The following is a 70,365-nucleotide window of genomic DNA, read 5'->3' on the forward strand; positions in this document are numbered from 1 at the left end:
AGTTCCCAGTGCCCAGGTCTAACCACAGTGTCCAAAATACGGTGCTGCTGTGCAGAAATCCCTCCTTGCCTCCTAGGAAGGGTTGCCTCACTGCACCATCTGAAGGGTGAAGAAATGCTGTAGTGAGGGGAAGCCGTTGGGTTGCATGTGGCCAGTTGAAGGTAGGTATTGACAGAGCTTATGGCCCCAGGAGGATATTTCACTTCTTACAGCCTTTTGGGATGGCCTAGCATGGCAGTCTGGCTGAAGCAGGCGTTGCTGTGGGTGGCAGAGTACCTCTCCAAGGCTGTGCATGGGCATGTATTTTCTGTGGAACAAGGGTAATGCTTGAATTCTTCTTATTGATATTTAAAATGCCCTTTGGTCTTATTGTCCTGGCTCCTGACCTGTGCAGGACTGGTATACAACCTTCTTCTGTACGTTTTTTTTAGTAACAACTATTAATCTGGGATTGCCCTGGAGCACTTTATGGCTTTTATAGAATCACTTCCTTGGGAATGCAGTGATAAGATATGCCAGCTGTGGGTCGGTGGCTCAGGGCTCCTATGCACTCTTGTGCCAGCATGGGCGCACTCTGGACTCTGGACATAACTTTCTGTTCACTTTGCCTCTGGAACCTCAGGGTAGTTCATGTTGGAGAGGACACCATGGGATTGCTGGGTCCTCTCACCTGCTCATAGAAGGACCAGCTTAAATGTTGAGTATCAGTAAGGACAGTAATTCCCTACCAATCCAGGCCCTTCTTCTGGCCCTTGACCATCCTTTGGAGATGTAACTCTGTCCCTTTGCACCTGTTTCTTCTGCTGTGCAGCTCCAAGAAGAGCCTGTTACTCTCTCCTTCATGCCCTCCTATTAGGCATCTGAAGACATTAGTAATATCCCCTTTTAACCTTCTCAGCATGCTGAATGGGCCCAGGGTTTGCAGCCTCTTTTTGTACATTATGCTCCAGCCCCAAGCATCTTAGAGTAGCCTGCACTCAACTTGCTCTGCAGAGTAAGTCAGTCCTGTCCTGGGAGTGTCAGGGCTAGACACAATACTCAAGATGTACAAACCCTAAACAAGAAAATCCCTTGGTCCCTATCCTTAACCTCTTGGCTGTACTTTTGCTAGCACAGCCTGCTTTGTGATTGACCTTCATCACTGCAGGGTCCTGGTGCTGGCTCATGTTCAGTCTGCTGCACACCAAGACCCCCAAGGTCCTGTTCTCCTGGCCCCAGCCCTTCCTGTGTGTGGGAATTTGTGTTTGCACTTGAGCATTGCCTGTGACATCATGTTGTTGCTCCAAGCTGTGTCAGCCATATCCTCCAATTTGATCTTGCTTGGAATTTGCTGAGAATGTGCTCTGGGTCACTGAAAGCTCATCCAGGTCACTGATGAGGATATTTCCATGATTGCCCTTTGGCAATTCCCTGCTGGCTGCTCAACTGTCCAGTATGTGCCTGGAAATGGATGCCAAGGGAACTTAACCCGTTGAGGGATTGAGGTGAGGCTGGGTAGTTACACCTTCCCTCATCATTCCTGAAGGCTGGATATTATCCTTCTCCCAGGGCAGCAGGAGCTCTCCCTGATCACCCTGCTTTTTTGAAGATGATAAGGTGGCTTCAGGCTCCTGTTGGCTGCAACCTTGAATACATCTGATCTGATCCCATAGACTTGTGTAACATTCCATTCACTTAGGTGTTCCCTAACTCCATCTCTGGGAAATGTTTGACTCTGCCATTAGTGTTCAAAGCTGTCTTGCATGGGAATACTTGGATTTCCCTGGTTTAGGCTGTTGTAGAAGGTGGATGCTGAGACCCAACATACAGAAGGGCACAGGCCCAAAGAAGGTAGAGGGAAGGCAGGAGCCAGGTACATTGCTCAGCTTGGATCTACCCCATATTTACCCGAGTGGTATGGCCAGGACCCATGTTTCCTGCTTGGTTAGTATGTCTTGAGTTAGGGAAGGGTTAGGACCATATGTGAGATAACCAGATGTTACTTCTCTTCTGGAGAGGCTTTTTCTGCTGCTGGGAAGCTGAGGGCAGAGATGGGGCTGGGAGGTGCCTTTTGGTCACCTGTGGGGAGCTCTCTCCTGCAGCCACACTGTATTACTGCAGGGTCTGGGACATGGTGAGATTGGACTTGGGGTGAGCCCAAGGTGCTGTGTACAGCCTGTGTGCACTATGCCTTCCTTCTGCCCATCCCAAACTGCTCTTTTAACTCTCTTCCCCCACCCAAACGTGTATCATGCAGCTTTCCAAAAATAGCTGCTCTTTTTTGTTTGATGGAGGAGGCTGAGTTCAATCACTTTGCTTTTGGAACACTGTGATGTTCACTCTGCATGGAAGCCCAGACTTATCTCAGCAGTGCTGTCCTCATCCCCTTCCTCAGAAGCCAAGCAGTAGCTGGAATGTGTAATCATGGCTGCAGCTGATACGTGCCTTTGCTGTCTCTTGGTCAGTAAAGGTACTTGTGAATTAAATGCATCACCCTTAATTTTCTAAGAGTGTTCAGGAGCTGAGACCCCTGGCTCACAAATGTCCTTGCAGAGCATTCCCCTTCTGCTTTCTGCTGCTGATGTTGCAGGGGCTGGAGCAAGAGCCTGTTCACTGTGCCCTTGTCTTTTCCAGGCTGTACCAAGCTGTCAAGCTGCTCTTCTCCATTGGGATTTTCTTCACCTACGCCGTGCAGTTCTACGTGCCTGCTGAGATCATCATCCCTCCCCTGGTGGCCCGGGTGTCGGAGCGCTGGGGCTGGCTGGTCAACCTGTTCCTCAGGGTGGCCCTGGTCTGTGTCACCTGTGAGTACAAACCACCTTGTCTGACTTTGCCATAAGGCTGTGACACGTCCTTCCCCCTGAGCTTTCACCCCTTGCCCCAGCACCTCTGGCCCTGCTGCTCAAGCCCTCACAGCTGGCAGTCCCTGGGCCTGGCTAATGCATACCAGTGGGTCAAGTGGCCTCCAAAGAGCAGCAGCAGTGGTCCTTTGCTCCCTCTGTATGGGGCCAGTCTTCTCAGTGGAGGAGAAGTAAACTGTATTGTTTAGAAGTGGCAGATCTCCATGGAGCCTCAGGCCTGGGGATGGCAATTTTGCAGGAAGTGGAGTCCCACCAAGGCTTGCATGAAAACACCCAGCAGGGTTCAGTGCCAGGGCAGCCTAGCCTAGAGGCTGTTTTCTGTAGGCAGTGTGCAGCCAGGCTCCTCGTGCCTGTGTGATGGGGGCATGACTGCAAGGGAGTCACTGACTGTGAGGGATGGGGTGTTCTTGTGCCCACACACTCATTGCAGTGTGGATCACAGCAGGAGACAACTGACAGGGGTAGGTGACCCATAACCAGAGCCCTGGAGTGCTGCTGAGCAGGTATGCCTTGAGCAGCTCCACAGGCTCCCTTCCCTTCGTGGTGTGTGGTGCCTGTAGGGAGGTTTTGGTGGAACAGGCTCCTGGCTGGAGCCTGGTGGACCTTTGGGAAAGGTGTGGAGTGAAATCAGATGGTATCTGATTTTGGCTGACTTTGATTCCTGAAGACTAAATGCTTGCTGTTGTCAGCACAGCTGAGATGCTTGACTGAGCTCCCTGGCGTCCCCTGCTGAAATGGAGCTTTGCTCTGTGGCTTGATGCTGCTGATGCACGAGAGCTGAGCACCAGGGACCTGGCCAGCTGGCTTTGGTTTGGGTTTGAGAGGAGCGTGGTGCCAACTCAAGGGTAGTGGAGCTGGCTGAGAGCAGAGTGCTGCTGTTTCTGGCTCTCACTAATGAAAGGCCAGAAGTGCTGCATTTACAGAGGTGGGCAAGGCCCATCTCTGTGCTGAGTTCCTGAAGCCTTGATGTCCTCAGAGGGTGCAGGGATGAAATCCTGCCATGCTGGGTGATATGCTCTGGCCACCCTCATGCTGTGGGTGAACTTGAAACTTTCTTGTGGGGTTGGAGCCTCTCCTGGAGGGTGTTGGGCTGTACCAAGGCATGGAAGTGAAGGCTTGGAGAGATGGGATGGCTTTAGACATTGACAGTGGCTGTACCCTCCTATTTGGGGGTAGGGAGGCAGCAGAGGTGTTGGTGGAAGGATGCAGATTCCTCTGTACCTCCTCCTCTCACTCTTCCATGTAGGGGATCTCTGTGGCTTCTGCTGAGGATAAAAGCTATTGGGGGGGTTGCATGAATATTCATTGGATGATTGTGAGCCCCACCAGGGCTTTGGCTCCTAAAGAGAGAATGCAGTCTGGTGTATGGGTGTCTTTCAAGCTTTAACTTCAAAACCAGCATGCTTAAAACCCCTTTGAATTAATACCTGCAGAAATCAGACCATTTCCCTGGAGGCTGAGGGCTGCAGCTGGTGCTTCGAATCTGCTTGTTTTAGAGGAGAGTTAATAATTTTGTTTACTTCTGAGTCCAAAGAGCAGTGTTGGGTGGGCTGAGGATGCTGTTGGAGGGGAGCTGCTCTGCTCTCCTCAGAGGCTGCTGGAGCAGGGATGCTGCTTGGAGCAGTCACCTGGCAGAGCACTCCTTTGGCTCTGTTCAGGGCTGAGCATCAGGATAAACTGGCTCTGGACGTTTGTTGCTGTTTCCCTGGGTGAAGGTATGGTTTATCTCTAGACTTACTCAGATGTTGCAGTGGTGGCACAGTCAAACCTTCCTTCTTCTGCAGTTCCGTGGGTGATCTTTGGCTCAGAGAGGCTCCAACAGCCTCCCTCCTCTTTAGCTGATGGCCAGGGAGAGAATAAATCCCTTGAATAAGGAGCCCTGAGATGTCCCTTCTCCACAGGGGCTGCACCCCACCATGGCTCTAAGTGTCTCCTGTTTCTAAGCAGAAAGGCTTTCAAAGCAATAAACCAATTTATTTCTCTTGGTCACTGGTTAACCACTGAAGTCTGCTTTGCATGCAGAGGGTTCTCTTTCGTTGTGCAGAGCTCTGGTGATATCCCTCTGTCCTCTCCTGCTGCTGTGCAGGAGGAGGAGGAGCAGGAATATCCTGGAGCTCGAAGTGCTGAGCTCAAGCTGTCAGGAGTCTCCCAGGGGGATTTTCCTTGGCTGCAGTTCTCACCTGACAAATGAGTCTTAACAAATGTTCTCCCCGGGGCTGTGCCGTGGGCGTGCTGCTGCTGGAGCAGCTCTAAACACAGGCAAACCACATGGATTGATTTGGGGTGGGGGGAGATGCCTTTTTCTTCCCTTCTCCTGCTTTTATGGGGTTTCTGAGGCTTTATGGCTCCCCAGGTGTGGGGAGCAGGGGAGTGCTGGCTCGCACAGGGGGGTCAGGAATGCTGGCAGCCAGCGGCACCCATCCTGCTCAGCCCTGGAGCCCCGCTCTGGTGGCGCCCAGGGCGACAAAAAGGGTTGTTAATTTAACAGCTTAATTGCTTTTTGGGGAGGAGTTGCCAGGAGAAATATGCAGCCTTGTCTTCTGTCAGGGAGGAGGGCAGAGGTGTGACTCAGCCAGTGGCATCTCTAGGTGGGGTTTTGCCGGCTTTGACACAGGGAGGTGGCAGCGCTGATGCCGTGTCCGTTCCTTCTCCAGGTGTGCTGGCCATCCTCATCCCGCGCCTGGACCTGGTCATCTCCCTGGTGGGCTCCATCAGCAGCAGCGCCCTGGCTCTCATCTTCCCCCCGCTGCTGGAGATTGCCACCTACTACTCCGAGGGCATGCACCCCCTGGTCATTGCCAAGGACATTGCCATCAGCCTCTTTGGCTTCGTGGGCTTCGTGGTGGGCACGTACGAGGCGCTGGTGGAGCTGGTGGCACCTGCAGCCACCGTGGTGAATGCCACCACTGTCCTGGTGCAGTGACCATCCCCTCGCCCCGCTGGCCCCTCTGGATGCTGAGCTGGGGGTGCATGGACACCGGGCCCTGCTCTCCTGGGAACAGCCTCCCCTCTCCTCTTGGGAAGCGTGGTGGGGTTGGTCTGTGAGGGGACCACGGCCGCCTGGCTACAGCAGGATCCTGCCTGAGCTCTCTCTGGAAGGTGGGATCCAGGCTGGGGCAGTGCCTTCCCTGGGGGGCTCTTAGGGCAGAGCAAAACAGTTCCTCTGTAAATAGGCTCTTGGAGAGGTGAGGAATCCCAGGGATGTAGATTTTATTTTATTATTTTTTTAAATCCCAACCTTTCCATATTTCCCCTGTCCCTTGAGTCAGGGTGGGGAACAGGGACTACTCTTTTGATTTGTGCCAGTTTGATTTTTTTTTTTTTCCCCTGAGCACTTTATTTTTTACAGCAACAGACAAACCTCAGCTCAGGTTAGAGAGCATGGAGCTCCCTCCTCACCTCGGCCTTGTGGGGAGGGTGGGCAGAGCCTGAGGTGCAGAGCGGAGCATGCCAGGTCCACAGCTCTCTCTCAGTGGGCTCCCCAGCCGTGGGCACTGGCTCCTGCAGTGCTTCAGCTCTGTTTCCTTGAGCAGGAAATCTGAGCAGGCCCTGGAGCTGGGCACTGGGCATGGCACCTCCCTGGCCTGGGAGGGTTTGCTGACCCCTGGCCCACGCTTTCAGTAGTGACACTTCTTTATCTCCATCCAGCGCACAACCCAACGCTTGGCTTTCAGAAGCTTTACAGAACTGAGGTGTGTGGGGAGCAAACAGGCTCTGCCTTAACAAGGAGCTGAGCTGGTCCCCTTTGGGAGGGATGGGGTGTCCCCAGGGGTCACCACATGCTGCCCACACACCACAAGAATACATCACCTTGTTTACAGTGCCTGAGCTGGCCCTGGCACGCTCCGCCTGCTTCTGCAGGCTGATACTGAATGTCAAATCACACACAAAAACTCCATAATATTTCAGTTTTTAATTCTTCCTCTCCTGGTTCCACTCCCTCTGCATCCTCTGCTTCTGCCCAGCTCCTTTCCTCCTGTAGGATGCAGCTCTCTGGCACTTCTCCCTGTGCTCCTGTTGCTTCTTTTGTCGTGACTAGTGCATGCCTGGCGGGGATGATCCTGTGGCGCTGCTACTTTCCTTTCTCTGAGAGCCAAGCTTCCTACCTAGAAAGTTTCCTTGCCTTTCTGCTGGATTTCTACTTTTTTAAGACAAGGGAGCAAATGCATCCTCCACAGCACAGGCCGAACTCATGCCTGCTAACACAGCATCCCAAATGCTCTCTGGAGAGCCTTCATTCCTCAGCCCACTGCAGCCAGGTCTCCCTGGGGTGGGCAAAGGCTGCTGGTGGTGGGAAAGGAGGGTGGGTACAGCACCAGTGGGCTGCGTTCCCATCTTTGGTGGAGGGTGAGGTTTGTGGTTATTTTCAGTGTTGGACTGGGTTCTGTGAGGAGAAGGCTGTGTGGAGCAGTTCCCTGCAGCCTGCCTCTCCCTGGGTGGTGCTTGTGTCTGCACTGTGTCCCTTTGCTGGCAGCTCTGGGTGCCACATGCTGGTACATGGACCCGTGGCCAGGTGTGAGGTGGGTCTGTGCCATGTCACTGCCCCTTTCCAGCCCTTCTGCTCCCTGCATCTCTTGGGGCTCACCTTGTCTCCTCCAAGGCTGTGCTGGGGAAGGTTTTGGCATGATCAGCATTGCTTGGTCAGGAACAGAGCAAAGCTTTAACTCAAATCCTCTCTCTGGAGGGCACCATGGGGATAGAGAGGAAGCACCCAGGGCTGGGAAGGGGCTCCAGGGCATGACACAGGCGGGACAAGTGCAATATTCATGTCCATCTCTGTGTACTGACCCCAGCGTGGCCCTTGGGGTTGGGTTTCAGTCAGAATCATCGAGCAGAGGAGGGAGTGCTGTGAGGAGCAGGGGATATCTGATGCTTCCCCTTGCCCTGCTAGTAGTGCACTCTAAGAAGGCTGGCCACATTTTAGGGACAGCTGTGTGCCAAGGCATGTCCCCAGCCTGGCACTGGGCATCAGTGGGTTTGCTGATGAGGCTCCTGGCATCCAAACTCACTTTGCAAGCAGCAGTGAAGACCTCACTTCCAAGGGGACTGGGATATCACAGAAGCATTAAATGGGTTTTGCAGCTCTTCCCTTTTATTGGGGTGAGCAGGGGTGTTTGAAGATGGGACGAGATGTGCTGGTGGCGCATATGGTGTGAGGGGCTCTGCTGAGCCAGGAAGAGCTGGCACAGGACCCAATGGGCACGAAAACTTGACACTTGTGTATTGTAGGCTGCTCAGTAACCAAGAAACTTGTCTGTGTAAATATAGCAATGGTCACGTCCATGTCTTGTGCCTATGGATATTGTCAGTGTACAGCACAGGTGCCTGCCCGGCTGCAGAGCTGGTGCCACACCTGAATCATGTATCTTACTTTAATCAATAAATATGATCTATTTTTTATGTGTAAAGGCTCTCAGGTATGAAGTGTGGGTTTTTCTTCCAAAAGAAGTGAGAGCAGGAGACGTGGAGCCCAGCAGGCAGCCAGGATCCCATCCTGTGCTGCTCCCACCCCCACACAGCACACATGATTTCCCCTCCTAGTGAGGGTTTCAAATAAAAGTGTTCCAGCTTTGCTGCTCGGAAAATTTAATTTTTCTTTTGACCTCATTTCTGCAAGTAGGTTGTGGGCAGAGCTTATGGGCTTGTAGGGCTGAGCTTTTCTCTGCCCTGCCAAAGCTGGGCCTTGGTTTGTCATCTCCCTATTTATGCCAAAAGTAGGGCTGCAGCTGAAAAGAAGAACCTGGCATGTGAAAAAAGATGGGGGATGCTGAGCTGCTGCTGATCCACCCTAGAGATCAAAGAAGCAAAAGTCAGCCCACACTGGGAGACTCTGCCAGCACTGCTGCAGCTTGGCTTATCCTCACTGCTGAATAATTCATACCATTGCAGTGTGTCATTACAGGGCTGTTGGGGAAATCTGCTATAAAAAGTTCATCTTTAGAAACTCTGGGAGAATATTTTTCTTAAACTAGGAGGCTTTTGCAGGCTGATGGGAGCTGTGGATCTGAGGTCACCTGAACGACAGGGCAGAGGAATGGGTGAGCACAGACACTCCTGGTGCTTCAGAGATTTCTGACTCTGGAGTCTCCTTGATGGAATCCACAGCCATCCTTTATTAGGGCTGAGCACTGCAGGGCTGTGCCCATCCCATGAAATGGCTTTACTGAGGCTGCTCCTTCCCAGGTGTCACTTAGTGCAGCTTCATGTCAAGCTGCCTTCACACTTCCCTCTGTTGAGACCACTCGCCAAAGCAGCCCTGGGGAGTTCAGAAGGCTGAAGGAAAATATCACTCTTATTTGTGCTGCTTCTACTGCTGGGAAGAACAATTTGTGTTTTCCTTACAGGCAGAAGTGGTGCCTGTTGCTGAGACACCTCAAAATTAAATGTCCTCAAAACAAAGTACAGAAATGCACTGTTCTAGGATGATCAAAGGGATTTGCCAAGCAGAATAAAACCAACTAGATAAAGTAGTTCTAATCTAGGCAGGGACTGCTTCCTGCTGAGCAGAGCTGGTGAAAAGGTTTTGTGGAAGTGCATGAGCTTTGAGAGGTAAAACAAGTGGTGTTTGTTGGGGATGCAAATCAAAGGCTTCAATTTGGGTCATTTCAACCCCTTTACTCCTGAGCTAAGAGATACAGGAGGCTCATGGTTTCCCAAAACAAGACAGGGTACTGTGGGTATGTCTGCTTCATCCCTCTGGCACTTACAGGAGCCTCAAAAAAGTGTTTAATTTGCTGTCTTGGTACTTCTCTGAAAACTTTTGGTGCCCAAACTAAGCTGTCATTCCCTTGGTGAGAGCTAGGCAAGGATGTCCTATCTATTTACAAGAGAATCCCCGAGATACTGAATAAAGTCATAATAGTAAAAAAATCCAAACTCTTTTAATACTTTCCAAAAATTCAACGACAAAAAAAAAGTTACATCCAACAACCAACCAAAGAAAACCTCTCACGAAGAAACGATAACATTTCCAAGCACAAGGACAAACAGGCAAACCCATGCTCAGTAGCCTCAGTGCCCCTCTCTGGTCAGATTCCAGGCAGTGCTGGCCAGTCTTTCTGGGATACAGCACGGAGTCCCTGCTGCTGGCAGGACCATGCACAGCTATATTCAGTGTGGGACTGTGACAGCCACAGGGACAAGGCTGTGCACACAATTCTCGGGGCAGGGTCCCCCTTACTTGTGTGCACACAGCCCAGCTGGGCAGCCTGGTTTGAGTCTGTGGGCGGTTCCTGCTGTAACAAACCTTGTTGCTTGGTTTTTCTACAGAAATTGACTTTTTTTCTTTTTTTTTTTCTTTTTTTCTGTTTTCTTTTTTTTTTTTTTTTTTTTTCCCCCTTGGACTTCTGTTAGCCAGTGAGGGATGTGCTGGTAGGACCAGCTTCATTCCCTCTTCTCTCTCCCAGTGCCAGGGAGCAGACATGAAGAGGGTTTGCACCAGCTGATCCATTCCATGAACAAACTGTTGGCTTGATGCAAGCCCTTGGAGCCAGAGCTGGGAGCAGGGAGCCTCTATACCCCACATGGGGCACTGCCAGGCTGTGCATTGCTAATCCTTTCACACCTTTCTCCACCATGACTGCTGCCATACCTGCAGTGCTTGCCCTCCTCCTCCTCATCCTCCCCGTGGCCAGGAAGCCTGGGGTGGGAGGAGGTGGCATGCTGTGGTCCTACATGGTGTTGAGGCAGTCCCCTTGGTGAGGAGGCAGGTTAGTCACTGGCATCCCAGGAGCATCCTCCGTGTCCCAGCAGCGGCTGGAGCATTTCCCCTCCATTTGCAGCCAGGAGCGCTGTGGAGGGCAGCGAGGGGAAAGATCCAGCCAAAATTACAACCCAGCCATGCAGGGGAGGACGCTGGAAGTCGAGGGGGACACACACAAGCCTCCCTTCAGCAGTGTGTGCCGGCCCCCTGCACTCTGTTCTGCGTGGAGATGCACTTCTCTCCTCATCCCACGAGCAAGCCCCGTTAGAACATCACCTCCTCGCAGCTCCCGTAGTCACTCTCCACCATGTCGGAGCCCTCGTAGTTGGGCGGTGGGACGGGCTGGGCTCGGATGCCGGGCTGGTGGCCCAGCTCGCAGTCGGCGTAGGAGGGCTGGGCCACGCTCAGGCGCATGCTGACCCTCTTGTAGCCCGGCTCGGGCTGGTACGGGACCCCCTCGCCCTGCACCAGCTGCGCCGGGTAGTAGCTGATGGCCGTGTACTCGTTCTGGCACTGGGATGCTGCCATGTCCACGGGGCCCAGCGGCAGGAAGTCCTCCAGGTTCTGGTTGCTGTAGCGGGGCGGGATGGGGGCTCGCTTGTTGCTCTGGTCCAGCGGGAAGGGGAAGCCCCCGTAGAGAGCGACCGGCTCCGTGTCTGCTGGAGGAGGGGGCGGAGGAGGGAGAGGAGGGTGAGAGGAAGAGGCAGGGGGGCCTTGAATGATCTCGTAGTGGGAATATTCCTGGACATCCGATGACACGTACCGGGGGGGCCAGTAGGTCGTTTCTGCTGGGTAGACTGGAACGAAAGAAAGTTGTGTTAGCTGCAGCTCTAGTGGTTGTTGCCTCCCTCTCGCCCTGCTGCCAATTCCTTATGTAAGCTCTGAGCCTGTAGGAGATGTGGCAGACTGGGGAGGAGAGGAGACATAGTTGCTGATGTGGGAATTGTGGGAGCCTGAGATCACCCCTGGCTGTGCTGAGCCAGTGGCCCCAGCAGCCTACAGATATCCGCTACTCTAGCACCCAAAAGACACACTTCATCATTGTGTTTGGATGCAAGAAACTCATGTTATAAAGGGACTGGGGCAGTGATCCGGTGATCCCCTGGATCTCTCCCTTTCCCTGCAGTTAGTCTGGTGAGGAACTCCTGCATGGGGTAACCTTGCTGTCCAGAGCCATTCAAGGTGTTTCTCTAAGAATGAGATCCCTCTACTCAGGAGAACTGATGCAAATGTCTTCATTAAAACTCCTACTTGCTTTTAGGATCTTAATTTTTTCCCCAATTTTTCTCTTTTACAGGGTTTTTTGACCCAGGATCACAGCCTGCTATACATTCATGTTTTCCCTGCTGATTGTGTACAAAACTAAGCAGGTTAAAGCAGAAAACCGGGAAGTACTGGTGAAGCAGGAGGAAAGAGCCAATGATGGCCCTATAGCAGGGCTGGGACAGTATTTGCCCCACTTTGATTTGGTTTGGCCAACACCATTTGTCCCTCATGTTTGCAAACCTCAGACCCATTTCCCAAGGGAAATGACCCAAGCGAAAGAGGGATGTGTAAGAGCAAGAAGGAGCTGTGGCTACTGACCCATCTCCTCCCTGGCCCAGGTGCACTTGATGAAGGACTCGTTGTCGGAGTTGGACGGGGGTGCCACGGGGGGCAGGTTGGGGGCCACGCTGCACACGATGGTGCCGCGGTGCTTTGGGGCGTTGGCCGAGTTGAAGGTGACAAACTCGGGGGTGCCGGCGGCTTTGCGCTGCTCCGGCGTGGCCCGGTCCAGGTTGTTGTGCGCGGCGTCGCTGAGGATGTTGAGCTCGATGGGGGGCACGGGCTGGGTGCCCACGCCCACGCTCTTGGAGAACTCGCTCTTGGAGAGCAGGTCGGGGTCCTCGCGGGCCACCGGCTTGTGCGCCTTGGCGCGGTGGCGGCAGCGCTTGCGGACGAGCACGAAGGCTGAGGCCAGGATGGCGGCGCCCAGCACGCCGGCTGCGATCTCGGCGATCTCCTCGGGGCCCAGCGCCCACTGTGTGGGCACGATGGCCGGGGTGATGATGGGCTGGGTGCAGTAATCCCCCTGGTAGTCCGACGGGCAGATGCAGTACACGGAGCCCTGGCTGCTCACGCAGCGCCCGGCGTTGCGGCACGGGTTGTCCTGGCACTCCTCCGCCAGCTTCTCGCACCTGTGGGGAGAAAGGGATGGAGATGACCCCTGCCAGTCTGGGATGAGCCAGAACTGCCTCATCCTGTTCAGGCACTGGCTCACACCACCCAAGGATGCTCTATTCTGGTCTGCTCTCCCTCCCTCGATGGATTCTTGCTATCTGCTTATCCTGGCAGAGGATCCTTGAGTATAAAATGATGCTTTTCAAGAGACCATGTTTTACAGTGTGGTCCTGTTTTTCAGATGTATGCCCAAATTAAAATGGGGAGCTTTCAGTCTCAGAGGAGTGTTTGGAATTCTAGGGCTAACGCTGCATAGAGAGATGCTCCCATCCTGTTAAAATAGAGAGCCCAGGGTCAGTGTGAGGTGTGTTAACTTATGAGGTCTCCCATGTCCTCCAAGCTCTGTGGAGCTTCTGGATGGTCTGTGGTTGTCTGCAGGTTGCAACAAACATTTGGGAAAATACTACAAAGACTACCCTGTGAGGTGAGGTGATGAATGGACACCCTTGCTGAAGAGTCTTTTTGACATTTTATGGAGCATCTGCAGCACTGAGATGATTCTCTGTCTTGCTCCACCCCACACACAATGTGAATATTTGCCAACAGTACAGGGGACCTTTCCTTCCAACAGCAATGACCTCCCCACGCTCGGGGAAATATACAGTGTTTTAGTGGCTTTCCTTCCCTTTTTTTTTTGTTGTTGTTGTTCTCGTTACTGGACAAATGAACAAAACCTCTGTGAGGTTTGCACTGCTCATGTAGTCATTGATTTAGGACGTGTGAGCTGGGATGTGCAATGTGCACCCACAGGCTCTGGCTGATGTCAGGTATTACACTGCCACCTAATGCTCAGCTACACGCTTTTGTTCCAAGAGCTGAACAGATAATTTCTGCCTTTGCCTTGATCCACAGGAGCAGTGTTTATCCTGGCTAAATGGGCAAAGCAGAAGGATGAACTGGGTGTTGTGCTGTTTGAGCCTGCAGTGGGAATCTCTGACCAGGCTGGGCTGGAGGAAAGGTGGGGGTTTTGGGGGGGCTGCTGGGCTGAGGTGGTAATGCCTACTGTCTTGAGCTGGGAATTGAATTGGATGAATCACAGCTGTGAGCTGGGACAGAGATTTCTTTTGCATGAACCCTGCAGAGCTGGTCCCAGATAGAAACAGTCCCTTTAGCACCAGGCAGGATGGGTGTCCAGGCTGCTGAAGCAGGGGGCACCTCACAACTCTGCCAGACAAGTTTCCCCAGCCTCAGGTCACCTTCCTGCCACCCAGTGCAGTGTCTGCCTGTACCCTGCTGCCAGGTCCCCCATCACAGCTGAGCTCCCCTCACCACAGCCAAAGTGTTCCTATGACTGCTGAACTCAGCTCCTGTCACAGGGAGCAGCAGTGTGTGGGGAGAGACTCTCCCCCAGCAAGGAGAGGCTTTGCACTGCCCCACAGCACCTGTAAGCAGAGGGGATGTTTCTGTTTTCCCTCCTGCTCAGAGGAGATGGGCACAGAGGGGCAATGGCCACACGATGGCAGAGTTATTTGTGCTCAGCCCTGCCCTCCTACACCTGCCGGCTGCAATGCTCAGGCGCCTGCAGTTTGCAATTAATCCCTGAGTGTGTGGATCTGGTGAGCCCCAGAAACGTGCAGTGCTCATGTTTTCAGCCCACCGTGGGATGTCATCTGTCCCAAAGCCCCCCTTTCAGGCCTTACCTTTCGCCCAGGTACCAGTCAGGGCAGTGGCAGGAGTAGCCAGTGGCTGAGAGGGTGCAGGTTCCCCCATGCAGGCAGGGCTTGGAGTCGCAGGGACTGTCCCCAAGCTCACAGTGCTCACCAGAGAACAGCCCGGGGCAGATGCAGGTGTAACCTGGAGAGGATGAGAGTGAACGTATCTGTGTGGAAAAACGGGCAAGAACAGGGAGGAGCAGTGCCTGGTGCTGATGGCCCCCACAGAGGGCTCTCACAGCTACCCAAACACAGGTATTTGCTGCTGCAGCAGCTGCTTTGGGACACCCAGGCCATCCCTGAAAGCTTGGTGGGTTCATTACAGGACGTGATGTGGTTGCTGGAGGCTGGGTGGCCGTGGGGCAACACAGTGGCATTAGGGAGCTGTTTGAGCAACAAGCCAGGCCTGTCCTCTCCTGTCACAGATCAGAGATGCAGTCAGGGCACAGCCTTATTGCATGGAAAAGCTGAGGGACAAATCTGGGATAAAGGAGGGGGAACTTGGCTGGCTGATTCACAGTCTCTGACTCTGTTAAGTGCAATCCCCTGTAATTTGTTGTTCTCAGGAGCCTTTGGTCCTGCGAGTTCTTGTGGTATGAAGTGCCTGTCTCAACATGCCGAGTTTCTCCTGCTTACACGAGATGTCTGCTCACAGACAGAGAGAACCCCAGCACAGCCAGGGACTTGGAGGGGGCTCCTGCTTTTTGTGCTTTTGGCTGCTGTTTAGCCTAGCCCTAAGCATGGGAATGTCCCTGGCTGTGCTGAGCTCCTGCTTGTCACCTGGATGGTGCTGCTGTGCGGGAAATTCAGAGTTTCCACCTTGCAGCACACTTGAAAAGTCTTTGCTACTCATCCACAAGCTCAACAACCCTGCTTTAGAGCATGGGGCAAACAACCTGGGCCTGTTCTCACATGTGTGTCAGCAGCTGTACCAGAAGGACGTGCTGACACTGGTGCAGCAGGTGCTGGACATTGCCCACAGGGCTGTGTGTGCCCAAACACATGTCCTGGATGTGGGGCCCACTTGTGTTTGTGGTCCTGAGCGCTGTGGTTGGGGTGGTGCTGGGCCCTCTCCCCACAGATGTGTTCTCACATGGCCACGTGGTTCCTCGGGCTGGCTCCCACGGGCGAGTCCCTGCCTGTGCTGTGATCCCACGCCTGAGATCCTGGGCACAGCTTTGCATGAACTCTGCTGCCTGCCTGCCTGGGGACCCCAGGACTGAGCCCATGGCACTCAGGGAAGCCAAGCAACCAGGACAACCTCATAAATCTACATCCCTTGGGCAATCCCTTTCCTGCAGCAGTGTCCTGCATGGGGCCATGTCCCATCAGCTCTTTCATGGTCAATTTGCAGGAGAAATTGTTTATCCTGGAAGGAAACTATGGGAGGGAATTAAGGGAGTGATTTTTTACATCACTCTCTAGTCTCTCTGCAATGAAAGCTGGGGATACCTTGACTAAGAGCAGAGATGTGTTTTTCCCTTGTGGACTTTGAGCCCCTTCCAGCCCAGCCAGAGAGATTTTCTGTGCAGAGGGTCTGAAGGCTGAGGTGTGAGTGCCAGCCAGACTAACTGTTCTGTACATTTACACCTGGTGTCAAACAAGTTCACCTGAACCAGGCAGCTGCTGAGTCGACAGGGCTGGGAATCTTGTTCCCAGAGGCAGCAGGCAGGGCAGGAGAAGGTGGTGCCTCCTCTGTCCTCACTTGCTCGCCGGGCAGGGTGTGCTTTGGCAAGGGTCCCAAAGAGCACAGAGCTGCAGGAGCAGCTTCTGCCCCATGCAGCAGCGTGGGAAGCAGCCCACTGCCCCTTGGAGGGGCTGAGTAACAGGCAGTACCCATTTCATAGACGGGGTGTTACAGGGTGCTGGCAGCTACAACGAGTTGTAGGGCAGGGACACACGGGTGGGCATCACTGGGAGCAGCTCCTCTCCTCACAGCCCCTGTCCCTGTGACACAGCTCACTGCAAGGAGCCCCTCTGATTACAGGAACAGGGCAGCAGGAACACTGCCTAGGGCAGAGCCTGTATCAAACCTCTTTTGGGTGTGTGCACCCCACATTAGCCTGGGACTCTTGGATTTGAGCTTACGGTTTTCCCATATCCCTTTGCATAGCCCTGGGGAGTTGCTCACTGCAGTGGGAAGAGACCAAGATCTTGGCTTGTTTCTGCCCAGATACCATCACTGCATGATCCCATCTTGCCCGATTCCAGCCTTGTTAACAGCTCCTTAAGCAAAAAGGATGCAGAGGGGTGGGTGGAATTTCTATGTGCATTTGAGTTTTTGGCAACACTCTGCTCTCCTATGTCATGCACACTCCTTAGAAACACCTTCCTCCCCTCTGGGCCCATGCTCCACTGGTGTGAGCCAGGATGATGATCTCACACCCTGTAGCTGCTGCTGCACTGAGTCACTTGAGGTCCCCTGGGATAGAAGATCTCTGTTTCCCCTCTGGAATAGCCCTTTCACAGGGATGAATAAAGCTGTTGCATCTTTGCCCTCCTCACTGCCTACTGCTCTCCTATAGCTCTGTGTGGGATGTTCACATACCTCCTCCATGAGTTTCAGAGCACATCCCGTTGTTGAGGCAGGGGTTGCTGCTGCAGGCACCGGTGGGGGAACAACACTGCTTTATCCCCACCTCCTCCAAGACTTCCTTCGATTGCCCTTTCCCAGGAAGGAGAACCACTTCTCTGCCGTTGATTGCAACCACGTCCAGGCAGCCCCTGAACCCCCGTGTGACCCTCTGGGACTGCAGCGACTGCCGGAGGCCCCCAAAAATCAGGTCTCGTCTGCCCTGGGAGACACTACAGGTGCCTGGCAGCTGCAGGGAGGCGTTTCCCAGGCCGTCGATGAGCAGGCGGACAGAAGTGTTCTTCACCTCCAGGAACACCGAGTGCCACTCGCCGTCACTCACAAACCGTGAGGAGGAGACATTCCCAGAGGGGCTCCCCCGGCAGCTGTAGCCAAGCTGAGGCACTCCATTTACCATCTGTAAAACACAGAAGTCACAGGCAGCTGTGACACGCTAGGCTGCTGTTTATGAAGGGTTTCAACATTTCTCCTGCTGCTTGTTCCCCTCTCTCCTGGCCTTCACACTGACTCCCAACTTTCTGATACCAAGAAGTACCACATGCAGCCCCTTTCACCTTTTTTGACCTATGCCTGCATCAGTTTAGTGACTGCAACTCCTTTATTTTGCAGAACACCTTCATCTCTCTGGCACAATTTCACCTGTGGTCCTTCCTGTCAGCCTTTGACCAGCATGCAAGGAGGGAATCTCATCTTTCCATGTAACAGGGATCATACAGCTACTGCTGCAGCTGCTTGTTCTTTCTTCCACCTTCCTGGGGGTGATCAGAGCCCTGGCATTCAGACTATCCATAAGTGCATCACCAGTCACAGATGGACTCTTGTTCTGGGCCACGTGGCTTTTGTTCTGTTCTCACTGTCTCATTAGTGGTGGGGAAGGTGCTGGAGCAGTTGTCCCTTTGGCAGGGGTGAGAGTGGTGAAAGAATCTTATTGAGGAGAAGCACTGGCAGCTTTCTCCGGAGAAAAAAGGAGGACTTGGGAGGCAGAGAAAGGAATTACTGTTGTGTCCATGCTGGAAAACCAGGCCAAAATTACTGATATGTGCTGCAATCCAATCCTTGATCTCCACCAGACTGGAGAGAGACAAGGTATTGAACCGCTAAAAGTTAACCACACCAACATCTTCTGCATTAAACTGGGACACCAGAAATTCCTATTTCTGGCACAAGTTTCATCTTTAAAAGTCATATAGGACAGAGAAAGGAAAAGTTAGCTGTGGTGTTTCAGGGTAGAGTCAGGGTTAGACTCCGTTTTCACCATTACCTCCCCGGTGCTTTGTTGATAAAACCTTTCTCTCACAGAAGCCAAGAGCCTATGCAAAAGGAGAAAATAGATGGAATCAAGTGTGGAAAACCTGCAGAGCCTGCTATGTAACATCAAGCAATTCATCCCAGGCAGGAGAGATGTCCATGGGGGACATTAGAGACAGTGAGGAGATTTCTTAGAAGGGGTTAGAAGAGCAGGAATGATTATGGGCTACACAGACTCTGAGAAATCACATACAATCATACACATACAATGTGAAGAGGCTACTCTGAAGGAGAGCAGGACAACAGTTAACTCTTAGAAGAGCCCATGGTGTAAATAAATACCAGTGGGAGAAGAGAGCAACTGCTGAAGGAAGGAAGAACAAGAGGCAGCTGGCACATGCCATGGAAGGGCCTCAGGGCAACACGTGTGTAAATCCCTTTGCACAATTGGCAAGTACACCAGAGAACTTTGTCACTTCACTCCATCTGCAGAAACATGATTTCACTTCAGATGAGCCTGTAGATTTGGCTTATCAATTTCTGGGGCTGGGAGACAGCTGAGAACTCGATTCCCTGGAGCAAGAACTGACAGGCTGCCAAGCCTTTCCCAGTTTGCCTGGTCTGCCATCCTCTTGCTGCAACCTATTTCTGAACATCAGGAGAGCTTAGAGACTGGAAAAATGATGATATGCATGCTCTTGGGAGAGCTCATCTTCTTCATCAAATCTACAGACCATCACTTACTGTCCTTTAAGGCTTTGGCTCATATCTGGAATACTTCAGTCTACAAAGTTTAAATTCTTGAGGGATTCCTTCCATTTTATCAGGCCAGGTGGTTTAGAAGCCTTTTTATCCCTAAGATGCTGCTAATAAAGTGAGTCAGGAAATAAATGATTCACTTTTATGGAGGTGGCTTTATGAAGGTTTCCTATTGAAAAGCCTGTAGAGACAAGCTTGGGCACAGGAGATAATGGGCTCACTGAACTCCACCAATAATGAGGCTTTTCTCCCTTGACTCCCTGTGCTGGCCTGGATCAGTGGAGTTTCTTGCCATCTTTTACTTCCTGAGCATCATCTAAAGTGCTGGATTCCTTCTGATGAACTCTTTGGTGATTCTCCTTCCCAGAGATGTGGTAGAAAGCTTGAGACACTTCTTGAGAAGTTTTTCTCACTGGCCCTTTACAGTTCAGCTTAAAGTCACTCTCAGACATGGGTACAGGACATATGGATGATATTTCTCTGCTCCTGCTCTTCAGGAGTGATGGCTGTGACAGCAGGAGCTTGGAATATGTGCAAAAGGCAAATATGTGGGGGTTGGCTGCTGTGCAGCTCCCTGCCTATGTGAGTCTTTTGTAACAGTGGAAAGAAAAGTGTTTCACAACAGGAAGATAGGGTTGTGAAACCATGAGAAGGGATGGGGGAATCCAAGGACAGGATGAACACTTCGAGGTAGGTCATAGTGTGTATATCTCAATGTGATCAGTCTCAAGGACAAATCTCTGTAAACTGGTAAGCATGTCCTGTGATCTTAGTCTCCAATTAGTCTGAATTCAGTTGATGAGGAATAAACAAAACCACTATTCTTTAGTCATCTGCTGCTTTCCTTCTGTTGCCAAAGTGGAAGAGGGAGACGATCTTTGAATGCCTTAGTAAGTTCATTGTTCAGTTGAAGGGAGGAGAGTGATCAGAATGAAATGTTCCTGTCTCTGCAGTTGTCTAAAATAGTGAAACGATCTGAAGAAAGGGGTATAAAAGAGGGGTATGTATATGAAAAATATAGTTTAGGATTCCTGTTCTGTCTTTTCTCTCCATTATTGTACAGGGCCTTTAATTTGAAGTATGGAAGAAGGTATGCCCTTTGCTAAAGTAGAAGCAGACTGGTCTGTGGACAACTCCACCTGACAAATTCTTTGTCCTGAGAGGTGAGATGCAAGAGAGGAATGAAGAAACAAGCTGGAGGAAAGAAGGTGATGTAGACCTGCTCTGAGTATCTGATGACTTCACCAGAAGTCACACCAGAGATCAACACATGCATTTACATGTACAGAGGACAATTTCCAGTTGCAATTGCAGCAATTGCCAAACTATGCTTGGCTCTCATTTGGTCTTCCCAAGTCTTTCAGCTACACAAATTATTAAGGGTACATATTTTTGCATATTCTTTCTGTGATTTCCTTCCCTGAGAGAGTAAGGCTTTTGGAACTGTGGAGAGAATTCTCCCTGCCCTGCCATACACACCTCCAGAGTGGCGTGGTCAGTCCCGTTGGCGTGGAACACGACCGCATGATGCTGGTGGGTCTTGAGGCGAAAGTGCATGTGCCAGGAGCCAGCCTGGGAGTGTTGGTACCAAATGTAGCTGTGGCCCCCAAACCTCACAGCTGTTCCTGAAAGAATGAAAGAAAGGTCTCATCTTTGTGGCACTTCGAGCCTATGGATTGTATCAAGCCTTACCTCTTTCTCTAGCCTGATGCCACAGCTGTCCAGGAGTAGTCCCATCCAGAGCAACCCATAGATCCCTGCACTGCATCTCTCACAGTCCTACTGGGAGCTCCTAGTATTTCTTCTATGTACTCATCTGTGAAGCAACCCTGAAATACCAGCATGGCTATTTCTGTCCTTCGAGGTGCCCTCAGCATGGTCTACAACACCCTTGAATTTCTCCATCCTTACATTCCTGCCCTAGTGTTACAGATCCCTGCTCCCTCCAATTATTTCTTGAAGTATCCTACAGCCAGTATAACAAATATACTTTATTTGGCTTTCCTCAAATTTATCAGTTACTCTGCGCTTTGCCAGGCCCAGGATCAACACATGAGATCATGGATAAAAAATTCTGATCACTGACCTTCATTTCCTGCTAAGTATGAGTGACTTTTCTCAATGAGAGAGACAGATGTTGCTGTTATTAAATGCTACAGGAGATTAACTTTTAAAAATAGACTATATGAAATTTTCTGACTCCCGAGAGTCTTTGAAATTGTGGGCAGAGGTGTTGATCACTGGGTAACCTCATTCCATGGAAAATCCAGGTGCTCTATAACATACTGAAGGAAAACATAACACGTCCAGGTTTATAGGGTCGGACGCTGCAAAGAAGGACTGCTCACCATTGCAGGAGCAGATCTGCTCCAAGCTGTGCCGTGGGGTGAGGACACTGAGCCGGGCAGTGCTGTATGTAGACATCATGCCTGGATCCAGCTGGATGGTCTCCTTACAGACACGGTGGGCACAGTCTGACCCGTGACAGGGCACATGGATGGCTTTCTTCATCCGCAGCCCGACGAGCTGGTCCATCTCCCCAGCTGACCCTGTGAGCTTGCTGGCCAGCACCCGTGGCTCGTACAAGGAGCCGTGTGGCTCTCCGACAGCCAGGAGCAGATCCACCCCATCAGAGGCAGTTGCAGGCTGCAGGCTGGCCATGTGGATGTTCTGGCGCCGGGTGACAAGGATGTTCCCCAGAAATCTCTGCAGGTTGCGCCAGTGGTCCCCCACAAACTCCTCGGGGGACAGGTGTCGGAAGTGCAGCACCACTGCCTTGTCCAAGGCCTCCTGTGTGAAGCACCACACATGGACACTGACACTCGTGGTGGTTGTGAACGTCCCGTCACTCACTGTCACGTTCAGAAGGTAGTGGCCGTGGGGGAGCTTGTCCCCAGCAATGATTTTCCCATCCGCAGCCCCCACAGAGAAGAGCCCCTCCTTGGGCACTTGTGCCACCAGAGTGTACACCAGCGTGTCGTGGGGGTCCCGGTCCGTGGCGTGGATCTTGCCCAGAACGCCGCCCCGGAAGGCTTCCTCATTGGTGGTGATGAATATTTCCAGGGGAAGGGCTGAGGGGGCGTATTGGCTCTGCTCAGTCACTTGGATATTTATAAATGCAGATGAGGAGAGGGGAGGGATGCCGCTGTCGGAGACCTGGCAAAGAAAACAAGGATCTGTTATAGCCACATACTGACTTACTGTCACCTCACCTGACTGCTGAGGTCTTGCAAAGGAGAGTGCCTTTCAGGGAGCAGTGAGTGGAAGCTCTCAGGCAGCGGGCAGGGAATGAAGAAGGAATGGGAAAAACTGGCAGCAGTGTTGGAGCTCTGCCTGGAGAAGGCCCTAGAGAAAGGGCAGCATCCCTTGCTGACTGATTGAGGCCTTCTGTTAGCAGTGGGGTCATGCTCACTTCCCTGTGCATGCAGCAGCAGCTGAGGCACCTTCTGAGTGGCTCTGAATTCCTGAGGCTTAATAATTTTTTGTGATGTTGCCAACCTTTGTGGTTCCATGCGTAACTGAGTGCAGGGAGATGTAAAGCAGTTACACACATCAACACATTCGCTCACCTTCCAGGCTGTTTAAGCCCCTGTCCCACCTCTGACAATGTCTGTCTAGCATTGAGTCAAGGAACCTCAAGCAGAAAAATGCGAATAATCAGATTATGAGATAAATTTCTCCCTAATGCTAAGCAGTTAGAGGTTGAGGTTTGTAATATAATAGCACCCAGCTTTTACAACAACTGCCATTACTGAAGAAGTATGTACTTTACATGTTATTATCCTTTTGTTTGTAATGGACTACCCCTACTGATAACATTGAAAAACAATGAATTCATTCTGCAACAATAGAAATCCTTTTTGAAGAGGAACTGAAACCACTTCTTAAATGACAGGGATAATTAGAGAAAGCTTGTAGGACCAGATCCAGGTCTCACTTTAAATTGGAATTCACTAGAATGATTATGGAGAAAGCATCTGTCTAAGGAAACTGCTGACAGAGTACTTTTCATGATCATATTATCTGATTTTATCAACATAGAAGCTGGCCCCCTGCTTCTTGTGGGCAGACTGTGTGGAGAAATGAGCTCTGGAGTTGGCTCCAAGCTGCACAATTTGTGCCTGGATTGGATTTCTTCAAAGCCAGAGATGTTTTCATTCAGCTGGGTCATGCTAATCGCATTTTATTGCTACTTAAGCTGGCTGGGGAATTCAGACACCAGGACAGAAACATATGCTCTACCTGGACTTGCAATAGGTACTGTTCTTTCATCCTTCTGTTCAGGACAGATGATGTCACCAGCAGACCATTTTGGGTGACTTCAAAGGCTTTCCCATCGTTGCCCTGGGTGATCTGGAAGGAGTATGGTGGTCCATTTTCTGGAGAATCTCTGTCGCTCATAATCAGCTCCAGGACACTTGTTCCCACAGGAGCATTCTCCTGAAATGGGGAAAGATGCTATTGGAGAAAGGTAAACAATGAGAAATGGCCCAGGGGAACCTACAGTGCCCCAGGGGCTGCTGGATCAGGAAGAGGGAAACAAATGCCACCCCTGCCCTAGAACAGGCAGAGCACAAAGCAGCAACATGATTCATCACTGTCTCCCCACTTTGCTCCAACAGCGGCCTAGGAATGAGCTCCTTAATGCAATGAGAGATTGTGAGAACAAACTGTCTCCTGGCTTACCTGCACCACCACACTGTAGTTGAGCTGGAAGAAACGAGGAGGGTTGTCATTGACATCAGACACGTGGACATGCACAGGGACATCACTGAACTGAGCAGGGTGGCCGTTGTCCGTAGCTCGAACGGTCAGCGAGTAACTGGGGATCTGGAGGATTTGCAGTGCAGGATTACTTGGAGAAATGGCAGAGTGGTGGGTTTTTCACATTGAAGTTTTATTCTGCTGCAGTTTGTTGAAATGCCCGAGGCCATGCACCATGGGCTCAACTGCTTTGCCCTTGGCTGAGGCTCTCCATCTATAAATCTCACTCAAAGCTCATTGCTAAACCAAATCAGTCTCACGACAGTTGCAGGGAAGAGAAACAACTTGGCAAAGATGGATGAAACTAAGCTGGGCAAACACCTGTCAATAGTGGTTTAAAAATCATAGAATCACAGAATAAGCTGAGCTGGAACACAGCAATCATGTGTCTCAGAGTGTTGTCCAAGGGCTTCTTAACTCTGGCAGGCTGAAACAAGCTGCTGCTGTTTTATGAATGAGAGATGGTCCAGGTGACCTTTCTCCTCCCCACACCCGTTTTCTCTAGTGCAGAGAAGCAGAACCCAGTTATGCTGGTTTCCACAACGAACATTCCCGATATTGGCTGGGGCTGACTCTCACCAAGCCAGCCTGACACACCAGAGGGGCAGACCAAAACTCAGAGCTGTGGAAGGTGTCCCTGCCCATGGAAGGGGTTGGAACTAGATGATCTTCAAAGTCCCTTCCAATCCAAACCATTCAATGATTCTATACTGCCTTTTCCTAAAGCCCAGCCTTCCTACTTGCAGCATCTGTGACTCTAGAAAACAAATTAATGCCTTGTCTTCTACTTACAGTATCATGAGTAAATAATTCAGGAAACAGGAGGTAGCTGAGTAAGCTGTTCTCCCTCAGTCTTTTGGGACACATCTGTTTCAGCCTTCCCATTCTCATTTTCCAAAACTCACCTCCTCCCTGTCCAGATGCTTGGCAATGCTGATCTGCCCATTTTTGGGCTGAATGGCAAAGTGTCCCAGAGGGTTCCCTTCCACGATGGAATATGTGATCTGATTGTTCATTGACCCATCTAAGTCATCAGCTGACACCTGTTTGGAGAAAAAAAGAAACCCTGCTAGGACCCTTGGGCCAAAAAGGACATGCCATGGAGAAATAGGACCACTTTGTCATTTAAGTGTATGAACTATTTGTATTGGTTTGAGCTTGTCTCAGATGAGGAGGGGAAAAGGAAGGTGGTGTCAAGTAAGTGTCATCCCACAGTTTTTTTCAAGACAACCTAGTTTCCTCAGCTTTCTACTAGTCCCTTTCCTGACTTTACCATCCCTGTGATGCTGACAGGCTGGACAGGGAACTCCACATCACCTTGGGCTCTGCTATTCTGCCCAGAGGAGCCTCTGCCTTCCCCAGGGTACAAGGGCATTGTCCTTTTTCAGGCATTTTTGTTTTCTTGGAATGATCTCAAAGTTCCTGAGCCCATCCTTAATTTTCACTTTAAGGTATCTCATAAGAAAAAAGTGTTCTCCATTTCTATGGAGTCTCAGGAATTCTGCCAATCATCCTTTTTTAAAGTCATGCTTTAATCTTAGATGCTAAACATCACAAGCCCTCTGAGGTCACTGTGTCCAAGGAAAAGTAAAGTGCACAGGCGGAGTGAATATTGCATAACACAAATAAAGAAGGGGCAAAGACAGCTGGCCTGGGTCAGTCATACCGTGAGGATGATGTCTCCAATGGCAGCGTCCTCCCGGATGTCAGTGGAGTAGGGATCTTGGACGAACTCTGGAGCATGGTCATTGATGTCAGTTATGTTGATCACCACCATAGTCACATCGCTCAGAGAGGCTGAGCCCTTCCTTGTGCCCTCGATGGACAGGTAATACTCATGGCTGGCCTCAAAGTCCAGGCTCCCATTGATGTACAAGGCACCTATGTTGGCAGACAGGGAGGAAAGGACAGGAAATACTTTGAATGAACTGCATGTGAGATTTCTTGGAATACTGCAGATATGCCAAAGAAACTGCCAAACTGCCAGCTGAAACAGTGTAGTTGACCTAACTCTGACCACCTTGATGTGGAAGAATTAGCAAGAGCTTTGTGACCAGAGAGGATGAGGATGTTACAGCCAAGGGCAGAAGGCCATTGCTGATACAGCCAAGGGCTCGTTTCAGGGAGTTAACACTGGCCTTCTGATAACAGCTCTTATCACATCGCTATGCAAACAGAATAGGGCTTTATTTGGCTTGTAATCGTGGCTCAACACCTGCCCATGGTTAGGGTGCTATTATCCATGTTCATTGAGTGCTACTCAATAAAGCTACCTGTTACCCTGGGCTGCAGGTTCCTCCTGGGATTTTGATGGAAACACTTTTTAAATGAAACCACTTTCTCCTGCATTTTGAAGTGAGAAAATTTCCTCATCCAGTTCTCCATGTATCTCTCATTCACATGGACCTGTCTCAGGCCTCAGACACATAGAAGGAATTTTCCATTAATTTCAGTAAAAGTTGGATCACTCCTGAAGTGACTTGGATGGCAAAGTTCGAAGTAGAAAAGAAGACTGTATTCCCTACCCTTGTGCTGGGTAAAGACAGACGTGAGCAGAAGTGGGAGCCAAATGGAGAAGAACCAGAGAAGATGCACACAAAGACAGCCTTTGATGTTGGATCAGCCTGGACCTGCTTGGGCACAAGATCATTTTACCTGTGTTTGAGTTGAGCTGAAATTTCCCGTGGTCATTGCCGTTCACGATTTCATACTTGATCTCTGTGTTTTCTGCATTGTCCCTCGTCAGGGCTGACAAGTTGAGGACCTCGGTGCCCACAGCCACGTCTTCTTTTACCATGGCCACATATTCAGGGGCCAGGAAAACAGGCAGGTATTCATTGAGATCCACAACAGAGACAGTGACAGTGCCCAGGGAGGACAGAGGCTGCGGGGTGCCGCGGTCGGTGGCACAGACTGTCAGCTCAAAGGCTGAGTGCTGGGAATCCTTCAGGGGCTTTTCCAGGCGGATCACCCCTGTGGTCTCCTCAATTGAAAAGTGTCCATTGGCAGAGTCAGGCAGAGAATAGACCACCTCAGCGTTGAGACCTGGAAGGGTAACAGACAGGCTGCAATAATGCAAGGGTAGGGATGCTGCTGGGTTTATTTATAATGCATTATTTATAATGCATTATATGAACTGAATGACCTTCAATTCCCAGGGGAAATGGAGGCTGTATGAACATCATACAAACATTGTGTGTCCCTACAGGTTCAGTCATCTAGCCAGCCTCACCAGTGTCAGCTGTCTGCATTTACTAGTGTTCCCCATTTTTATTACCTTGGTTTCAAATGTAATTTCTTTTTGTATCTGCTTCCAAAGAAGATTAATATGATCTTGCTTCTCTAAATTCAGCCTCTGCTGGAGAAAGTTCCTTTCTTAGGAGCCTTACCTATTTTTCTGAGAAGCTCTGTGTCTTCAAGACGACCTCTCCATCCATATTACCTACCCCTATCTAAACCTCATTTTTTCCTTTATTACACTCACTCTCAATCTCCACCTTTGAAAAAGTTTCTGTCTAGTTTGGATCCCTGTGTCACAGTTTGTGCTGTGTATCACAGCTACAGTTACTGAGCACATTCTCAAAGAAGGTCTGCAAGTTTCTACAGATACAGCTCTCCCAACAGGGTCACAAAAATGCTGATGCCAGCCCAGTAGTCAAGAACATGTCAGCAATGAGATCCAGGCGCATCTTCGCCAAGATTCAATCATCTAAGCCCATTTCTGCAGCACTTCCTTATGTTTCAAAGGCTTCTGTTGAGAATGAAAGAAGAACTCTACTCACACATAAATCCCATTCTGACTCACCTTCATCGAGGTCCCTGGCAGCAACCACAGCGATGGGTGTCTTGGTCGTGGTGTTATCGAAGACGGCCACGGCGCAGTGGCTGGGGAAGAACCTGGGCGCGTTGTCGTTGGTGTCCTCGATGATCAGTGTCACATCAGCCTGGCACGAGCGGCCCCCGCCGTCAGTGGCCTTGGCCACAAGGTGATACGTGGGCTTCTGCTCACGGTCCAGGGGTGCAGATGTGGTCAGCTCCCCTGTGGGAAAGGACGGGAGGTTGTAGTGATGTATTTGCAAAGCTTAGGCCACTCTGTTTACCAGCCAAACCGTTTGTGAGAAAACTTATCAAACCACCTGCAGCTTTTGTTAGCAGAACTCTCAGGACCTCATCAAGAGAATTTACTGAGAAAAACATGACTAAAATAAGAACCAAGAGCCTGAGAAACTGTCAACCAAGAATGTTAGACCTAGATAAAGGAGGCACAATGTGATAATGGACCCTGACCAATTAGATGTCCTGAAGGATGTGTGCTTGCCTCGTGGACAGGCAAGCCAGCCAATGAGATGATGAGTGAACAAACAATTTAGAATCTATAATTGTAGTTTAATGTAAACAATAAATGGCTTCTGCTGAAATCATACTGATTCTGTCATTCAGAAGTCCTGAGCTCTTGCAGGAGGTGGTTGTGTCTCCAGCAATCACAGCTGCAGCCTGCAAGACCTCGGAGAGGTTCAGCTGTTTTCCTGGATGAACCGTGGGAGACAGTAATTGGGCTAATAGTGGTGGTGTGTCCACGCCACATTGCTCAGGGCTATCCTTGGATCATTGCCAGCCAGGGCCCTGGCAAGGCTTTGCATGGGCAGTCCTGCAAGTTCAGCTGAACTTCATCCAAGGGATGCCATCATGAACTGGGCTAGAACTGTTCATAAATAAATTGTACTTCTAAACCTCATTGCACTGAGCTTTCTGCAATGTAATGAACTCCAAGTGATCTCTAGAATTATCATCAAGTCTGTTTGGGTAATTACACTGCCCAAGACCCAATAAGAGGTGTTTTGGGATTTAGAACTTGTTTCTTTGGCTCAAGGCAGACACTTGCTCTTCTCTCCTCCTTGATACCTGGCTGCTAGCAATAGTGTCTGCCCTTCATTTTAACATTTGTAATGAGAGCAAACAGGATGATGTGGAGCTCACTCTCCTCTATGCTGTGGCCATTCCTTCCTAGCTTGGGACAGCTGGAATGAACAGCTCCTCGTGTTGAGCTGTGCTGGCAGCTTGCATTTCCCGGGCGTGTGTGAGGAAGAGGAGGAGGATAAAAGCCTCCCATTGCCCTGCCCTCACCTGTGTGTGGGCCCAGGCGGAACTCCTCGGCGCCGGGGCCGTGCAGACTGTAGGTTATCTGGGCATTGCTGCCCACGTCCGGGTCCGTCGCTGATATCTTCAAAATGAAAAGACCTGGCCCAGCATCTTCAGAGACTCTCCCAGTGTACAGTATCTGGACAGAACAGAAGAAATCATTGGCATCTGAGCCATCTCCAAAATACCTCCATCCCGTATGGGGGGAGGACAGACCCACAGAGGCTTCACAGAGAAGGATAAACCCTGTGATTTATAGGGGAACACAATGTGCCTCCCGTTTTTGGCTGCTGGGGTGTGGACTGGGACGAGTGAGCTCATTTCACACAAGCCTTTGAATCTCCTTTGGGAAGTAACCACCTCTGTTCGTTCTCACCACGGGTGACGTCCACACCAGCGATCAGCTCTCTACAGCTACAAACCTCCTGATGGGAATCTCCCAGCTTAGCAGGATATAAAACTCTGTAATTTACATGCCCCTTCCCAGGAGGCTTCCTGGCATTGTTTATCTCCAAAAATTACTCTTCATAATGCTTAGGCTCTCACTTGCTGCTGGCAAACATGCTTGGAGGCTAGATTTAATATTCTTGCTTGACATGCAGCTTAATTAAAATTGTTAAACATAATCAAAGCAACAGGATCGTGTGAGAAGAATTATGACAAGCCAAATCCTTTAACATGCTCTGCCTGTTCTTTCTTCTTTTCTATTGTGTTCTTTCCCTCCCAGGATCACCCTTTATGTCCTTGATGTCCCAGAACAGATGTCTTACCTGGCCACACTCAGGGCTGTTGTCATTGATATCCAGTACAAAAATTTCCACTTCGGTGGTAGCCTGAAATTTCCCATCAGAGGCCATAACCTTGAGGAGATATTTCTCTGTATCTTCTCTGTCCAGAGGCTTCTTGGAAGAAATTGTCCACTCGCCCTCAATCTGATCAACTGTGAACTGTCCTAGTACATCTCCTTCTAGAAGGGGGCAGGAAGCAAGTAAAAAAAGGCATTTAGTAAGTGCTGAAAGTCAGAAGTGATAAGGAAAGGGAACACAGGCATGCCCACTGATGGTTCCTTAGGAAACCAGAAGGACTTGGATGCTCTTAGAGACCTTTTCGAACCTAAATGATTCTATGACTCTCTGACTCACACTGGTGATGCAGAGAGGGCACTGGTGGTGCATCCACCAGGTGAGAAGCTTCTGGTCAACCTCACTGCACAGTTTAGTTTTAGTTATTCCCTGTCTGCACGTTACAGTGGGAAAATAAAACAACTGTCTGCAGAAAAGTCAGCGATGTTCTGCAAATGTGCATATTCATTGCCTCAAAACCACGCTGTCTCACCTTCCCAAAGCCTATCAGTCTTTCTTGGTGCATGTTCCTAAAGGAATCCAAGAGTTGTAAATACCCTGCAGACATTGTTTGGATCTTACTGTTATGATACTATGTACAGTTGTACTTCCTCTTAACCTATAGAGGCATTTAACATATAGCTTTGTTTTCTGGGGCTGCTTTTTGTTTCTGTAAGAGCCAAATGATGAGAGACAGGTAAATCCAGACTAGGCAGACTCTCTGGTCCACCAGATTCATGCTGCTCCTACTGTTGTTATATTTGCTGGATTTTAAATGGGCTGGATGCTGCCACTGGAGAATCCCTCTCTCCTGGGCGGGAACTGGTGTCCTCTGCTGACCCAGGAGGAAACAGTTCAGGCAATGGGATACAGTGAAGAGAGCTGGCTGTGGAATCTGTGTTGGACTCTGAAGAGTCTTGCACAGTGGGATAAATTAAATTCACTCCCTTTCTGCTTTCATTTGTGCTGCAGTGATGAGGTTGTGGAGGCACAATGGCACCTATACTAGCTCTTCTGATGCTGGGAAACACCAGCCCATGACCAGATTTAGTTTGTGTGCATTTGAAAATAATGTGGACAGGAGGAAGCTGGGCTCTGTGTTCACCTAATCCTCTCTTTTGCTGCATTTCCATGTTTATTTGTACAGTCTGACCTGTATTTGTACATGCAGAGCAGAGAGAACAAGGTGTTCACCCCTAATATAAGTGTGCATCCTCTCAGGTTTAAAAGTACTTGGAAGTTACTACTACCTTTAAGATGGCAGAAATGTTAATATATAATGGATTAAATCTTTCCTCCTAAAGGCTTGCAAATACCTAGGCATGCCATAAACCAAATGAGAGTACCAGCATTCCTCCCCTGTTTTGGATGGTTACAATAATAGATAACAGGCTGCAGCATGATCTGGGCTAATGTTTTGACCCTGAAGGGTCCTTGTTTGAGTCTGAACAAACATTTTAATTTGAAGTATCTGCTCCAGGTCTTAGAAAGACCCTTTAGGGTCAAGAAATACCATAAGAGCAAGCTTCTACTTGTGCAGATGCACAGCAAACATTCCAGTGTAACTCTTTTGTTATTTTGCAGCAGTAGTTAATTTCAGTTGGCACATGTGATGTTTCAGGGATGCAAGAGTAATTTTTAGTATTTCTTGTTAGCTAAAACCTTTACTAAGATTGACATGACAGTCTTAAATATCTCCAGTGCAGAGTGACTAACTGTAGCCTTGTTATTAAGTCAGCCTCCAAGTGGTTTTGTAGGAAACACATTCAATACCAAAAAGTTATATATAGTTATTAAAAAGCACAGACAGGCTACAGGTGTATGTGTGATGTGTAAACTGACCGCAGTGCTGGAAGGAGAAAAAGCTGGGTCAAAGAACCTAAAAACAGATCACAGTATCTGTGTGAGAAAAATCTTCCCTCCTGCTGTATTGCCTCTCCTGTCCTTCCAATAGATATTACAATTACACTGTCTTAATTATTCCTCTGTTAAGAAAGTGTAAATAAATATTTCTACAGTACAGTGTAATTACCTATTCGTATCTTATTTATTTATTTATTCCCAGAGAAATAGGACGATTCAGTGGTGAGATAGTTATTTTAATGATCATTCTACCCACTGCAGTTACTAAAGGGTTTTGAATTCCCCAGATTCATTTGAGTCCAGCTCGTGAAAGAGCTCAGCCTACATCTCCTGCTTCTGACAGAACTGTGTGACTCTGTCAGTGTTTCTAGGATTTTGCTTGGTTGGTTGGTTGGTTTGGTTTTTTGTACTACTACAGTTGTATTTTTAATATACCTTGTAAAGAACTGCTATTCCTATTCCCATATCTTTGCCTGAAAGCCCCTAACTGCAAAATTATGATAATTTGGAGGGAAGAGGTTTACATTCTCCATTCCAAGGGAAGCTCCAGCTTTCCCTGGCGGACACCTGTCTTTCTAAACCAAGACACATTGTTTCTGTACTAATAATCTGTAAGACAAGGGTACCAAATCCTCGCTTTGAGATGATACTCTCCTCCAGCCCACTGGAGATTCCAGGCCAGGAGGAACTCACCAGTAATGTAGCATGTGACGCGGCGGTTCTGCTCGGAGATGTCGGCGTCGATGGTGCTCAGGGTGACAACGACCTGCCCCGGCTCCGCGTTCTCAATGACCGACCCCTTGTAGAAATCTGAGGTGAACTGCGGGGCGTTGTCATTTTCATCAGAGACAGTGACCTCCACCAGGGTTTGGGAGGAGAGCTGGACCTTCCTGCCGTGGTCGGTGGCCACCACGTAGAAGCGATAGATCTCCTGGTCTTCACAGTCCAGCTCTTTCAGGGTGGTGATCCACCCGCTCTCACCGTCGATGGTGAAGAGCCCGCGGAGGCTGCCAGATTCTGATTCCAGACTGTAGGTCACCTGCCCATCACTTCCCATGTCCTGGTCATTAGCTGTCACTTGAATGACTGTGGTTCCTGAAGGCATGTTCTCCATGACAAAAGCTCTGTAGGGATCTGCCTCAAAAACAGGTCTGTTGTCATTCACATCCTGCACTTGGATATTCACAGAGACCAGAGAGACCAGCTCAGTCTCCAGGTGTGAGCAGTGAGCCATGACATCAACCTGGTACCACTTGGTGGTCTCATGATCCATAGGTTTTTTGACTTTCAAGGCCCCTGTTTGTTCGTCCAGTGTGAACACCTCATCCTTGTTACTTTCTGTAGTGGTTCCCTTCACCAGGCTGTATATAATGGGATCCTCTGCAAAAGCTTTGACTGACCCTATTTCTGACCCTTCTGGAAGATCCTCAGATGCAGAGAATGTATAAAGGGGCTCAGAAAACCTTGGCAATGTCACCTCCCTGGGGACAATCTGGAGATTCACTGGAACAAGGGAGTTCCAGTGAGGAGGTCTGCCATCTTCAGCTTTCACCTTGAAGTTAAAGGCTCTGTTTTCTAAACCAATAAGGCTCTCCTTGACCTTAACAACCCCAGTGGCAGCATTGATCTCTACGAGGTCTTCTGCCACATCTTCCACAGAATCAACAGAGTAAATGACATCTGCATTTGCACCTTCATCAGCATCGTAAGCCAGTACCTGGATGACAGGGGAGCCTTTGCTAACATTGGACTGGATGGACAGTGTGTATTCAGAGGCTTTGAATAGAGGTGGGTTGTCATTCTCATCTGTAAGGATTATTTTGACAGTGCAGAAGGCCACTTTCCCACCCCCATCCTTGGCCATGACTTTAATGGCAATGACTCTTTCTGTGGAATTTTCCCTGTCCAGTTTTTGCAGTGTGGCAATACAGCCCTTATTATCTATGGAGAACTTCTCATGGGCGAGTTTATTTATGATGGTGTAGTCTATGGTGCCATATGGGCCACCATCTGGGTCAATAGCCAGCAGCTCAATCACTTTGGTTCCTATCTCAGCATTTTCTGCCAGCTCTGCCTCGTACACATTCTGCTGAAAAGAGGGGCTGTATTTGTTGGCATTTGTGGTGTTGATATACACAGGCACAGTGCTCTTGAAAACTCCATCTGAAGCAGAAACTCTGAGATTGTAAGACGGCTCCAAGTCTTTTTTGCAGCGGTTGAACATGGATATTATCCCCGAAGTGCTGTTGATGGCAAAATGCCTGTTGTCATTACCCGAGAGGATCACGTATTCCAGCCGGGTGGTGTCTCCACTGTCAGGGTCCAGGGCCTGGACTTTGATCACGATGTGCCCACACGTAGCCATTTCACTGACCTTGGCTTCATACTGAAGCTGGCTGAACTCAGGGGGGTTGTCATTGATGTCTGTCACATCTACGATCACCAGGGCATCGCTGCTGAGTGGAGGCACCCCATGATCAGCAGCTCGGACTTTCATGCGGAACTGCTGATTTGTTTCATAATCAAGTGCTTGAGCTGTTGTTATTTGCCCTGTGCTGGCATCAATATTAAAGAACTTGGCAGCATCTGAACCATCATCCATGATCTGATAGGAGACCACTTTGTTTCTGCCCGAATCCTTATCAGAGGCAAAGAGCTGGACAACAGGGGTCTGTGGTGGCAAACTCTCCGAGACAGATGCTGTGTAAATGATCTGAGAGAATACGGGAGGGTTGTCATTAATGTCCTCCACCTCCACCTCTACTCTGGCTTCTGAAAAGGATCCAAGTGCTGTGTCTGTGGCTCTAACAGTGAATGCGTGTTTTGTCTCTAGCTCATAGTCCAGCTGCCCTGTGACAGTGAGGACACCAGTTTTGAAGTCGGTGTTGAAGAGTTTCAGGGAATCTTCTTCCACAATGTTGTAGATGAGGCGCAAGCCTTCAGGGCTGCGGGCCTGGATGTGTAGGATGGAGGTGTATGGGGGGACGTTTTCTGGCACCTTCACTCGGTAGTACAAACTTTGGAACAGAGGGTTGGATCTGTTCCTCACACTGATCACAACCTCCTCTTCAGCGTGCAAGGGAGGCTCCCCTTTGTCCTTAGCAATGACCCGGAGGTTGTATTTATTTAGAGCTTGATAATCAAGAGGCCTCTTAAGGGAGATGTCTCCTAGGTAAGGGTCAATCCAAAAGTATTTGTATTCCTCTGCAAATGAGTAGGTAACAGCTCCATTAGCCCCTATGTCTTTGTCTGTTGCTGACACCTGAAAAAGGACATCCCCTGGTTCTGTGCCATCCTGCACGGAGGCATAGTATGGCACATTCTCAAACTGTGGGGGGTTGTCATTGACATCCTCTACATAAACTCTGACTGTGGCCTGGGACACTCTTGGTGGCTTCCTGTTGTCCTTCACTTCCACAGCTACCTCATGCATGTCTTGCATTTCGCGGTCAAATTTCACACCTTTGGTCTGAAGAACCCCGGAGGCTTGGATCATTTTGAACCTTTCTTTTTCATTCAAAAGTGAATAGGAAAGGGGTTCATTTAGCTGATACCCTTTGACCCCAAGAATAGTTAGAGTCTTCTCATCTGTTGAGTTCTCCATCACAGTTGCTGTATATATGTCTTGATCAAATTTCAGGCTGGAACTTTGTGCCCGAGTTAAATTTAGCTTAACCAGAGCAGTGCTCTTATATAATCCATCACCAGCTCTGACTGTGAGCTCTCGGTAGCTTCTCAGGCCAGTAGTGTTAAGAATGGAGATGAGACCAGTTAGTGGATGGATATAGAAAGCATTATCAAGGTTCCCTTCCACGAGGCTGTAGGTCACCTCTGAATCTGCATCTTTTGCCTGCACTGACAAAAGCTCCATCCCTGGGTGGGCAGGTAGCAAGACAGAAATGTCATAAGTGTCTCTGAGAAAGACTGGAGGTGAATCATTGACATCTTTAACGCGGATTGTGACCTTGGCAGGCTTGGATGCAAACAAGCTGGGACTTCCGCTGTCGTGCACATGTACACTGAAGTGGAAAACTGGGGTGAGCTCATAGTCTATATCAGCACGAGTGGTCAGCGTCCCTGTGCTGGGATCCACTGTGAAATATTTCAGTGCCTCTGGTTCCAAAATCTCATAGACTAGCAAAGCATTGGAGTCTTGATCAGCATCTGTTGCATATGTCACAAGGGGAGCATTGCTTTCGTCCAGAACCATGCTTTGTGATGGGGCATTCTCCATGATCCAGCCAATGAAGGAAGGCTTAACAAAGACAGGCACATTGTCATTCTCATCTACGACATAGATGAGCACCACAGTGTCCATAAATGCTCCTGCCATGTTGGTACCACGGACCTTCAACTGGTAAAAAGACACCTGCTCAAAATCTAAGCTCTTCTGAGTGGAAATAAGGCCTGACTGATAGTTCATGGAGAACACTCCATCTCCATTTCCATCTTTTATTTCATAGCTGACTGGTGACAAGCTTGTGGCTGAAACCTGGATCAGAGGAGAGCCAACAGCAGTGGATTCACTGATCTCTGTGATGTATTCAGTCTCTGGAAATTTTGGAGGGGTTCGATCCGAGGGTCTAATGTGGACATGTACTGTAGCAGAATCTTTAAGCTGAGGAAACCCCTGATCTTCTGCCTTTACAATAAGAGTAAATCGCTCCTGCCTGGATGGGTCCAGTTTCTGGGCAACTGTAACAATTCCAGAATATGGGTTGATGCTAAAGAAGCCTTCCCCATTACCTGCAAGAAGAGAAATTACAGAGTGAAGAATGCAGACACCTTACTGGTTTTTGTTTTCTGCAACTCTTTTTCATATATTCTCCTCTTTGCAGACCTGATTAACATCTGTCTCTTTTACTGTGAGAAAATAATTAATTTCTAAATAATTTTAAGAACAATGAACCCACTGAGATCTGTGAGCTAACATTTGAATCAATCAAAATGTAAATTGGCGATAAACACCCTTCTAATTTAAGCATATTTAGTGGTGGCAGAGCATGTGCTTGAAGCTTTTGCCTCGTGTGCAGAACATGGTAGCACAGACAGTACTAGTTCCTTCAAGCCCTGTCATGCTTGTAATTACCAATACTTCAGGAGCAATTAAATTCCTCAGTCCTTGATCTAAATTGCAGTGAGAAAGATGGAGCAAAGGATGGCTTGTCTCCTGCAAAGAGTTTACAGGCTAAATAGACTGTGTGGCACAGATATAAATACTCAAGTTTTAGCCTTTATAGGGAACGATAAATTATTTGCCCACTGACCATGAATGACTCAAAACCACCACCAGTCAATGCAGAGAGGGTTCTCACCATTCCTTGAGGATGTGTTTCTTGGTATAAATAGTGGAATGATGATGACTCCTGTGGGAATTTGGAGTACTTTTGCCTAACAGCTGAATAGTTCCCATGGACAAAGAGGAGCAGATTTTAGGTTGTTCTAACTCGTCCAGTCACAATTTTTTCTTAGACCAGTGACTCAACATTAAGCTGTCTTCTTAAGAAAAGATACTCATATTCTGTACTATGGAATTTACCTAGTCACTCCAGATTTTTTTTCTGGGTAGGAAGAAAATCACATTTTGGAACTGTACAGGCCCAGAAAAAAAGCTAGTGCACCAGTTAGAGCACAGTAATGCAGGTATGATCATAACCTAAATGGTCTCATTGCATGGCTCTTACCTGCCTGGAGGGAGTAGTGGATTTCAGCATTAGCTCCCTGGTCCTGATCAAGGGCTCTGACTTGTATGACCTCTGTGCCCACCACTGCTGAGTCCAGCACTTCTGCTTCGTAGTGGATGCTGCTGAACTGGGGAGGGTGAAGGTTGCAGCTGTCCACGTGGATGATGACTCGGACAAAGTTCCGCTTGATGGGGACCTCCTGGTCTCGTACCTGAATGGCAGAGAGGGAGCAGGAACAGTCACACCCAGGGACAAGCCAGCCTTGCCTGCACCATCTTCCAAGTAACTCACCAGCACTCTTACCAGAGGTGGGTGTTTTGTAATAGTACCAATCCCTTGTCTGGGAATGAGCTTGGAAGTTTCAGCACCAAAGCTCAGCCTTGAATTTGAAACCAAACATTAACTATTATACACTGTGCTTCCTTTTATAAGAATCCAGTGGCCCTCCAAAGAAGGTGGTTAGAGGAATGCAGGGTGTTAACTACATTTAGCCATACAGTAAAGGTTAACACCCTGCTTTCCTCTTCCCTATTGTTCTAGACAAATCCTCCCTCAAAGGCTAGAACCACTTTAATTTCTCCAGTGACCCATATATCCCAGCCAAGCTGGTGGACTCAGCAAGGCTTGGTTAGGACTCACCATCACTGTGAGGGTGTGCTGAGGCATGGGCTGGGAACTGAAGCCTTCTGCTGTTGTGAGGACTCCATTGCCTGGATCCAGCTGGAAAAGTCTTGCGCTTTTGGGGTCCACACTGCCATGGAGGGTGTAGATGAGCCCCTTTCCTTTGTCCTTGTCTGTTGCACTGACTTGAAGGATTTCTCTCCCTGAGGGGGTATCTTCAGGAATCCTCACCTCGTAATGGCTCTCAAGGAACTGGGGACGGTGCTGGTTGATGTCAATCACATGGATAAATGCCTGTGGGGGAGACAGCACAGTGAGGGCAGCAACTGGACATGCAGCCATGTAAAATCTCATCTACCAACCCTTGGGCATTGACACACTCTGAGTGCTGTAACCATCACAGTTTTCCAGCTCTTGGAGCTTTGCCATCCATGATGACCAGGAGCCCTTTTGTCCTTCATCCCAAGGAACTCCTGCTGTGCCTTCCCCTTTTGTGTTTTTCAGTTTGCTTCCTCTCATTTTTTTAAAGTCTCTCCACTTTGGCAAGGCAGTCAGAGTGAACGTGCCTGCACTTGGCACACGGGGAAACAATCCCAGCCTGCCATGGAAAGCAGCAGCAGCTCAGCCGTGGTGCCAGCTTTGCTGCTGGCTGGTGCCTACACAGCAACCCCCATTATTTACTCAACAGAAAGCTGACAGAAGGGCATATTTGGTAAAAGAAGGGAGCGGCTGGCCTATATCAAGGGCAGCAAGTGTGTGGAGAAGCAAAATTTCTGTTCTACCCTTTTTAACCAAGTTTTCCTCTCTGCATTTAACAGCACACGCCAGGAATCCTGAATCCTGCCGGGGAAGTCACTGCTTTCTCCTGTGTGGTCTCCTCCCCTGGCTGCCCCGACCCTCCCACTGATGGGATTCCTGCATCTTAGGAAGCCCCAACCAAGTGTTATAATTTGCTTCCTTTAGCAAACCTGAGCATGCCATGGGGGTTTCACACGAGCAGGTTTCTTGACATCTGCTAGAGGCTCTGAGTGCCAAAATAAATGTAGGGATGAGATGCAAGGTGGCAGGTAATGCACACTAGGCAAGGTGGGGCTTTGTTTGTTTATTTGGAACAATACTTGAAGGTAGTTGAGACAAACGGCCATCGTTAGCATCACGTTTCACAGGAATGGTGGAGTTCCTCACTCATCATCCCCCACAGTGAATTTCCCATGATAAGCATTACTGACAGGTGACTCACGCCCTGGGCCTTCCTGTGCATCGAGGGCTGGATTTTTGGCTGCTCCTTGTGTGTGGAGAGAATGACTAGTGAAAGATCATGCCTTGAACACTCCTCCACGGGGCAGGTAAAGATGGGCAAAATCTCATCATTTTAAGCTGTGGCTCAGGGACATGCCTGAGAGTGAAGTGCCTCCTTTTACCAGCACTTAGTTTATTATATGTGGCAACTCAAGAGCACACAGCATCTTTGTAGTTGCCCCACTCACTCTCTGGGCCTGACCTCACCTCTTGCAGATGGATTTGTGATAGCATATTCCAGGAGCACCTTTTGACATGGGAACACGGACCCAAGCCTGACCTAACTGTGCACACACTTCCCTTAAGAGGTTTACCCAGATGTGTTGGAATTCAGCCTGAGCAGCTGAGACCAAGCTGAGGTCTGAGTGTGTGAGCTGCCACCCCAGCTTGGCTGGTGGTGTAGATGTGTCCTTGTGTGCTGCCCGGGGTCAAGAGGAAAGAGCCAGGCTTTCCTACAAAGTAGTAGCAGGAAGACCCAAATCAGGGACATATTTGTGCACAGGTGACAGATGGGGATGGAAGTGCTGGGAGAGGCCATGCTGGGGCTGAGGCCAGTATGCCTTTGCTGGCACCTCATCCTCCCTGCAATGTCACATCTTGCCACAGCTTTCAGTCCTGCTAGTGTTTAATGACTTGAGTTCTCTGCAGATGAGAAACTGGGGAATGGGAAAGCAAACAAGTCCTTTTTTCATCCTTTGCATCTCTCTTTGATCTTAAGCTGTGTTTCCAATAACATAAAAGCAATTTTAGCTTGGTGTAAGGGTCACTGTGTAATGGAGGATCACAGTGTAAAGAGATTTCTGTGCCTGGCACCTCAACCAGAGCTCAGCAGACTCAGAAGAAAGGTTCCCTTTGGCATTGCTCCCTCTCAACGGGGTCTCCACTAAAAAAAAAAAATATTACCTGCGTTTTGATCGTACTGGACCCATCAGTGACTTCTACTGTCAGGTTATAGCTTGATTTCTTCCTTGCATCCAGGGGCCTTGCAATGACCATGCTGCCTGTACTCTTTTCAATGTCAAAATCCATGTCATCATCACCACCTGGGACAAGGGGGAGACAAAAAAGGGAAACAGGAGGGCACTTACAGTCAGTTAGATTGGGGATAGTGCCACAGGAAGGGTTTCTCCCAAATCTGGAAAGTCAAAACTATGTGTGATAGATGGACACAGGAGTTAGGGAGTACAAGGATAGCTGGACAAAGAGATAGTCACAGATAGCGACAGAGGAGTGTGAAAAGGAAGGTGAGGGGAATTAGAGAAAATGAAGAGGAAGAGAGAAGGGGAAAGGATGCATTTATTCATGCCATGTCCTGGCTAGATTGGCAACAGGCACATTTGAACATTGGTTTATTTGGCACAAGGTTTCCAGCCATGCACCATCACTGGCTTAGCATGGATCAGGGACCTGCTGGGTAGAACAGGGCTCTTTCTGGCTTCTGATTCAAAATCACACTGTGGGCATATCAGCAACGGTCCTCATCACCATGGCTGGGGGCCTGTGGGCTACCTGAATTCCCAACATTCCAACAGTTGGGGAGACAGACGGTGCTTCCAGGGTGAGCAGAGCCCGTTGCCTCCAACCCAGATGGCAGAGAACTGCCAGGAACAGCAGGCCTGAGCAGCTCAGCAGCAGAAGGCTGTCCCTCACCCTACTGCTGCTCAGCCCTGGCATGGCAGCTCCTTTCTCATGCCTCGCTTGCTGGGGCCTGTTGGGCCACACTTGCACATTTAACCCTGCAAAGCTGCTCTGAGATATGGAAAAGCTGAAACAGTTTTCTGTTTTTTATCTCAGGTCTCAACTTCTTCCCTCCTGGCTACTGGATACTCTGGATTCTACTTGATTGTATTACCAGCTGGTAAAATCTTTGCTGATTGTAAAATGACATGTTTTCCCTTGCTGCAGCAATGCAGTGCTCACCAGCCATCTGGACCACTGCTCTCCTGCTGGGAAGGAGACAGAAAGAAGTGGAGACAGAGAGACCCATGGATGTCTTTCCCTGAGAAAAGAGAGAAGAGCTCCCTGTGCACAGTGCCAAATGGAAAGAAGCAGCCCAGAAAAGGAAAGAGATGAAGAGTGATGTTGCTTTGTCAGAGTTTTTGCAGACTCCATCAATCCCAGTGACAGAATGTTTGTGGTGTGGGAAATGGGAAACTTTGAATGAGGCGCCAAAGGCTCCTGGATCTCTGAATCACCCCCTTGGCTGCCAGTGATGCTTTCCTTCCCTTGCAAGGAAAATAAAGTCCTGTCTTTTTCCATCAGGATAGAAACAAAGAGAACCTTCAGCATCACTTGGAGCTCTAGGAACTGGGAAAGATGAGGTCAAGCTATGCTCCAGCACTCAGAAGAGAAATGATGGAAGAACATTCAAAGGAATACACTGTTAATTCTGAAGACCCAAGCAGACACTACTAATGCTGGATAAACCTTTCACTGATATTGTCTTGCTCCTTGTAGTGGTGTATGTCTTGTTGATTAATTGTATTTATACACCATTATCCCTGCCCTAACACAGTAAGGGGAAAAACTATTCACTTGCCCAATTAAGGCTTTGTCTGACAAGGGCAGGCCCTGCAGGCAGTACCAGGGAAAGGCTGTTCAAGGTAGATTGGGGCACCACTTCAAAACATCAAATTACATGAGCACAATTGGCCCTCGTTGGTAGGACCAGTTCTGCACATGCTGCCTGGAGAGTCCCCTGGGGTCACAGCCCACGTCCCCTCTGAGTTGTGTACCTTAGAGCAGTCCCTAGAGTTCCACATTCCATGTGATGGATGTGGATGATCTGATTCTTAATCACCCCTGGGATGTGGTGAGGAGGAAGCGAGAGCCCCACAAGTTAGGGCAGACCAGGTCTTTGAGGAATGCTTCCTTCTCAGTTCCCTGCTCAAGACTCAACATGGAGGAAGAAATGGGGGGTATCTGTAGCACTCAGCCACACGCCTGGATCCTTGCAGGCAGTTCTAACAAAACCAGCAGTGTCACTTGATTCCCAGGAGGAGCTGGCACTGGCATGCCCTGCCTCTTGTGCGACATCGGAGAACACCTCAAACACAGGCAAGTTCCAGATTGTCATTAAAAAACATGTTGGGTAATTGCACTTGGCACTGGAGGCTTTGGATGGGCAGCTTTGTCTAATGACTGTTTAAACCTTCCAGTACCTGTGAGGAAGCTTTCCCCACAGCTCACCTCCACCTAAAGGAACAACCCCATTAGCTCAGGCACGCGAGCGCTGCCAGCCAAGGGAGCAAACACTCCAGACACAGCTGCCCTGCTCTGATTCCTGGGTCTCACCTGTGATGTTAAACCACACTTGGCTGGGGCCCATCTCGATGCTGATCACTCCCACCATGTGGTTCACAGGGTCTGTCTCCATCACGGCAAAGTTGAAGTGGGGCTCATCAAAAGCCAGTGGCTCTGAGGAAGGGCCGGGCCGGGCGACCCAGCTGATGTGCAGCCTCACGTGGGAGGAGAGTGGGGGGCTGCCACCATCTGTGGCCTTGACCTGCAGAGAAAGGCACGTGCAGGCAGGGAGAAAGCTGAGTTAGCTCATGGGAACTCCATGGAAAGCTCCCTCTCCTACCCAGCAGGAGTTTCAGCTCCCAGAGTGCCCAAAATCCCATGAAACAAATCTTGAGCCAGTGGTCCATGCTCTGATGGCAGAGCCATGCAAAACCCAAATTCCTCTTTACCGTCAAGTAAATCTGCCAAGCTCTATCCATAGCAGAGACCTGGATCACAAGCCTTGTTGCAAGGACCCACAGATTGTGGGAAGGCTTTGAACCTACGTCCAAGCTCCATGGCCTGATCAGAATGCCATATAGAGGCATGATGGAACCCAGGGACTGTTCGTGTTTGGGTCCACATCCATATGGGATCATGGATCACTGTATTCCTCTCTGAAGGTAGGCTGGACAATTAAATTTTAAATTTATTGTCCATCTTTAATAGGTTCCTACCTTCTGCATTTCTTATCATTCCCTCCCACTTTCTCTCCCTCTTAACACATTTGCCTTGTTCAAGCTCTCCTCCTCTCCACTACATCATTTTCTCCATCTCTTTCCTTTTATCTTTTCTGTTTCTGAACCCTTTTCTCTCCTCCTCTCTCTGCCTGTCTCTGCCCACCAGCTCTCTGTGTTTCCCTCTCCTCTCACCGTGAGTATGTTGTATTCGGAAGCAGGAAAAGCCTTCCTGGAGAAGACTGTGCCAGTGGTGGGGTTGATGGTGAATATCCCCTCCTCTTCCTCCTCGATGGTGTAGGTGACCTGGCTGTTCTGGCCCTGGTCACGGTCGGAAGCAATCAGCCTGTAGACTGGCAGTGGGGTCTCTGAGGCCTCTCTCTCGGGGAGCTGCACCATGAACAGCTTGTGGGGGAAACTGGGAGGGCTGTCGTTGGCATCCAGGACTTGGATCACGACTCTGCTGGTGGACTTCAGGGCTGGCTCTCCGTTGTCAGAGACAGCCACCTGTCAGCAAGCAAAGGGAGTAGGTGACAGGGCTCCCAGGGGTGACCTAGAGTGTCAGCAGCCAGCCTCCATCCTGGTGGGCAATGACTCAGCTAGGGGCTTTTTTGTGTGGGTCTGCATTTGTATGTCAACATTTTCAAAAGCACTGCTCCTCTCTGCAAGGGAAAGCCTGGTGGCTGTAGCTGGCACTGTGCAGGGCCTGTCCATGCACAGGGGGGTGAGTTTGCAGGGCTCCTGCCTCCAGCTGCCCTGGGTCAGGCTGGTCATTAGCGATCACACATCTGAAAACATTTGTATTGCAATGGCTTGGTGGGGTACCAGCCATCCTCACCCTGCCCTGTCTGTGCATGCTCCCAGCATGTTACATTGCAGAGAGAAATGATAGACTGTGATAAACTCAAAAACCTCCAGATCCCTCTGATGGGAATACTCATAGTTGTGAGCAGCTGAGGATGAGGGCTGGTGACTAAAGCTACACAGCAATATCCCATACAATGAGATAAATGAGGGTGGATTCCTCTGGCTTGTTCTTTCTCTCATAACGTATAAACCATCCTGCCAGAGGACAGTTCCAATCCTCTTCCTGCATTCCCACAGCTTCCAGAACAGAACTTTTGCTCCAGTCTTCAGCAAGAAAATAATAAACCCCGCAGTACTGCTGCAGCTGTCTCTTGGGTTAACACACACCATTTAATTAAGTTTCCCAGCAGTTGGGAACTGATGGGATGAGATTCCTTCTCTGTGCTCCAACTTGCAAGGAAAGCTCTTTGAGGACTTAATACACTTGTAGGTAAATAAAGCTAATTACAATCATCATTACCCACCTCTAGGATATGTTCAGCCTTGTATTCTCGATCCAGCTGCCGTGAAGTCGTGGAAATCAGACCTGCCAAGAAAGAAACCCTTTGAGCTCCAAGACTCAGCATGCAAGAAAAGCCAGGGCTGATCAAATCCCTGAATGCCCAAGATCAGCCTGCCCACCTGCCCTGTTTCAGGTTCCCTTTGTGATCAGAGGAGGAAGACAGATACCCCCAGAGGGTAATCCATCCCCTCCCAGCATGAATCCCTCTGTGGAGGTGTTGCTGCTGCTCTCTGATCACAAAGACCATGGAGGAGGGGGAACACCTACCAGATGCCTGCATCAGTCGAGGGTTGGCAAGGCATTAGGTGAGAAAAGCTGCAGGACCATGAAAACAAAACTTTTCTTATGCCCCTAAGTAAGAAGCATTCTGCATGTGCTGGCACAAGTCTGGCCTCTTAACAAGTCTCTTAACAAGTCTCTACTCCTGTTTTCCCTGTGCTGAGCGTTGCTCTTTGTAATTTACAGTGTTTTGACAAAAGTTTGTCTTGGGAAATACCCTCTGCTCAACTGCTAGAACAAATGCATTCAGGCTAAAAATAAGGTGCACAGTCGAAAATAATGTTGGAATGTTATTTAAGCCTTGCTGAGACACAGGATGAGTCCTCTAACAATTCCAAGATTTGAGGGATTTCTGAAAAATACACAGTAGTTTAACCACAGGGAATAGGCTGGATGCAGGAATGAAGAATTGTGGTTATAATAAACTAAAGTTGAAACAAAATCATCTTAATTGCCTCTTTTTGGCCTGTCCATGACTAAGCTGAGAAGATGCAAGTGTGGAAAGGATGGAGTTGAGGCTTTGTTTCCATGTCTGGTTTCGTAACAGTCCTTGCTGAGTGCCTTGACTCTTCACTTTTAGGGAAAAGCAGCTCTAGATCATTTTACAACTGCCTTGCCAATGATAGAAATTGTATATGTAATGTTTGATCTCCTGAAAGTCATCAAGGCTGACACATGTGAGTGTTTTTGTCCACTCCCAGTTATCAAGGTCTCTCTTCCCTGTGAAGGGATGTTCTGCTTTTTCACACCAACAAAAGGCAGAGTGAATCCTCCTGAGCACTGCAAGCAGTGACACAGATTCCTGCTACCCTGGGAAATGCATTGCATGGGGATGCCATGTGCATGTGCAGTGCTGTGAGCACATGCACTTTTGTGTCCTGAAAGTCATGTAAATCCCAGCTGCATGAACCCATCTCAACTCTCATTTCTGGTGCAAAGCCAGAAAGCTTTAATTAAAAGTATTGTCTTCAGTTGTACCATACTTTTTGTGTATGTCTGTCTGAGCAAGACAGGCAGGAGGAAATTTCAAATGGCTGCAGGAAACACGAGGCAGGTGAAGGAGGGAGCAAGGAGCAGCTGCTTGGAACGTGACTACTGCTCACCGTTCCCACTTGTTCTCTGGGATTATTCACATTTGGCACCAGCCATGGGGCTAAACATTTATTTGATGCCTTTACAATAATAAATCAACATTCCTTAATGTGTTATGACAAGATGGCTTGAAAAATCCTGTTTGCTTTTCTGTCATATTGGTTTTTTTCTCTTCCTAATCATGCTTTTAACATCTCAGCAGGTGAAGAGAACTCAGCAGGGAGCCCAGTGGCTGTGGAGCTTTTAAAATTTTCCCAGGTTAGTGAGAGGCTAATAGGGCTCCATCAGCAGCAAAACTCATGGAAATACTCTCCTAACTGGAGAAGGAATTGCAGCAGCAGCTCACTGAGATCTCTGATGCTCCTGTCCCCACTGCCAACAGATTGGCTATTGAGCCCAGAACTCCAGCCACCACAGGGAATGCTCCAAAATTTTGGCCTAAAAAGCCCACAGGAGCTGCCTGACACCCATGTGCACACTGGGGATGTTTCTGGTTTATAAGATTGCAAAACCCTGTTCAGCTGATTAACACCTTGTTTGCACTGGATTATTGCACACCAGCTGATGGAAGGGAACTCTACCACTCTGAAGTGACTATCTGGATTTGCCTGGCCACATCCATGAAATTCTTCCATGATTTAATGAAAAAAATGAAAGAAAGCAGGATCACAACTCAGCTTTCTAGTGCTGGAGAAGGACTGTAATGAAGGCAGATGAATTGGAATTTAATGACACACTTGAATGTCTGTACCACTGAAAATGCTCATATCTCCTGAGGAGTAAGAGCTCACTCTGCTCTCTATCACATAACATGTACTGTATCCCAGCTGGGAGTCACACCGGACGGATTTTTTTGGTTTATCTTCACATCTGCTGAGCCACAAGGCAAAGGGTTGGCTTCTCCTGACCCAGGCAAATTGTCCCTCACTCAGTGCCCAACCACGGCTCCTGCTTCCCCCCTCTGGAGCCAGTTACCACTCTGCCCTGGGGTTTGAAAGCCCTTGTGGTTAATTAATTAGGGTTAATCACCCTAATTCCCGTTTGGAGCCTGGGCGATGCTGAGATGCACAAACTGACAGCAGCGTTCACAGGTGGGAGATGCACAAGACTCCTGAGAGAGGCCAGCTGCAATTAATGCACATTTTCGTTTGTTGCTGCTTGGTTATACAACCTGCAAGGCCAGAGGGCTACAATGGAAGTGGAAGCTGTTATTAAAGGGGAACTGCCATCAGCTTTTGTGGCCTGGAGACACAGTTCCTTGGTTCTTTCTGCTGTCCCTTACAAGGCCTGGGAAGTGCATGCTTAGTTTTAATGAGTGTTTTGTCTGTGCATGTGCATGTGTGTGAGTTATCAGTACCCTGCCCTGCTGGAAAACCCCATCCAGCCTGTCCCATGGGATGTGTGATGGAGTTGAGTGGGTGTCCTTTATTTGTGTTCTTGCATGAGGCCCTGAAGGTTTCTGCTGAATCCTACAGGGACTGAATAAAACTGTCAAAGGTTCCAATTGCACCTGGCCAATTAGCCAAGCTCTGCATCCAAACAAAGGTCTAGAAATAATGTCTTCTGTTGCCTGCATGCAGGCAGGCATAGACTGTGCTCCAGCAGCCTGTCCACACACAGCAATGAGAAAGGATTGTCTGTCTCTCTCCTGCTGGCTGCCTGCAAAGGGCAGAGAGGAAGGCTGGTCATGTTGGAACAAGAGCACCAAAATTACCAGGGCATTGCTGTCAGGGAACAAAAAAATAATAATAACTTCTGCTGGCAAGAACGGGGTGGAGGTTGCTGGCCCCCTGCCCTTGCTGCAGGGGGGAAAATCTAAGATAGTTAAAATAGCCAGAATCAGGTTTGCAGGCACTTAGGCTTTCACAAGAGCTTGAGAAGGGAAGAGGTGGCTCTCCTGAAATCCTCTTTCTCGTCTCATTCCTGCTTCCATTTAACCTTTTTTCCTTCTCCTCCTATCACCCCACCTCTTGTTCTGACCCTGTTGTGCCCTACTCCATGCTCTGCAGTGTGTAATATTGATTTGGGGAGCAGCCATGCCACCATTCCTCAGGCCCAAAGAGAAGGATGTCCTTCCTTGTAGAGAAATGGAGGGAACCACAGGCTGGGGAAGCCAATGGACACTGACACAGCAGAAGAACAAGCACTAGATAAGAGCTGGAGACAAATAATCCAAACTAAAAGGTTCTCCAAACATTCAGCGGGATGAATGGTTTCATCCTGACTCTTCCTGCCACATCCTCCCAGTTCCTCCTCGTCCTGTCTGGACTCGAACCCCCTTCACATCAAACCTGGAACAAAACAAGCTGAAAACTTTTCCAGCAGAAGAATACCCCAACTTCTACTATCTGCCCATCTCTCTGTGTAGCTATCTATCCCTGTCTCCCACAAACACTGCTCCATACCAGCTGCCAGGCTGGGCTGGAGAGATTCCATCGCCCATGGCACAGAGCTTTCATCTCCGTGCACCGTTTTGTTCCCTCTTCTGATTAGCCTTTCATGTATTTTCCCCCTTTTTCTCCACCCTCTTTAGAGAATGGAGAGCTTGAAGACCTTAGAGCCTTTCCTGTGGTAGTCTGGGAATGCTGGAAGTGCCCAGGACAGTTATCATGGTTGCTCCTGGTTCCCCTGCAAGGCCTCAGGAGAAGCCAAGGGGCCTTGCTGGTTATGTCTCCACTGGCCAGTCCACCCCCATGTCAAGGTACTGGATCCAACACACAACCAGAAAACCAATTAGGGTACTTGCAATAGTGTGTCACTCTGCCCTAAATGGTTATCCAGGGCTATTCTGCAGGATTATTATGGGTGTAGATACACCTGCTTTAGCTGTACGTCAGGACCTTAATTCCAACTAGGACACAGGATGAGAAAAAGCTTCCTTCTCCTTCTCCTTCTCCTTCTCCTTCTCCTTCTCCTTCTCCTTCTCCTTCTCCTTCTCCTTCTCCTTCTCCTTCTCCTTCTCCTTCTCCTTCTCCTTCTCCTTCTCCTTCTCCTTCTCCTCCTCTCCCTTTGCCAAGAGGCCACTACCAGGAAGGTCCTATCTAGTAGAGACCCAGACTGATCTCTGGCCCTCTTATACTCTGGCTTATTTCAGTGCCAGTTTGACTTATTTGTCTGTCCTTTGATAACAATGACCTTGTTGGACAGGCACAAAGGAGATGTCTTGATCACAGCAGTCTTCTGCCCTGCAGTGGGATAACCCTTTTTTTTTTTTTTTATACAATCCTGCACTAATGGGGATGACCAGCAGTTCATCTTAGAGTGCTGCACTACCAAGTTGAGACCAAAGATTATTGTTTATTCTACTTAATGGAGCAACCAGCCTGCAAAATGAAAATACCACTGGGTTTCCAAGAAGCTGCTTAGGGCCCTGAACGTTAGACAAGCTGTGATATCCCTTCTGGCAGCAGCAGCAAATGACTTTTCTTTAGATACTGTAAACATGAGGGTATAACTGCTCAGTTTATGCCAATGTTCACAGGTAATTATAGATTCTTTTGGGTAAAATAATGGATAACTGAATCCTCATCAGGCTTGGAAACAGGACCTTAAACAACCTCCAAGCTCAGGATTTAAAGACAAGACTTCCAGCAACTGTCCAAGAGATAAGATCAGCCCATGGGTTTCTTCCAGAACTGACAAACTTATCACTCTTCTCATGCAAATCACCTGAGTACAGTGAGAGATGGGGAGGAGATGACTCATGCCTGAGAGAGCTTTTTTGGTCTAAAATGGGATGGGTTGGCTTAGAGGTGAGGTGTCTCATTAGCAAACATTTGGATTTTGCCAGAGTCACTAATTTTGCTATGGAACACGACAGCCTTGGAACGTGACTTTGCAGGGCTGCACTCACGGGGCTGAAAGCTCTCCCTGCAGAATAAAGGCTGAATTTCCTGCAGGGTGCATGGCTGCTCAGGTGAAGAGGAGAGCCAGCTAGGTGTCCTAATACTGCTCCACATCCCACCAGAAAGGCAGTGTTTTTATGCAGCCGGGCTTCTGAAGGAACATTTCTGCAGAACCCTGCATTGTGCAAGCTGTCCTGAGGCTGGGTTGTGCATAGCTGTTTGGATTATGTGGGAAAGTTGGATGCAGAGCAATGCCCTGACCAGGCTAAAAGGCTTCTGGCAGCACAGACAGCTACAGCTGTGGGCAGCAGTGGTCACAGTTAGCTGACATCTCCAGGTGCATTTATACAGTGCCATGTAAATACACCCTGTGAGGTTCTTCTGACAAAAAGATTTTAGTATTTCATAATAATAATTTATTTCTTCCATTCCTCTCCTAGCCAGCTGTAGAGCACTGCCAGAGAACCATTACACCACGTAGCTGAGAGCAGCTCTAGCCTTTTTCAATACATCCAGCTCCTCATCTGAGAGAAGCTTCCATCCCGCTGCAGCAGCTGAACTGCTTTTATCATCTCCAGGAGATCAAAGTCATGCAATTAATCCTCTCCCATACTCAGGCTCTGTGCCCTCCCTTCCCTCCTCTCCCAGGAGCTGATGGCATGAAGGGCTCGGCACAGCTTTCCTTGCCAGACTGGCCCAATGTCAGCTCTGCTGGGATGGTTTGAGGAAGCTGTTTACACAAAACATCAGCGGGTTTTTGATGGCTCTGAAAGATCTGGTAAATAATCCTCAGATGAAAGATATAGTCTAGGAAGATGGCAGAAGAGGCTTACTACACTTACTACATTAATAGTGCTGGAGAATGGGTGGAGCCTTTAAGTGCAGTGGAATTCGTTTTTGTTAATCCTGCCTGGGTCTGTGTCAGGAACAGTCACCTCCAGAAGGGTGTTCCCTGGCTCAGGCTGTGCAACAGGGCAGTTGTTTATAAGGGGGAAGATTAAAATCAACTGTTCAGGGCTTTGAAAGCAGCACATTTGTGTCATTCTAAGAGCCATCTGGATGCAAATGGAGGCCCTCAGGTTGAGGGTTTCAATCCTCAGACTCCCCACAGAGTGCATTTGGAGACTGGGACTTTTGCTGCAGGAGGAAGGTGTGACAAAGGCAGCTGTGTGGGCTGTTTATATTGAATATGTAACATCCTCTGGGCACTTGGAAGCCTCAAAAACAGATGCTGAGCTGGGTCAATCTTACCTGTAATGAGGTTAATGGTGAAGAGTCCTTGAGGATTTCCAGTTAGGATGTGAAAAGTTAGTTTTCCCTCTGAGCTGGAGTCTGGATCAAAGGCATCAAGCTGAAGGACAGATGTGTTTGGTGGGGAATTCTCCATCACAGAGGCATAGAAGACAGGTCTGGACATCTGAGGTGGGTTGTCATTGGTATCAGTGACTTCAATATAAATTTCAGTCACAGAAGACAGAGGAATTGTTCCCAGGTCAAGGGCTAGCACAGTCAGCCAGTAGTGAGATGTTCCCTCTCGGTCAAGGGATCCCATGGTCCGTATGATGCCTGAGAGGAGGACAGAGTGTTTGTGAGGGATTTAAGGAACTCAGACTGCTCAGTCCTTGACAGAGCAGTCTCAAGTCTGCTTCCTGTTCTTTGCTGCACACACAAACTCTCACACCAACCATGCGTGGCTGTGAGATTGTGTGGAAGGTGAGGGCTTACTTCTGCTGAGGTTAATTTTTGGTACACTAGAGAAAGAGAAGACCTCAGTATTTTGGGGCAGGACAGATATTGATTTGCCATTATTTTAAGGAGAAAACCTCCTGCTTGTTCCTACCCAGATCTAGAGATGGACTTGGCAAATCCCTGCACAATCAAGAAAGACCTGAGTGCATCGAACACTGTAAACAGCCAGGCCAAACACAGCAGGCAGTTTAAGCCTTCAAGGTTCACTATTAAATGAAGATGTCCTTACCTGTGTCCTTTTCAATGTGGAAGACTGACAGGCCAGTGCCTTCTCGGAGGAAATACTGAACCTCTCCATCTTTGCCCCTGTCGATGTCCTTTGCTGTGACCATCATCACCGACGTGCCCTTGGGGCTGTTCTCCTGCACCCAGCCTTTGAAGACAAAGGAGGCAAAGCGAGGTGGGTTCAAGTTCTCGTTGACATCCATGACGTTCACTTCCAGGTGGCAGAGGGAAGATCGAGAGAAGGGCTTCCCACCGTCACTGACCTGCACGGTTAGATTGTAAGAGTCCCTCTTCTCATAGTCCAGCTCCTTCTCCAAATGGAGCGCCCCGCTCAGCTTATCCACATGAAACATCATCTCCTCATTGTTAACGAGGCTGTACCTCACCTCCCCCCCGGAGCCAGCATCGGGGTCAAAAGCCTCCAGAAACAGGACAATGGTCCCCACGGGCAGGTCTTCAGGGACCTTCACGCTGTTGAGGGCTGGGAGGCACTGTGGGGTGTTGTCGTTCACATCCTCCAGAGTCACAACGAGGTCTGCAACAGAGAACAGCTGGAAGCTTGTTTTGGGCTGGTCCCTAGCTTCTATTTTCAGCACATAGCAAGGCCACAACTCTCTATCTAGAGCACCTGTAACCGTCACTTCTCCAGTGACACTGTTAATGGCAAACTTGTCCGTGGGGGTTAGGAGGGAGTATTTTACTCTCCCATTGTCATCTGTATCAGCATCTTCTGCTTTCAGTTGAGCTATTGTTGTCCCTGCTGCTACGTGTTCTGGTATTGCCACCCAGTAGGCACCTTGAGGGAATTTAGGAGTATTATCATTGGTATCCAACACATTCACAGCCAATAGTTTCCAAGATGATTTCTGTGGTGTGCCAAGGTCATACACAGTAATGTTAAGAATGTAGAAGCTGGTTCGTTCATGATCTAAAGGAGAAAGGACTTGAAGAAGACCCAGTTCCAGGTCAATTGTAAAGCAGCTGTCATCATTTCCATCTGAGATCACATAGACCAGTTTTCCATTAAAACCAGTGTCAGGATCAAGGGCTGAAAGGTCAGCAATAGTTGAGTTTATGGGAACAGTCTCTATGATATCAATAGATCGTGGAAAGCTGTCATCAAACTTAGGAGCATTATGGTTTATAAGGTGCAAGTTCAGAGATGTTTCATCATCCTGCCCATGGCCTTGAGACTGAGACTCAATAGAGTGTATGATGGTCTCTGTCAGTTGCTTCAAGACTCCTGTTTCCTCACACTGCATTTTGACGGGGAGACCTTGGCCGACCACGCTGATGTTTACAGATGTTGGCAAAGCATAGTTCTCTCCATCTGTTGCAGTTATTTTCAAAGAGTAGAAAAGTGGCTGTTCAGAAGGAAGATCTCGCAGAGATATTCTAAGGGATATTACTCCAGAGATGGGATTCAGTTCAAAATGCTGTAACTCGTTGCCAGATTTGATTTCGTATTTGATATGCTGCAGCTCATCACTGTCGATTGCAGAGACTGTGGCCACAGGGCTCCCAACTGGAAAGTCCCGTGGGATGGTGCCACTGCAGCTTGCCTTCTCAAACACAGGAGCATTGTCATTGACATTGCTGAGTGTGAGGGAGACGTACACCTCTGTCTCGTGGCGGAAGGGTGAGCCCCAATCTGACGCCCACACTCGCAGGTGGTACCACCTCTGCATCAGCTCATAGTCCATCGACTTGGAGGTGGAAATGACACCAGAGTAGGGGTCAATGACAAAGGGAACTGATTTCTGGTTGGCTATGCTGTAGGTGACAAAGCCATTGTCTCCTTTATCTTCATCTGTAGCCCTTACTGTTAAGACACTGGTACCAGGAGGAACGTTCTCGTCAAAGGCCCCATGGTATGAAGACTCAGTAAAAGTTGGAGCGTGATTGTTGCAGTCAGTGATGTCAATGATAACAGTCGTGGATGTGTGACTGTTACTAGTTGTAACTTCAAGCTCAAAACTGGACTGCTCATGGAAGTCCATTGCTCTGACCGTAGTTATCAGTCCAGTGTGAGAATTGATCTTAAAGTTTGTGCTGTCAGGAGTAGGTCTCAAAATGTATTTAAGATTTGGGAAAACTGGGGCGATCTTCACCATAACAACTTGGCTTCCAGGAGGGGAAAATTCACTGAGCTGGACCCGGTACACTTCTTTCTCAAACCTGGCAGAAACATACTTGGAGGGAGGTATGTGGACAATTTTGACAGGAGAGAACAGTGGTGGTTTGCTCTTATCCTTGACTTGCACGCTGAGGTTGAAACCAAATGGGTAAAGTAACCAATTTATCTCTTTGTTTGACACAATCATGAACTCAGTGCTCCCAAAGTAGGATCTGATGGCTCTGAAATGTCTTCCCGGATCTCCATCCACAAACTCAACCGAATCAATCCCTGCTTCTGAGTCACCACTTTCTACAGAAAGAGTTGCATAGATAAAGTCTTCACCTGAGTCAGGTGATGTCACCTTCACTGAGGAGATAGAGGGGGGTTTCCTGGCAGATGGCTCCACCTGGATTGTGAGACTAGCCAAGTTCCCAAAGCCATTCCCCTCCGTGATCTTTCTCATTCTGTCCACAGCCAAAACCTGCAGGTTATGCCTGCCTCGATGGGTGCTGTTCAGCCTGCCTGTGACCATAACTGCCCCCGTGGTGGGGTGCACAGTGAATAGGTTGGACTTGGTGTTGAGGGCATAGTAGAACTCAGCGTTCTGGCCAGCATCAGCATCAGTGGCACTGAGCGTGCTGACCACAGTTTTCAGAGGAGTGTCTTCTCTGATGGATACTTTGTAGGAGGGGGGTGAAAAGAGAGGTTTCAAGTCATTTCTGTCCAGAATATGGATCAAGACTTTGGCCCAGGCTTCGTAGGCAAAGGTGCTCTCTGTGGCCTTGATTATTAACATGTAACTGTCTTTGACCTCACGGTTTAAAAGTGCTGTGTTGCTGCTCCTGGTTCTTATTCTCAAGAAGCAGAAATCCCCAATCACGTGCTCCTCTGTTTTAAACAGACCAGTGTTGTCCCCAGAAGCTATTCTGTACCTGATGTCCCACTCAGGGTCCCTCTTGTAAATACCCATTTTGACGTAGCTCTCCACGTAGGTCTTGGGGGCTGAATTCTCGTAGATGGTGGCATTGTAGAAGAAGTGGGTGAAGTGCAGAGGGGAAGTGCTGCCCTTCTCACAGCTCGCCTTGTGGAGCACACAATGCATCAGGAAAACAGCAACACTCAGGAAGTGACTCCTGATGGAGACTTCCATGGTGCGGTGTCTCCTTGAGCCCTGCAGGTGTCAAAGGAAGAACATTGGTAATTTTCACCAAGGTCAGTGTGTTACAGAAAAAGGCCTGCAAGGGCTCAGCCTCACCTCCCTGCTCTGTCTGTCCTGACTTTTACTGATACAATTGTTGGCTCAGCTCTTCTCTTTGTCCCAGTAAGAGATCTACTCTCCCACATCCCTGTGCTGGCTCGTATTTCTTCACTTTCTCTTCTTCAGTTTCTGCCTTTATAGAGGGCAAAATGTGCAAAGTCATGCAAGATGCTCTGATCAGGCTGACTTGCTATTCTGTGAACATTCTTGCCCTCCCTTCATTCTGCTTTCTCCTAAGTCAAACAGCAAATCTGAAGTCTCCACCCCCAATCTAAACTCCCTCTTGTTTTGTTTATCCAGCCTCCCTTTTCCATCTTAACTCCTCTCTCCACTGAAATTTCTGCAAAGTATCTTCAAGAGTCAAAATACAAAATGATTTACATGACTCTGCTGTTTGTCTTCCCCTTTCTCTCCCTGTGCTACAGGATGCATTATCCTTCCATAGCAATGATGGGGAACACATGCCGTGTTGTATCAATTCCTTCTGAGTGTGCAGCTCCACAATGTGGCCTTTCCAGCAGTTTTCACTCAGTTTCTAATCAAGCTCTGCCTTAATTACCTGAAAGTTCTTCCAATTCACAGGCCTGACTCTGCTGCCTCCTGCGTTGACTGAAGGAGAACATTTCCAGCATGACACTTTGCCCATGTCACCCTCAGCCCTTGAGTAATCCCTCTGGTTCCTGCCTTCTCACAGCGAAGCCCCAGGGTCAGGATTCCTGTGGAATTCCTGCTGTGCATGACCACTCGCCATCAGCTTCCTTCTCCAACAGCCCCCGAGCAGCTGCGGCTCCACGGCTCATCTCTGTGAGCAAGGTGCATCAAAGAAGGAACTGGGGAGCACACATGTGATTAACAGGGATGGAACTTTATTAGGGAGCTTTGCAGAGCTTGTTAAAGGATCAAGGCCTGTTCTTTTCAGAAGCTAAGTGCATGCTGCTGTGTGTGCAGTTAGGGGTTGAAACCAGGGATAAGCTAAATATAGGTGCATATATTTCCCCTAGATATCCTAGGAGATCTTTATCTAGAACTGTTTCTTCCTGTTTTAAATTTAAATTATATATCAAGTACCTGCCAGTCATTTGGCACATTCCTAATTTAAACAGGGAAGACTTGTTTTTCCAGACACTTTTTCAAGACTCATCTCTTTAAGAACCAGAACTAGTTCAATTTGTAACTCAAGTTGAATGTTAGGGGCAAATTGTTGGAGCCCAACTAACAGTATGTGTCATATTCTCTCACTGAGGTATTTAATTACTGATAAATCCAAAGCTGTAAATGTCATATTTGCTTCAAGTCCTTTTCTCCTATGGTAAATAGATGCCAACCATGTAAAAATCTCTCTGTGATCATTCCTTATTGAAACAAATGGTCTGAAGGTGAAGTCAAACTACCAGAAGCTGGAGAGAAATCAACACAATTCAGTTTTGACAAAACTCAGATTCATTTTTTCATGCCATCATTTCACTTCTAGGAAACACAACACAGTCCCAAATGTACTCCAAATTAAAGAAAAACTCGGGCGGGCAGGGATGAGTGACCCAGAAAGGACATGTGGCTCCTCCTGAGAAGCTGAAAACCATGTTCTTAAAAGCTCTGCTTGTTGCTTGTTACTTAACAGAGCTTCAGAGCTGTGCAGCATGTAGGGACTTGCCTAGAGCTACTCCCTTCCAACACTTTCAACTGCTGAACTCGGAGAGAAGAGGATCGCAGGCTGTGCACGCGTGTCTGTGAGCCCTGGGAGCAGCAGGGCAATCCCCACAGCCCAGAGAGGAGCAAGACAGCAGAATAAACCAGCAGCCAAACCAGAGCTGCTCCACCAACAGCAGGCTTAATGAAGCCCATCGCTTTGTATCTGGGCTAATTGACTTTTTAATTGAATTGTACTGAAACGGCAATGTGAACTCATCTCTCGTAAGACATCAGAGAAGCCACAAAGCAGAGACGTTATGAACTCCCCAACCACAAGAAAAGCTGGATCCAGAGCACATGCCTTCCTGGGCACCAGCAATTCAATATGGGAGGATAACCTTGAGCAAGGAGTGGGTTTTCTGGCATTTAACAAGATGCAAGCTGTCGTCTGAATCTCTCCTGGAATGTACTTAACCTCTCTCTTCCCTACACACTTCCTCACATCTAAGAAGGGCTTCACTTAACATTGCTGCTTTTCCCCTCTGTTTAAGCAGGGTTTTACTCCACTGTCCAGATAATTATTTTGCAAAACCTGTTGTGACCTCAATATTTCTTAGAGCTTTGCTCTCAATTACAAGCTGGACTGAAAGCAATCAATGGCTTCAGCAGTTTTTATGAGGGATGGAGAGTGACTACGCATCTGGGGCATGAGGCAGAAGCCTCATTTCCTCTGGAAATGATCTGAAAGTTTGAAAGACACAGTCAAAACTTAGGGAAAATTGTCTAGGAGACATCACCACCAACTTTTCAAGAGTTCCTCTTTGTGTCAAGACCGTGCTTAATTGAACAATATCACAGAAAGTCTGTGCCCCTGACACCAACTCCCACCCTGGGCCTGGAAATCATCACCAGTTACCTGCAGCCTGGAGGTTCTCCTTTAGTAAGCTGCACTGGGAAGCCATCGTGCTCTGCAGGTCTTGTTTTTAGACCAGCATGGTTTTAGTGCCATTTGAAGTGTAATAGATCTCTCAGGAGATGACTCTGCTGTCCCGAATCTGTCCTCTGCTTCTGGAATCATTTATGTCACAGTCACAATGCAAAACTATCCAGACTGAGACTGGGACATTTCCAAGGGCCATGGTGAAGCTTAACAGAAAAACAGGAGACAGTGCGCCGAAGAGAAGGGAAATCTGGGGAATTGGCTCAGTTCCAGGGAAAATCCTGTTGGGAGTGACCCTGGAAGATGACAGCAATAAATCAGGAGAAATGAGATGGGTTTCTGTGACTTCTGTTCCATTGGTTGAAAGCTGTGCCTGGCATGAAACCAGCAAAAAAATCAATTTACTGGCCCTTACTCCCAAATGTAGGTGGCTACCAAGGAGGGGCAGCGCTGCCAAGTTCAGGGGTCCTTGCCATGGAATTCAAGGATCTCCACATGGAAACTAGGTGAAATCAAACAGATTTTTCGTGCAGGCTAAGAGAACCATTCCTATTCTCCTGCTTTTCTGAGCTCTGCTGCCCCATGTCCTTGTGCTGATGGGACCAGTGACAAGGGCCATACACAGATCAGCCACAAGCATTTAGCACTTGAACACCCTCGCCTGCCTCTGTTCTCTCCATCTCATGGGATCATTTATTTCCACTCCTGAGTGCTCCCCTCCTCTCTGTCGTGGCCTGCTGGAGCTGGCTGCACATGGGGAGGCAGCAGCGCTGGAGGAAGCCCCTGGTGGGATGGAGTGTGGAAGGCAGGGCACTGCTCCCGACTGAGGGAAATACCAGGGCATCATTATGTGGTGATTCACCCTCCTCTCCTAATCACCGGGCGAGGATCAGAGAGCCTCGGGGGGCTTCGCCCTCAGCCCTGTGGATGCAAACTCCCCGCAAAGGGAGTAAACAGCCGCTGTATCTCTAATCAGAGCCCGAGCGCGCGTCTAAATTTAACATCCAAATCGTGAAACCTCTGTCAAAGACATGCCCAAATCTGTCGGCTCGAAATGAGGGAACAAACACAGCGCTGAGATTCAAAGTGTGTGCGTGGGGAGACCGTGGAGAGGGGTGGTTTGGGGGGGCTGGTGCAGGAAAAGGCTATTCTGGCCAGCTGGGGTGAGTGGCTGGGGCACAGCCAGGGGCTTCTCTGGGGACCCTCCCAGGGGTCTCCTGCAACGTGTGGGCTGCTGTGTTTGTTGGCCATATCGCAGGAAAGTGCTGCAGCCTGCCAGGAAGCAGGTGTGGCCCCAGCCCCACCTTTTGATTCCCTTCAAGAGGAGCATTTAAAAGCAATAAAAACCCAAAACACAAAACAAAGCGAGTGCTGAGTGCACCCAGAGCAGCATTCCCCTCAAGAGCTGTGGTGGGGGCTTGGCCCAACGTTTTGAGATCAGAAGACTAAAGAAAAATCATTTTCACTGGAAAATAAGGACAACTATTCCCTTACTACTCTATTGCCAGCATGTATCCCAAGTTCTCTTTCTTCCTCTCTTGCTTTCTTCCCTCACCTCCCTCCATTTTCTGTCTCTTTTTTTCTTCAATACAAGAAACAATCTCTTCCCCAGGATAAGGACCAAGCAAAATCACCCCCAAGCACATCAACTTCTTAGTCAGAGGCTGCAAGAACAGGGAAAGGCAGAAGATGAGAATGGCCATTCAAGTAATTAGTTTAACAATGTGTTTCAATGGTCATTGTGAAACAGAGACAGAGAGCAAAGGGAGTAAATCCTATAAGATGGATACAGGTTTTGGGAAAGGAGTTGTGACACTGGTCTCCTGGCTTGGTGGGGCAGAAGTGGTCCAGCTACAGATGGGGCAATGTCCTTACAGCTGCCTGCCAAATAGGATCAACCAGAAAGCAGTCCCTGGACTTTCAGTGTTCCAAAGTCACAGAGTTAAATGGACGCTCTGTTGGCCATCTCTGTGAAATGTTTTGCTGCCCAATGCTGAAATAGCCTGTGCTCACCCTGCAGGGGGTTGTGCTGCTTGGTTAATGTTTGCCCTCTCCTCTGCCACAGTGATTTTGGTGGGAATTGGATCCTTTTCCATTTGGGCAGCCCCCTGATGGCTGCTCACAGTCATCCTGTGGGATTTGCATTCTCTGTGGAGATGGGTATCTTTCAAACAGTCTTCCTGGACTTTAAAAAAAAAGCCAAACAAAACCATCCCATCCTTGGAGATCCTGCTCCTGCAGTTGATTGTGCAGTCTCTGCTTGGTTTTGCTGTGCAGCAGAAGAAACACATCCTGGAGGTACTACACAAAGCCAGAAAACTAATGAAAAGAGCCCCTGAAGTTACGGTGTTTCCTTCTTCAATGTATCTCGGGGTTTTCCAGCGCCTGTGGATGGTTTCTTAGGGCTGATGTTTGCAGAACTGCCTGCACCAGCCTGCTTGGGGGCTGTGTCAGTGTGGGTGCAGCTTTTTGCTGGACTTGCAGATTCCATCCAGGCACTCTTGGGCTGTTCCTTCCCCATCTCGGCTTTCCAATCCCCGAATGGCTTGGATAGAGTTTTGGAAATTGTTTCCAGGTTGCTGGACAGCCTGGAGCAAGGTGGTTGGTCATGTAGAACCTGGTGCACATGCCTTTTACAACCAAGGACTGCCCTTGCTCAGAGTGTCCCATGAAATGCTGTCACAGCAGTGAGTGGCAGTGCCAGACCTGTGCCATAACCATTTCATGGCTGAGCTCTGGGGTGAAGTGCCTGTGTCCTGATGGGGTGGGCTGTACTGAGGCTGCAGAGCCATGGAAAGCCATGGGATTAATGAGTCTCTTGCTGGCATGCAGAGCAGTGACTCTTTCCCTGGCCTGCTGAGCACGGCAGGAGGCCACACACATGTCCCTGAGCGGAAAAGGTACAGTCCTAAAGCACTAAAGATGTTTCTTCCGTCATCTTCCAGCTGAACCAGGCAGGTGTTTAACCCAAGGGGTTTGGGTACCCCAAGGAGCTTGGTGAGATCTGGCAGAGATAACCTTTTTCTCTGTACTGCTGGTAAAAATTTGGTAAAAATGCTTCACTCTGAAGCAGCCCTGCCTTCCCCAGGCCTGGTCTGCCGTGGCCAGGGGACCTGTGAGGGGTCCTGCCAGGACACCATTCAGGGCTGACAGTGGGAACAGGGTGGGATGCTGTCCCTTGAGTGGTGCAAGACATGGATGAGTTGAGCCAGAGAGGAGATGGCAGGATGGCCTTCCACTTGGGCAGGGTAGCTGGAAAGCATTTAATTACTCTGATGTCCAACTCCTCCTTCTCCCTTACAGCTTAATGCTTTTGCCACCTCTGTCACCATGGCAGATTTCATAGGCTGGATGCTCAGACCCAGGACTGACTCCAAAGGCACTTTGCTCCATGACAACTTACTGTGGCTTCCTCCAGCCAACCACTCACCTGCTTCCCCCTGGACACCTTGGTCATCCGTGGGGCATTGGCTGTGCCCTGATACTGTTCCTGCTGCCCTGGTCTGACCCTTCACTGCAGCAAACACGTGCTGTGTGTCTTTGCCTCCAAGCCTTCCTCTGTCCAAGAGCACCACATGAAGCCAAAGGCTTTCTCTGGCCACCTTTGCACCTGCAATGTGTATTTCTGTCTGCTCTGTGAAGAACCCAGGGAGTGCTGGATTTTGTACTGCTGCAAATCCCTAGGCCTGGCTCAGCTATGTCCCCTAACTGAGGTGTCATTGTTGTAAGCTCATCTGTTAGGCCCAGGACAACTTGAACATTCTTGAACTCTCTGTAGAGTTCTGAGGGTCAGTGATCTCCCTCTGTCTTAGCATTGCAATATCATTCTAGAGCAAGAGTTAACTGAGCAGCTCCAGAGATAAGGAGCCCTCAGTGAGGTCTGGAGGCCTGAGGGAACCCTGCAGTGACAATGGCCTTGCTGCTGGCTCCTGTCCCAGGGAAAGTGTGACCTGAGGGAAATGAACTTCCTTGTGCCAAGAGGGAAGCATCCCCATGCACTATTCCTAATCCCTTTCCTCTACTCTCCCAAGTTATGGGAGCAAGAAGGTAAACCCTGCTTATGATCCAAAAGCTGCCCCTGCACAAATAACCAGTGGAGGTGTTGAGGGGTGGACAAGGACAGCAGCTATGGCAGCCAGGAGACATGGAGGAGGCAGCACATCCCAGTGGTGGCTCTCATGGGAGTGGGGTACCTGCTGTCTGGGACAAGGAACAGCCCTGGGGGCTGGAGAAGGGGCACTTAGTGTTGGTAGGAAGGAGTCTTGGTGCGAGCTGCTCACCAGGCAGGGTGTGAGGGGCCTTGGGCACCAGAGTGCAGCAGCCCAAGCATGTTGGCACAAGAGCCAGGTGGAACATGCCAGGATCTCACGTGAGTGTGCCCCAACTCTGCTGCTGCTGGGACTGTGCAGCACTCACCCTGTGATTCAGCTGCCATGGAGGCTTTAGCACTCATACCTCAGGTCACTGCAGACTATCTGTGAGAGCCCACAAGGGATTTGGGCTCTTCTCTGATTGCTTTCTCCTGCCAAAACTCATACTGAGCCTTTCACATTTCTCCCGTGCTTGGGATAAGTTATCTTACACTGATAATCATTCTCCTCTCTGCAGACTGCTGAGGGAATAGGGTGTGTGGGACCACATTGTCAATCCTGCTGCCCTTCAGATCCACTGACCACCTAGAGCCAAATTTTACCAGATAGGCAAGGACTTGAAAGGAGTTAACTTTGCACAAGGTTGTGAAAAGCAGCAGGACAGAATAGAGAAATCCAAATTAGGACTCCCAGCTGGAAGAAAAATCTCTAATGTGAGCCCAACCCGATTATTAGACATCAGAGAATCCACACAAGAGGGAGTGCCCCAGGCAACCAAGCTTCATGAATTCTGCTGCTCACAAAACAGCTGTTTACTGAGGTGCTGCAAAGCTGGGAGAGCCAAGGTCCCCACACACAACTCCCATCTGACCCACCAGGGCCATGGACCCAAAAAAGGCTCGGCTCCCCCAGCATGGGGGGACCAGCAGCTCCGCCCAGTGTTGAAGGGGCTCTGACCCTGAGCTGCCTGACCCTGCGAGTCCTCATTGTCACCTTAACTCAACCGGTGTGTTGGACATGAGGCCACTACCTCCACCTGAGAGCTGGTAGTCCTCCAGTGCCCTTTCCGTGATTCCCCGTGGAGAACATGCATCTTATCCTAAAATCTCTAAAATTCTTAGGGAAGGAGCCCAAGAGCATCTTGGCATGAAGAGCTGCGTGAGGGACCTTGTGCCCTGCTGGATGCAGGTGAGGAGCCCCAGTGCTCGGCAGGACAGGGACTGCTCAGCCTCTGCCTGCCCTGCTCACCGTGCTCCTCCCTCAGCCTCTTCCCTCCTTCGCCCGCAGAGCTGTCCCTGCACTGATGCGACGATGTTCTCCCTCCCCTGCCTAGCACCCTGCTGGTCTTTCCCTTCTGCTGCCCCAAGGTGAGCACGGAGAGCAGCTTTCTGCTCTGCCTGCAGCTCTCACTCCGTGGCCATCTGTCTGCCTCACACTGCCCCTTCCCGTCCCTCTCCTGCCTTTGGAGGCAGCGTCAGGACACAGAGTACAAAAAAATGAATGAGACAATCAGGGCGTGATGCTCCCAAGTAAAAGGATGGCCGGCCAGGCTGCCAGCAAGCCGTGCCACAAAAATTCCCTGCAGCAGGTATTTATTGAATGCAAAGGGTTACCTGCAAGCTGATAGAAAACCTTCAGCTCCCAGAGCTGCCCGCAGCCTCCCACCTCCTGTGCCGTGTCCAAAGTGCTGCACAAGCTGCTGGCAGGCCAGCCCCAGCCCCGGGGAGCTCGGCGTTTCACCGGAGAAAAGATTAACCCCCGGGACAGACGCGTTTGCCCAGGCTGGTCTCATTGCCACAGTGTGTCCTTAGCTCGTTGTGCTCCCCAGCACAGGTCACTCCCTCCTGCTCCGGACTCTCTGCTGGAAGCGTATTTCTGAAATCTCCTGCCATTGCAGCACCTCTGTGGAGCCAGCAACGGTGCATGGACACTGCTTGGAGCACCTGTGACAACCAGGCTGGGCACAGAGTGTCCCTGTCAACCTGGGCCATATGGAATATCTATTCATGGCATAACCGGGCTGCCTGAGTCACAGCATCTCTCCAACGTGCAACCGAGCCACTCAAAAATAGTCAGACAATGGAACAGCATCAAAACAGCCCTGCTTGGCTACCTCTCTATTCTCTCTCCCCAAATGGCCAGTTTTGATTACTTAGTGGAGGAACATAAAAAAGATGGCACGGGTAACCTGCTCCTTCTCCCACTTTTCAGCATCAGTGCAAGTACGTGGCTTATCTTGGGCTGTTGCACTTAAAAACCTTCACTGGAGCCATTCATCCCAGATGGATCAAAACCTTGTTTGAAGCCAGATACAACTTTTGGTGTCTGCAATATCCTGTGGCAATTTGTTCTAAAGTTAATTATGCCCTCTGTACAGAAAAATAAAATGTTTCCTTTGGTTTGTTTCAACCCTGTTCCTTGTCCATTTCTGAGCTACAAACCTTTCTAGCAGCCCTTGCAGCCTGCCCCTCCCTGAAGCTCCTACTTCCAAGAATTAGTGTAGAAAGTTTCTTTGCTAAGAAAGCAGAACCTGCCTCATTGCCAAGGAAAAATGTGGTTGGAGGAAAAATTGCTTGCTCAGCAGATCAGGTTGTTCATAGACAATGCAGCATCCATGTTGCCAACCCAGTTTAAAAAATTTAAAAGGGCTCAGGGGTATTTAATCCTCTCGTGTTTGTCCGGGATACAGGAGGAAGCCCACTGCTAACTGCTCGAGGTGCAGCTGCTCTTGCATGCTCCACACGTGGCAAAAAGCAAAGTGAGGTGCACGGAGCAGGGAATGCCATTGCTGGAGCATGCAGGCAGCTGGAACGATCCTGCAGGACTTGCCTTGGAGCAGTTGGCAGGAGAGCAGGATGCAAAATGCATTAGTTCCTAACAGATGTTTGATTCCAGGTGTCGTGCCTCCTTTGAACTTTCCCTTCGTACATGAATGCTGCTTGTTTATTTGCAGGGCTGGGAGATGCACTGGTTTGGGAACATGAGGGTTTGAAATGCATCCATGGGGCGAAGGAACGGCTCGGGAGACGAGCGGATCCTGCTGTGCTCTCCCCTCCACAGGCAGGGCAGTTGGGCTCATTTTGGGAATGCTGCAGAGCACACTGGAGCACACAGGCAGACTGGGAGGAGCAGAGACCGAACCCCCCGGCTGGGTTAGAGACCTCTCCCCTGCCCAGACCCTCAGGAGCCGCAGCCCCTTGGCAGACAGGTGGATGTCCCTGAACCGTTCCCGATAAGGCGAGGTGTGCTGCACATTAGGAGATTATAAAGGTACACAATACCAAGCCCGGAGACTTTGCTGTCCCGAAGCCCGAGACAGCCTTCTTCAGGAGCCCAGTACAGACTGTTTGTTTTTTGTCCCAAAGATCCGCCAACCCTCCCAGCTCTCTCTAGCTGACAGCCCGGAGAGCCACGGCAGCTCCCTACCCATCCGCAGCCTGCTCTTTGCCCCTCTGAGCACCGGGATAGGGGGAATTCCATGTCCTCCTGCCGGGATCCAGGGCACCCTGGGCGAAGCAGGAGCCCCTTGGCCACAGCCCTGCCTGCCCCGCAGAGCCTGCCCGCCTCGTACCACCGCGCAGCCTGAATTTCCACACCTCCCGCAAACTCTCGGCCCTCCGCAGCCACAAACGCAAAGGGAGCAGGAACTTTCTTTAAGGGTTTTCTCTGAAACAGCCCCAGTCGCGTGACGGCTGATCTTTGCCCCTCTGGAGTGCTGTGCTCCACCAGAGCGCCTTTAATTTCCCGGGAGGCTGATTAGCTGATAACTGCAGTTTGGAAGGGCGCCGTTGGCTCCGAGTGCCCAGGCCTCTCCCCCGGTATCTTCACCTCTTTTATCAGGGCTGCACATGTACATAGGAAATAATTCCTGCACGCCCTGAAGTGGGACTGGGCTTGCTCTGGGCTTTCATCCTGTCACAAGGCACCTGACAGAGAGGGAAGATACAAACGGTGGCTCTGGCTTCAGCTCCCTGGCCTGCTGCCCATCCTGGAGGGGCATAAGGGCAGGTGAGGAGCTCTTACCTGAGTGTACAGGGAAGCTGGACTGGGGAACACCAGCGCTGTGACCACGCTCAGGGATCCCCAAGGCACAGCCCAGTTCCAGGTGACAGTGGAAGTGGCTCAGTGGGGCACGTGGGGACAGAGTTTGGACTCCTCACTTTGGTCTGTGGGGCTGTACATGGCCAACAGCTGAGCCTACAGCCAGACGCCATCACTGCTCCTGCCACAGCTCATCCATTTACTCCAGCACAAGCCTGCTCCCCGCAGAAACCCTGCCCTGCTCAGACACCTGGAGTGCTCCTCTGCTCACTCCCCCACACCTGCCTTGCTCTGCAGCGTCACTTTTGCCTTTGATACCTGGAGCCCACCTGCTTGCACTGGCTGCAGCCTGCTGGCGTGCCCCAGCTGAGGCCAGATGCAAACACGAATTAAGCTTTTCCTGCCTCCTTCCACAAGCCCCGTGCTAGGGCTGCCAGAAGGGAGGAAGAGATCTGCATCCCAAAGCTCAGTCTCTGTAGGCAAAGGCGGCTTCCAGCAAAAGTTACGTGCAAAAGCAGTTTCACGGCTAAATCTCTGCATCTTCCATGCCTTCCTCCATCCATCCTGCACAGGCTGCTCCCTGAGTCATTTCATCTCCCCACACCGGCGAGCAGCGTGCCTTACCTGTTGCAACAGGAGAGACACCTCTCCTGAAGTTCACTGCCTCTCCGCTCCCTCCGCTGAAAATCCTCTCCCGCAGCAGCACCTCGCCGGCTGCCGGGGGTCCATGGCGCTTGCAAATCAGAGGAGAGGGCTCGCAGAAATTCCTGCAGGAAGGGGTTTTGCCGGCTGAAACTCCGGCGGCACCGGTCGGCAGCAGCGAGGGAGAAAGTTGCGAGGGGTGGAACTGGCTCGCAGGAGCGCCAGCCCTTCCGTGACGGGCTGCAGGAGGAGGAGGAGGAGGAGAGGCATCGCCCGCTCCCTCGCTGCCGAAGTGAACCTGTGTGTGTGTGTATGTGTGCGTGTGTCAGAGCTGGGCAAGCACCCAAGCCTTAGAGCCAAATAATTGCAGCGCTTTTTACTGTTAGATTAACCAGCATTGCCATGAAATCCAGGGCTTCAAACTGCAAGGGGGTGGGGGGAGTGGTGGGCTGGTGGAATATGTCAGGTAAATCCCTCCAACACACCTGAAAAACTCAAAGATTGTTTTTAGCTACCTGCCAAGGTGGGTGTTGTAAGGAGGGATGGGTAGAAGGGGGTGGGGGAAACCTGAATCTGCCCTCGGAGCAGCTGCATGCGAGAGGAGGCACTTTGAAGGTTGTTGTTGTTGTTTGTGTTGGGGGAGCCCCCATAAACCTCGGCTGCCGCCAGTAAGCCCCGGGGTGCTCCGTGCTGCAGAGAGAGGATGAAAAGATGGTCCTGTCCTGAAAAGGCAGCAGGCAGCAAGGAGAGATGGCAACGTGCAAGAGTTTGGGGGGATTTTTCTTTGTACAAACAGAGCATCCTGACTCTGTGGGGGAGTTGCTCAGGGCTGGACCAAGGTGACAGGACATGGACCCTTCTGTGGGTGTTTCTGTGAGGGTCTTTCAGTCCCCTTTTCCCCCTTCTGCCTCCCCTCTTCCTTTCCACCCCAAACCCCAGTAAATATTAACATTCCCCCTTTAGACTGAAGTGAGCTTTGAACAGGGTAGTTCTCAACATGGGAAATGAATGTTCAGCTTTAGGTGAATAGGTGAAGTTTCCTCCCCCTCTGGCACATTTTTGCAGATGAAACTACCAGAAAGCTTTCTGTGTGGTTTTAGGGGAAAAAAAAATAATATGGAAATTGGACAATTTTAACTTCAAACCATCCAATAGGTGCCTGGCTGCTCCTCGTGATGCCGTTTGTAGAATGATGGCACAGGAGTGAGTAGAGGAGAGAGACAGGGTCTATTCACTTCCCACTGGAGGAGAAGTGGTTGGTGTAAACTTGCCACCAGCAAGCCTCCCAAGACAGGAGGTTGTTGATCCTCTGGCCACACATACAGCTTCGACTGGAACTTGTCTCAAAGCAGATGCTGTCAATTTAAATCACAGGAGACAAATCTGTTGGAAAATCCGTGTGATTTCAAGTCCAAAAAGATGTGAAGGAGTTGACCCATGATGTATTGGGACTATTTGGAGTTGTTGGTGGAGATGAGTGAGAGCAATATGGTAAATTCACCAGAAAATGAGGTTTTGATGGAATCAAAATTGGTCAGGAATTTAGATTAAATCTCGGGAGTTTGTACCAGGAATGAGAGAGGAAATGTGCCCATCATGGTGAGACTGAACAGTCTCCCCGGGGTCACTGTGGGACACTGCTGGGTTAGGAAATCTCTGTAGCTTTTGTGCTCCAACTGTTCTTGTTGGGTGCTCTGCTCAGAGCATCGCAACTCCATTGGAAAGTGACTTTGATTTCAAGCTCATCATGGCCTTTCAGAAACAGTTTGAACTGAATGGGAAGAAGGCAAATTTTAGTTGGATTTATATGTGCATCTTGTCCATTTCTCCAGCTGGTTTGTTCAAATGATTTCTAGGGGAACTTGTAGTGAAGTTTTGAGGATTATCAAAGTGACAATAGAAGTAATAGTACCTTGAAATTGCAAATTAGCTCCTCCTGAGAGGAGGCCAGGTGATCAGGCAGCGATGGCAATGGGAGGCGCATTTGGGAGGAAGGAAAGGAAAAGTTCTTCCACACCAGCTGCATGTCTCGTGTCTCTCAGCTGAGGAAGGCAAGAAAATCAGGTATTGGTGGCTGGGATTCAGCGGGGCTGACGCAGGGCTCAGAACAATACTTGTATTATATTTAGACACACCAAGGTGCAAGTGAGCAAACCTCTGGCTCCAGGGCATCACCTGATTGCTGCAAGAACCAGCATTTCCCTGTGTTTGGAGCCTTTCATGACTGCATGGGTGCCTTGTTCCTTCTGCTTGCTTCTGGAGCAGTGGGGCCTTGGTCTCATCTTGTGTAGCAAGGTGTGAACCCTCAGCTAGTAAGACCAGCAGTGCTGATCTCAGCAGTGCCACCCACGAGCCAGCTCTCCCTGTCTTCTTGCTCTCCCAGGTGGTGACAGGGGCCCTCTTTCATCCCTTTTCTTTGCTCTGCTGATGAAATGCTCTTTGGGGAGGCTGGTGCTCATGGAAGACCTGAGTATCAGTCAGGTCCTGCAGAAAAGTTGTGTGTAAGCTGGTTATGACTTGATCCCCTTACAGAAAATGTACAATATCCAGTGAATGCAAAAGCCACTGGCAATTCCACCTTGTTGGCAGCAGGCTGGTGGCACTGGGTGTTTTGTCCCACAGAGGTGGCAGAGCATGGTACTGCTCTTGTTGGCTGCAGGGGACTTAGCTCTCAGAAAAAGCTTTGCTACTTGGCTGTGGAGCAGCAGAACATGAAGGACATGACTGAAGGAGGCTTGGTTATCCAAATTCCCACCCGCTTTTCCAAAGGTACCAGATAGTTTAACAACAAACACTACCTTTCCTAATTAAAGCATGGCTTTGGGGTGAGCAGCAATCTAGCTATGGAACCCCCCAATCCTCATATTATAGTTAGCTAGGATACTAAGATGGACTTCAGCCTTCCATACAAAGACAAACCTGGTCTCTTAGAGCACATTTGGATTGGTTACTATCCCAGTGATCCAGGAAGTACAAGAAGAAGAGGAGAACTTTTCCTAAGGTCCAGCTCTTCATTCTGTATCAGTGGTGGGTGAGAGCCTGGAACTGGTGTAAACTTTCTGGCTCTGCCTCCTCAGCTGTCCTGCTCAACTTGAAGTCAGGCTGGGTTGGGAAGAAAAGTGTTGTGTTTATCCCAAGGAGCAGCTCCTGCTCCTGCAGAAAGGGGTGGGTTGCAGAATTACCTGTGGTTGCAAGCAGAGAGGATTGTCTTGGCTAGGGGAACTTTGCCAGGAGGAAAGAAAGAAGATGGGGCTGTGCATGATGCCTGGATTTGTCCTTCTTCACACCACTCAGGCAGCCAGTCAAACAAGCCAACAATGCTCCATCATAAGCTGCTGTCAACCTTTCATGGCACCGTGTCCTGCTGTCGGGATCTCACCCTGTCAGAAGCAATGGGACCTTTTCCAGGGTGTGGGGAATGTCAGAGCTCCATCACTTGGCTGGCAAGGGTGCCTCTTTCTCCCTAATCATGGGGAGAGACTTCATTTCCTGGTTCCACCCAAGATCTCCCTGTGATAAAGCCAAGTTCTGCTGTGGGTTACCTGCACACAGAGTTTTGCAGCAAAGCAGCGTGTTCTGGCTGGGGTAGGGAAATCACCAGGGGCCTCTCTGGACCAGCAAGAAAGACTTACAGGGGCCTCCCTGCCAATGGCTGGACTCCCTGCCCTGGGGACCAGCCCTGCCTGTCTCCTGAAGACGTGCCTGCAGGCCCATCTTCCAGCTCATCCTCCCAAACATGTGCCTTTCCTGGCCAACACTTACAACTGGCCCCACTGGACTTTTGCTTCCATGGACATGGAGGTCAGGGCAGTGCTGTTGAGATGTGGCATTGGATTTTTTTTTTTCTTCCAAACCCTTCTGCCCTCAGAAACAGCCATGATGGTGTGGGTGCCTTGATCAT

General features: G+C 49.5%; 2 protein-coding genes across 2 annotated transcripts in view; one reads left to right on the plus strand and one right to left on the minus strand.

Moving 5' to 3' along the window:
- LOC136367506 (proton-coupled amino acid transporter 1-like) overlaps positions 1 to 8,252 on the plus strand; it is a 20,713-nt gene extending 12,461 nt beyond the window's left edge. Inside the window, exons 10-11 of the mRNA XM_066329198.1 lie at positions 2,614 to 2,783; positions 5,495 to 8,252. Coding sequence (XP_066185295.1) covers positions 2,614 to 2,783; positions 5,495 to 5,763 — 439 coding nt within the window. The 3' untranslated portion in view covers positions 5,764 to 8,252. The remainder of the gene's footprint in view (positions 1 to 2,613; positions 2,784 to 5,494) is intronic.
- Positions 8,253 to 9,706: 1,454 nt separating this feature from the next.
- Positions 9,707 to 55,013, minus strand: FAT2 (FAT atypical cadherin 2). Its single transcript, XM_066329562.1, has 23 exons — positions 51,749 to 55,013; positions 51,022 to 51,336; positions 44,517 to 44,578; positions 43,381 to 43,692; positions 42,521 to 42,731; positions 40,130 to 40,269; positions 37,946 to 38,221; positions 37,307 to 37,517; positions 32,316 to 36,368; positions 29,688 to 29,884; positions 28,903 to 29,056; positions 27,584 to 27,817; positions 26,434 to 26,823; positions 25,445 to 25,659; positions 24,684 to 24,821; positions 23,701 to 23,844; positions 23,257 to 23,454; positions 21,363 to 22,170; positions 20,494 to 20,639; positions 16,963 to 17,404; positions 14,403 to 14,556; positions 12,127 to 12,782; positions 9,707 to 11,339 (listed from the first exon to the last, which is right to left on the minus strand). The coding sequence occupies exons 1-23, from the start codon at positions 55,011 to 55,013 to the stop codon at positions 10,807 to 10,809; spliced, it is 13,254 nt and encodes a 4,417-aa protein (XP_066185659.1). The 3' UTR covers positions 9,707 to 10,806.
- Between the last annotated feature and the right edge of the window lie 15,352 nt (positions 55,014 to 70,365).

This window comes from Sylvia atricapilla, chromosome 14 (assembly GCF_009819655.1).
Source record: "Sylvia atricapilla isolate bSylAtr1 chromosome 14, bSylAtr1.pri, whole genome shotgun sequence".
NCBI classification, from domain to species: Eukaryota; Metazoa; Chordata; class Aves; order Passeriformes; family Sylviidae; genus Sylvia; species Sylvia atricapilla.

Coding starts and splice junctions, on each gene's coding strand:
- FAT2 (XM_066329562.1), bottom strand. CDS start 55,013: ATGGAAGTCTCCATCAGGAGTCACTTCCTGAGTGTTGCTGTTTTCCTG. Junction 40,270..42,520: donor AGTGTGGTTTAACATCACAG/GTGAGACCCAGG, acceptor CCCTTGTCCCAG/GTGGTGATGATGACATGGAT. Junction 26,824..27,583: donor TGCCAGGGACCTCGATGAAG/GTGAGTCAGAAT, acceptor TTACCCTTCCAG/GTCTCAACGCTGAGGTGGTC.